The following is a 60,948-nucleotide window of genomic DNA, read 5'->3' as shown; positions in this document are numbered from 1 at the left end:
AGGTCACCATATTGATGCCTAACTTAGTGCATAGCACAGGATGAGCATAGCACACTGCAGCTCAGAACTCCTGGGCTCAAGAAATCCTCCCTCTTCAGACTCCCGAGTAGCTAGGACTACAGGCATGCACCATAATGCCTGGCATATTTTAATATTTTTTTGCATATCTCTAGCAGTATCTAAAAGCTCTACCTGTTCTTTTTTTATAAATTGCCACAAATTATCTGTCCTTGGGGCTGAGTTATTAGGAGAGTCCTAAATATGGGAAAAGCAACAAGGGTGAATGAGGACAGAAAAGCTATGAGAGAGGTGCTGAGGAAAAGGCGCTGTACCATGGTGACAGAGGAACAAGTGGGAGGCCAGAGGATTCTGTTAACTGAAAGGAAAAGCTAAGATTCCAGAATGGGACAGGCTTCTTGGGGTGAGAAGGGAGGTTAGGAGGAGAGAGATCTTTTGAATCAGAATGGAGTAGGAATCTGTCTTTTTCATTGCCTTAGGGTCCTGGTAATGACAGATATTTCTACATTAGAGGCCAGGCACTTGATAGGAAGCTATGTAGAGCTAGTGGAGGTTTTATTGTTGTATTTGTTCCCTCAAGGCCAATTTCCACCGCAAATTAGGTGGGGTTTTTTTGTTTTGTTTTGTTTTTTTCATTTCACAGGTGAAAGTATATAGTCTCCAAAATGTAGATAAAAACTGGCAATGTTTGATGAAAAAGTTATGTGACCTTCAATTTATTCGGCTTCTAAGAAAAAGAACCAGAAGTCAGAATAATGGTGATTAGATCCAAACTCTAGTCCAATTCCTGTCTGATCTCATAGAAGCCATTTAACCTCTCTGAGCCTGAACTTCTCCATCTGTAAAAAAAGTTAGTGCTAAAATATGTCTTACTGTGCTGCAGAGTTCTTGTAAAGCTACAAAATAAAAGCCACCATTCATCCACTTCTTACCCTGGGCCAGACTTCAAACTCCCTAATTTAGGAATGTTAGCTCATCAATCATCGCAACAGTCCTGTAAGATAAAAATCCATTTTCCAGATGGAAAAACCGAGGCTTCCAAAGGTTCAGCAATTTACTGTTAGACCTTTAATCTACACTTACCTGATTCCGAAGCCCTTTCTTTTCTTTTTTTTTTTTTTTCCTCCTTTAAAAATTACATTTATTTTAATGCTGAATTTACTCCCGTGCCATAAGTTTTTGTTTCTTCAGTTTCTTCCGGGATATCTTTTTCTTCTGGGCAACCTCCTCTTCTGGTTTTGGAACAATCTGTTCCTTTTCAGTAAGGATCATCTCAGTGTGGCAGGGAGAGCTCAGGTATGGGTTAATCCCACCATGACCTCTGTAGGTCCGTCGGCGCATCTTAGGTGCTTTGTTCACTTGGATATGCTCGATGACCAGAGAATCTACATCTAAACCCTTCAGTTCAGCATTACTCTCTGCATTTTTAAGTATGTGTAGCAAAAATTCAGCACTCTTTTTGGGCCACCGACGTCGTGTCCAGCCCCACTGCTTGGCCTGGGCACACCTGCCAACTCCACCATTGTAACGTCGGAATGGTACACACTTTTTCTGTAAAGTGACATCTTTCAGATACTTCGTGGCTTTTCGAATATGCATACCCTTGATGGCCTGGGCAGTTTTCTGAGTGTTCTTAAAGTGAACACGAAGATTGGAACCTCTTGATTTGCATGATTTCGTGGGGTTGTCCGGGTCAAGTGAATAGCGGCGAACCATTTTCACAGATTACCTCAGGCCGCTTAGGGAAAGAGGAAGAGCCCGAAGCCCTTTCTTTTAACTAGGTGCTAAACTGTGAGAAAGGATTAGCAACTATAACTCATATGTAAGCACATGAAAGGATTAATAAGAACTCCGTCTTCCCTGCAGCATGCCTTGCTTATGTGAATCAGGCACTGAGCTTCTTGTCACTGTTATTTTCACTGCAAAAGAAAAAACAAGACTACTGTTTAAAAAAAATAAAATAAACAATACAAAAGTATAAAGAGTAAAAACTTCATTGAATGCATAGAAGCAGAGAGTAGAATGGTGGTTTCTAGGGGCAGGGAAGGAGGAGAGAAGGGAGAGGGGTACATGCTGGTCAAAGGATACCAATTTTCAGTTAGGATGATAAGCTTTGAGGATCTATTATATAATATGGTGACTATAGTTAATAATAATGTAGACTTGAAAATTTCTCAGAGAATAGACTTTAAATGTTCTCATTACAAAAAAATAAGTATGTGAGGTGATGAACATGTTACTTAGTTTTATTTCACAGTGTATACTACATATAGCAAAGCCTGTTGTTGTACATTGTAAATATATAAGATTTTAGTTTGTCAATTATACCTTAATTTAGGAGAAACAGAAAAGTAAAAACTCTCTCTCTCTCACACACACACACATATACACGCACACACAGCAACCTGCCAATCTCAATTTTGCTCTTCCACATTCTACACATATACATATAGAGAGAGGCTTTCACAAATAGAATTACACTACATGTATTATTCTGATATTTGCCTGTTTTTCACTAATCAGTGACCCTCTTTCCATTTATAGATCTATCTCATTCTTATTAATGACTGCATAGTATGATGTGTCATATTTATCATCCTAATATTGAGGAACTCTTAGGTTTCCAATTCTGTTATCAGAAGAAATGTTATAATGAGCACCATTATACGTATACAGTCATGCACTGCACAACATTTCAGTGAACAGACTACATATGCAATTATGAGTATAATACTCTATGTTTACCATGCCTTTTCCATGTTTAGATACACAATTACTTACCATTGTGTTAGAAATGCCTACAATCCTCAGTACAGTAATACGCTGTACCAGTTTGTAGCCTAGGAGAAATAGTCATATATACCACATATGGCCTAGATATGTGGCAGGCTATATATCTGGGTTTGTGTACATGTATTCTGTGATGTTTGCATGATGCCAAATCACCTAGCAATGCATTTCTCAGAATGTATCTGCATCCTTAAGTGATGCGTGACTCTATCTTTGGGTTCACATGCAAAATATTTCTATAGAATTGTTTTTAGAAATGAATTACTGGGCCAGGTAGTTTGTACATTTTTAACTTTGATGGGTACTGCATGTTCTCACTTATGAATGGAAGTTAAATGAGAACTTATGAGCACAAAGAAGGAAAACACAGACACCGGAGTCTACCTGAGCGGGGAGAATGATTAAGTAACATGTAAAACAAACCCCCATGACAAGTGTTTACCTATGTAACAAACCTTCACATGTACCCCCAAACCTAAAACAAAGGTTAAAAAGTTAAATAAATAAATAAATAAGTACTAGTATTAGAAACATTTTTTTGATGGGTATCATATCAATCTACATTTCACCACCATGTACGCGTAACCTTTTCTCCACATCTTCATGGATACTAGACATGAGCAGGCTTTTACATTTCTGCTAGTTTGATGGACAGAAAATGGTAACTTGCTCTTATGTGCATTTCCCTGGGTGCTAGTGAGATTATGCATTTATGTTTACTGCCTAGTTTGATTTCACCTTCCAAGAATGAATTGCCTCTCCATATCCTTTGCTCAATTTTCTATTGAAATTTTTTTTCTTTTTATTGTTGGATTTGTGGGAGAACTTACATATTGTGGCTACTACTCCTTTGAATATTGTATGAATTGCAGATATGTTCTTCCAGCCTCTGTTTTGTATTTTAACTTTTTAGAAATGGATCTTTATAGAAAAGATTTTTATTTATATGTAAACTTGTCAATTCTTTCATTTATGACTTGGCAGTTTTATGTTTTGCTTAGAAATGTCTTCCCTAGTTATAGATCACACACAAAAAATTATCTTGTATTTTATTCATGATTTTTCTGGTGTTGTTAGCACGGTTTTTTGTTTGTTTATTTGTTACATTAAATCATTAATCCTTCTGTACTTTTTTGTAAACAGTAAAGATGTAATTGCATTTTTTTCCCCAAATGGGCAATCAATAGTACTACACTGATTTAAAATGTGTTTTTATCATAACTACATTCTGATGTGTACACTGAACTTGTTGTAGACTTTGTATGCTGCTCCACCGATTGTTTTGTTTGTTCCTGCATGAATACCCCTTTGCATTTTAGCGTATCTTCACTAGCACATCTTCATAATATTCTTCGCTCCTGGTAAGGCAAATCTCCAAACATGTTCTCTTCCTAAAATTTCTTAGCTATTTTAAGTAATAATGCCAAGGTGCCCATATATATCCTACATGCCCATTTAGTTTTGGAGCTTTGCCAAATTCATTTTTTAAATTGTGCTGCTTCTGATGAGAACATCACTAATGCATATCATGCCAAAAATGAAAAAAGAAAAAAAAAAAAAGCACACCACTCTTTTTGAAGCTACCTAAAGTAGCAAATTCAAGCATTACACCATTATGGTAAAGTCATTTATATCCCTGATTGAGTAATCCAGAGAACTCCAGTCCTCTACATCTTTCCCCCTTTTCCCAATCATATGATAAGAGATAGATGTTTCCCAAATCTTGTTCCTTTGGAGAGGAAGAAAACTGATTAAAAATCCTGATTTTTCATACATGATAATATAACACACTGGCCATATAATTTGGAGCATTATTTAAAAATAATGATATATAATAGACATATTTAAGTAATTAGAGCCAGAGTAGTCCAGTGATTTAAATTATGGGCTTTAGAATCAGACAATTGAATTCAAATCCTAAATAGTGGTAAGTTATTTAACTTCTCTAGAGACTCGATTTCCTCATCTACCTAAGGTTTACATTTCTTACTTTATCATTTGTATGGATTAAAAATATTATGTACAAATCATTTACATATTGCATCACTTAGGAGGTACCTAATAAATTGTGATTATTATTGCTAATAGGTTTTTCTGTTGTATATCTTGCATGCATATAGCAGTTTTTTCAAAGTGCTTTCATAGATCTTTTCTCTTCATGTTCCTTTTACAGGTGAAATATGGACAGAGGGACACTAAAAGGGAGGGCTGCTGGCAATCATTCATTGCTATTGAAGGAAGCGAGGGTGAGCTTGAGAAAACACTGCACACTGAGGAATCTCAAGGACTCAGCTTCCTTCTGCACCCCTAGTCAAGCTCTGAGAGGCAGAGCTTCTTTGAGAGCATTTGAGTGCTAGAAATTTATGAGGTTTTTATAAGATTACCCACTTAAAATAGATCATATTTAATCCCATTTAGGATCTGGTTTAGATGAGCTTTTCTATATAACCATTGTGAATGAAAAGTACTATCAAAATTCTATCTTCCCCCTTACATTTGCACAAAATTAGCGGGAAATAAAGATGCATTTACATTTTGCATCATTTATTTGATCTTCATTTTAGTCCAATAAGTTATATATTAAAAAGTCTTCAGTGTGTCTAACTCGCTTACCTGCTAAATTAGCCAATTGCTTGCGATAGGCAACCTTTTTGTAGGTGCCACTTAGGAGTAAGCTTAAACGGCCAACTGATGCTTTCAGTTCAAGCAGTGAACAATTGTATTTTTTTCTACATTGTAAAAAAAAAATTCATTTCCTATCTATTTGCTAAGAATGACTTGCCTAGATATTTTGTTTGTACCTCTAAAGCATTCATCAATGTGCTCTGGTATATATGCAAGTTAGCATAGAATAACAAAGGCAATAAAAAAAAATAAACCTTGATTTGCTCATAATTAGGTTATTCTGGGACCAAGTCAGAGAATATGTCTTTTGGGGAGTGAGGTGCAAAAAACATGCTATGTGCCTTAATTATTGTGTATTTAAAAGTAGAGTATTACTTTCTGGGACTTAATGTCCAGTAAAGATCCTTGTCTTTTGAGTCATAAGATTATATGAAAACTGACATCAGATGGAAAAGGCAGAGCAAATAATACATATTTTAGAAGTTTGCAATATAGTATTGGAATTGCATTTGAATCTATAGATCATCTGCGATCATTTGTTTTGTGGATGACAATGTAATAAAAATACAATTTAAGGCCAATTCTTAAGTGGACAAAGCAATAACCATATTTCAATAAAAAATGGACACTTTTTAAAAAATTAATAAAAAGGTCACTTGGTACATGCATGAACATCATGAACATATATTTTTATATTTTGTATTTGCAAATAATGAAAGCTCACATGGGTTGTAATAATTGTTACTGGCTTATAATATTGGGCAAAGCACAAATACAAAATGTACTTGAAGCTCAGCTTTAAGTAGATTATGAACATTTAATATAGAATGTTATCATAATATTCAGAGCACCAAATTGCAGACTTCTGTCACCCACTTTCAAGCATGCTTCTGAAGATCATAGTTAATTCTGCTGATTTATGGTAATGCTGCAGCATTATCGTCCACAGCATCAGAAACCACTAACAAGCTTAGCATAAGCTTGGGCTGAAATGGTTTGAGGTTTAAATTTCTGTAACGATTATAAAGTAGAAGGAGTAAAATCCCACTTCAGCATAAAAAAAAAAAAGTACTGCATTTCCACTCGGTATCACAACCATCCCCCACCTCCCAGTAGCCTTCCCCCCTGCATGAAGAAAAGTAACTTTTAATGGACTGGCATTTTAAATTTTCTACATAGTCTTTTCTAAATGGTAGTATTTCTGATTCAAATATATAATGCTCACAGTTTTTCCTCGGTGAGAACTGCTCTAAAAGAGGTTTCCCCACTCCATCCTTCTAAAATGATTGCTCTTTTTAAAACAAATTCCCTTCTAGAAGCCCCTTTTTTGAACATTAATTTACATTACACTCACTTTTCTAGAAAATGGTTAGAAATCAGAACATTTTAATGGCCATTATCCTCATCTGGCCAAATGATTGTGTCGTACTTAATGTGTGGCCCTTAAGCAGATGAGGCCCACTTATTGTCTTCTTCCCCGCTGTTGAAGTCAAAAAAGGCTCCTGGCTTGAATCAGCATGGTTAAAAAAAAAAAAAAAAAAAAAAAGGAGGCGGGGGACTGTCTACCAAGACTGCTCCCCAAAAGATGAGTGCCTCCTTGTCAGTGAACACAATGAACAAACGCTGATGGAGGCAAAAGATTTGTGGCGTCTTCAAGATGAAAAATGCAGTAACATCAACACCATCCCTGCTGAGAGACAAAAGAGCAGCTACTCTGGTCACAAACTGATTTCCAAGCGAGTGAGCTAAAGGAACAATTCTGTGTCACACACTTGTGGCTGTTATCTCCTGCTTGGAATAGGACAGAAATAGATTCAACAAGAATTGGCTTCGTGTTTTCTACAAGAAAATCAATTCATGCCGCCCTTCAGATCTTTAGCAAGTGTCTTTTTATGAAAAAGCAAACTCTTCCCTTTGGTTTTGGGGGAAATAGCCACAATTGAAAAATAAGGGAGTGGGGAAACATATGTTCCACAAAGGTGCTAACAGTCTGGGGTGGAGTGGATTTTAGCACGGGTCCATCCATGAATCCTTTCTGAAAGAATCAGAGATGGTCCAGCAGCATGCATCTCCCCAAACTCTAATTTAAAAATCAACCTCCAAATAAGCTGCCACTTAGGATACGTAGATAACACATAGGTAAGGAAAAAAGAATAATAATGTATATTGATTTATTGTTTATCTCTGCATTAAGGAATATTTCATAATACCCTTTCTTATTTGAGAGAAAAGATGACCAAATTTTAATATCTCTAGGGAAAATCTAGTTCAGAAAAAAACTGAGATTTCTAAAATTTTTCTCTCAGTCTATAAGGGCGAATGTTTTGTATTTGGCTGGAGGAGCTGTCTCTTCAGAGTCTACGCAGAAAGCATTGAACTCTGGCGATGAGGACTAGCAGTTGATGGTATGAAGGAGAGTGAAAGAGTAGAAGGTTCAAGCACAGTCAGGTTGCTGAGGAACTAAGGAAGGAAGGAGCTGGAAGGGTTGTAGGGGTTTGCTACACAGATGGCAAGGGTACCTAAGGGAACGGAGCCTTCGTGAATCCAAATGGGCTTACCAAGACAGAGCAGTGAGGTCAGTCGGGAATTTTCAGTATAAAGTGGGTGATAGGTCAAAACAAACAAACCAAAAAAACAAACCCACGAAGGAAAGTAACTCGTAATTTCAGTCCTTGTAGAACCCAGCGCTAAGCGAGGACACCACAGGTCTCCGAAAGATTTGGGATGGTTCATCTTCTGAAGTTCAAACACTGACTCCTCACTACGGCTTTCTTTTCAGGATGTCATTCTCCCGCCTCCACACTCACTACCAAACAAACATAGAAATCTACTACTGTTCTCCCCATGCACTCCATTTTCTTCCAATCTGAGAGCCATTTGTGTGTATAATTGAAAATTAGCAGTGCAGCTGTTTGAAGAGAGTAATTTATCACAGCGCATTGTTCCTGCCTGACACTTTAGACCTGGCTCTAACAAGCCAGTGGTTACTGGGGGTTGAGCTACAGAAAGTGATTCGGCTGTAATGCTGCGTTTCCCCTGCTTTGTTGCTAATTGTAGCCTCTTTTTCTCCATTGAATTGGGAGTTGAGTAAAAGAGCTTGTTTGCTCTGTGCGGTGAGGCTGCCAGGGCCGCTTGGGCTATTATCACAAGATACTCTTGATCTTTTGAAAAGCAGGAAATAGAATTTTTCTCCAACAGGGAAAGTAATTTGCGATGCGTCCATTAGTTCTTCATTAAAGCAAGATTAAATTGCACGGCAAATCACATCTGTGTTTCGATGATTAAAGGGTGGCATTTTAGAGGCCAAAACTAATTACTAGTCAAAATGAATGGGAGTGAAAAAACAGTCATGTTTTTACATTAGATAGTGTGGCTTGTAATTAGATTCAAGCTAATTCCACTATTTCTTCTCTTTTAATGAGATGAGCCTGTCCTCATCTTTTTCTAGGCCACGCTAACAGCCCCAAATGTATAATTTTGATAATCCTAAGAGTTTACTTTATTGAAATTTCTTTGCTACCTGCCACAAGTGACTGTTCTCTCCAGTGGTACTTCATTATACAGAAACACAAGCTACTCAGAAATGTAGTTTACAATGTAAGTCATTCCTAGAGGAAAAAGAGTAATCTTAAATGAATATGTATAAATGTATAGATTTCAGAATGTGTATTTTTAAATGTTATTGAAATTAACCATCTCCAGAAATTTGTGCTAAACAAATCCTTCTCAGTTGGGCAACTACAAGTATTTTTAGTAATGTGGAATAAGGAGTAAGGTATTTGCATGCAACAGAGTGTTGAAGTGTTCTAAATTCAGTGTGCATTGGGTGTTGGGTTTTTTTTTTCCTTGCTTTGTGATATAATTTTTCCTCTTATCTTCTGGATGTTTTTACCTTTTCCTATGACTAAGGCATGTTATGATGGATTCCCTTCTAGGTTCAACTTTTCTTTTTATTAAAAACACACATTAGGCCCGGCACTGTGGCTCACACCTGTAATCCCAGCATTTTGGGAGGCCGTGGTGGGGGTGGGGGTGTGGATCACGAGGTCAGGAGTTCAAGACAAGCCTGGCCAAGAGGGTGAAACCCCATCTCTACTAAAAATACAGAATTTAGTCGGGCATGGTGGCAGGAGCCTGTAATCCCAGCTACTCGGGAGGCTGAGGCAGGAGAATTGCTTGAACCAGGGCGGCAAATGTTACAGTGAGCCAAGATCGGACCACTGCCACTCCAACCCTGGTGACAGAGTGAGCTCCATCTCAAAACAAATAAAAAACACCACCACCAACAAAACACATTAGAAATTAAAAGCATTGCACTAAGAAAAAGAAACATAAAATCTGAGACTCTTTAAGGAATCCTTCTGATATTCCTCAAAAGTAGATTAAATTTGCTCTCAGAAGTTTTCAGTTTTTGATGGTGGGAAATGGTAATTTCTGAAGAAAACCACAGATCATATTTAGATGAGTCAAGAAGCTATTGAAGGAAAAAGAGGAGTAAATAGGTATTTACTCTGAACTAGGTGCTCTTGGACATACTGCCTTGTCAGAAACACCTTAAAAGGACCAGAATCCATTTGGCTTTCAGGACTCGGTATTTGAATACACCAGGTTTACTAATGTTGGTAAAGTAGACAACACAGTTTTGCCTTTCAAGAAATTAACTGGACTTTGACATCAGAATTCCCAAATCCTGAGATCATGCCGTTGCACTCCAGCCTGGGTGACAGAGCAAGACTACGTCTCAAAACAAAACAAAACAAAACAAAATTCCCAAATCTCTCATAATGAAGGCATTATTTTAACAGTACTCTTTGTGGAAAATTTTCCATTGCATCTTCAAAGATTGCACTTTCTTCCTCAGTGTATTTCCAGAGCCTCACATCCTGTATGGAAATAAGATAAATAAGTAATTGAACACAAAAGATAAATAAATGAATGATTAGGGAAAGCAATTTTTACAAATCACATTTTCCTTAGTACTTTTTCAGTGAAATTTATGAAACATGGGCTCTTCTTCCTATAGTAATATTATAGCATGCATATTAATATAGGAAGAAAATCATCGTATACAGCATTTTAAAACAAGTGGTTTACATGTGATGCCAAAACCGAAATAAGAACAGGAACATGATTCCTGAGATCTAGAAACTGTACCAAATACATGGGTTTTAGATTAACCATTTATTTGTCCCTTTACTCACTTTTTCATTCATTCCATTTTTAGATGAATTTTATTAGTTTAACTCCATTCTTTAACTTTTCATGCTACAGTTTACATACAACCAACACTTTATACATTATTTTTCCTAAGACGATAATAATTCCTATCCCTGTTCCTGTTTGGCATCTTTTTTCCTATTTCAGTTCCCCATTCCTAATCTGCATCTTGTCAAAAGTGCCACAATGACACAGACAGACATTCAAAGCCTTTTCTGGTACAAAGCAGGAGATGTGCACAGCAACAAATAGAGGCAGTCACAATGGGATGTTTCTATACTGGTTGTTCCTGTGTGTGGTTCTTTGACTGCACTGCAGGTAACTAGAGATCATTTCATTTGATAACAGTACAAGAAAATGGTTAAACCAAAGTTTGTGTTCCCTGGTTCTACATGAACCATTGTTGCTCTTACTAGCCATCTCAGGAGAGGGTTCTGAGTTTGAATGGTTTCTCAGCCAAGTGTCATTAGAAAGGCATTTGTAGTCACCAGCCTTCACTAGACCTATGGAGTGCTCCTTTTCCGGGCACTTCGAGGTAGTGCATAAGTAACACGAGACATGTTTCTTACTTTTAAAGAATATGAACTAAGGATCTTTGTTAGTGATTTTAAAAAGAACCTACCGGCCGGTGCGGCAGTTCATGCCTATAATCTCAGCACTTTGGGAGGCCAAGGCAGGTGGATCACGAGGTCAAGAGATTGAGACCATCCTGGCCAACATGGCGAAACCTCGTCTCTACTAAAAATACAAAAATTAGCTGGGCGTGGTAGTGCATACCCGTAGTCCCAGCTACTCAGGAGGCAGAGGAAGGAAAATCACTTGAACTCAGGAGGCGGAGGTTGCAGTGAGCCGAGATCACACCACTGCACTCCAGCCTGGGCAACAGAGCGAGACTGTGTCTCAAAAAGAACCTACCACTTACTACACATAATATTAAAGTCTCTTTATTATGATTAAGATCTTTGAAAGCTATGAAGTGACAATAACAGTTGTCATTCTACAAACATTCTACAAATATTTATTGAGGGTCTACTGGGTGCCAGGAACTGTTCTAGGTGCTGGGGATATAGCAGTACATAAAACAAAGCTCTTCCCTCATTGAGCCTATAAAACATAGAAACAAGTAGCAATAATAACTTTAACATTGTTTTAATTAAGGATTAAGAGGCCTGTAAAACACAATATACGGGAGGAACATTATGTGGCTTATTAAGCATGCCGCACACATTGTCACTTCTTTATGAAGTCCAATTTAGATGCAAAAATCATTACAAAGGTGTGGCTTTGTTTTCATCACTGCTGCTCACTTCAACTCACCTGGGAGACAGGGACAATGACTGAATGAACTGTGAAGAGGGTGGAAGACCAATTGTCCTTGTGTTGGGTAGCAACAGGTTGAAGGGAAGACCAAATCACCCTACTCCTTGCTGCCATTCACTCTCTCCTCAGGGATGGAAGGCTGGTTGGGAAGGACAGATCTCAGTAAAGGGTCAAATGGGAACTAGGCAAAAGTCAGAACTTAACTATGTATTTTTAATAAGGCCCAGCAAGTTTCCCTGAGGTCCAACAATTTGGCAGAGTTCCAGAATCCTTTCTGTGTTTCTGTGTTTGTTCCAAGCTGTGGGACTAAAGCACTCCCTGCCAGTCCTCTGCAGCTCATCTTGGACAATACAGAATGGCTGCCAGGAAAATTCAGCCTAAAGCTTTCTGTGCTGTGTTCTTTCCAACTAACTGCTTCCAAAGGAGAACTATCTGTTAGTTCTCAAGCACAAGTACCACTTAAGATCCTGAAGCCCATTTGGATGTGATTATTTTCCAGTTATTAGCTTAATCAGAAGAACTGTGAGCACAAATAACTGCTCTGTGTATCCTCAGAGACAAAAGGACATAAGCATTAAATTGTGGCATAAGTAACTTGTTTTTAGAAATATTTTAAAAATGTAATTATTACAATGCCTGGCTACAGTGGACTGTGGGGAGGGGTTGAACTCAGTAAACACTGTAACAAGGACTGCATCTCTCAACTTGAACCCCAGATTGTTTGATTAGACACAAAGTCAACAGGCTAGGATGAAAAACTTTCTGAACCAATACTCAAATTATTTCTTTTATTTTTTAATTTCCCTTTTATTTACTAGTCTCTCAAGGAGTGGAGGAAGTAAGGAAAGGAAATGACAAAGATAATATCCAGGCAAGTACGAGAGTCTTCCTGTACTAACTATAGTCTAGGCAAAACTTTGTCACCAGTGAAACTATTGGCAAGTCTCAAGGAAAAGACATTAATGTGACTTTCCAAGGCCAACCTGCTAGGGTACATACTGGGCAGGGAGAGGGAAGGAGGTTTAAATGTGTGGAATTACTGTTAAAGGAATGGAAGCCAAAAGTGCTTCAGCCACCCTAGCATCAGTTACACTATCTTATACTTTGGACCAAAAAAATATTAGCTGTATACATACAACCAGATAGAGTTAAGAATGTGTGTGTGTATATATAATATACAGTTATATATAGAAATATGTGTGTGTTTGTGTGTGTATGCATGTGTAAAATGCTGTATCTAGGATTAAAGATATAGATATAAATCTAGATAGATCTAGCTGTGCACATTGACCTAGTGGTGAGGAGGGGAGCAAATATGGAAGACGTTCTAAGGTTTTTATTTTAACATTTTGGCTTGTATTAATAGCCTACAATGTCTATGCTTTACTTTTTCTTCTTTAAGAGCAGAAGGAAGGTGGTTTGTCTCTCAGACCACACTAAAGAATTGGAGAGCATCCTGTGTACCAAGCTTTTGGTGGTAGTGGACTTGGGAAAAGTCCACCACTAGCTCAGTTTCTTATGCTCTGGGAAAAGCTCTCAGGAAGCAATCTCTTCCTCCTATATACCCCGCCTCTTTCCCCGCTTCTGTAGGCCTAACCCAGAGTTAGAGTCTGGGGACAGACCTGGCTGCAGCCTGGAACAGGGTCCCCACTGCTTCCACTGTGCAGAACAAAAAGGGCACTGCAGGGACACTCAGTGATGCCAGAGGAATTGACCAAACCCACCAAAAGCTGCCCTGACCTTCTCTTAACAAACAGTTTGGAGTGAGCAATATCCCTGTCTTCAAAATAACTTTTAAAATGCATAACAGAAAGAAGGCAAGTGTGCACAGAATAAAAACCAGCTAAAGGAGAAATGACATAGCGCTGGCTCAAACATTGTGTGAACCAGTTGCAGAAAGAGAATTCCAATATATTTCTTATGTATTTCACACACATTAAAAGGAGGGCTGGAAGGACATTACACAGATTATAAATTCCACTTGTCATTGGTATATATAAGTGAGAAATAAATAGTTGTGTCAGCATTTTTGTCCATGAATACAAAAAAGGGTTTCAATCCTTTGATCTCTAATTCTCACAACTCTCTGTTGAGCAGCTGAGAGGTGTTAAGAGAAGTAAAAGCAACTTTTTCAAGTCACATACAGTTCAACTAGTTTAAAACAAAAGTCTATCAAACACAAATCCCATACACATTCTCCTCAACACACAATTTCTCCAAAAGGAAGCTACTGCTTTACATAAACAAAGTGAAAATTATGATGATGATGCAATTAAATGTAATTTTGGCTATTATTTATAGCTAAACAGAGTAACTTCCAGAGTAGCTCAAGTTTTGTCCTCTGTGGCAGAGATACAGGGCAGAACTGAAGCAAGACTCTACATAGAGACTGGGGAAAAGTAATGTTCAGCAACCTTACAAAGTGTAAGGTAGAAAATAAAGCAAATTATTTTGTTAAAAGAATAACAAAATTATCTATATTCCCACATTCAGAAATAACTACTCTTTACATTTTGATTTATTTCCTTCTAGCTTTTTAAAATGTGAATGCTTTCTTTGTTCGCAATTAGGCTCTTACTATACTAACTGATTTTTGTGTTTTCTTTAAAAATTTTAAAGATAACACAGGCAAAAACAGTGAAAAACTAAATGCTTTCAACAAATGACGGTACTCATTTATAAATAATAAAACAGATCTGTATGAAGTGACTTGTAAAGTTGTCTAGGACATGTAGTGAAGTGGAAAAAGCAAAATACTGAACAACATGGAGTGTTTAAGATCTCATTAAAACAAAAAGAAAGTCTATGTGGCTATGTGCATGCATGTATAAGTGTACATGTATTACTCTCTCCCCATATATGTTTGTGTGGTCATAGAAAGAAAGACTAGAACATCGGTTGTCTCTGTTATAGTAAGTATATGTGCTATGAACTGAATGTATATGCCCACCATAAAATTCATTTGTTGAGACTAACTCCAGTGTGGTCATATTTGGAGTAAGAAAATAATTAAGTTTACATGACGTCATAAGTGTGGGGTCCTGATTTGATAGGATTAGTGTCCTCATAAGAAGAGAAACCAGAGAACTCGCCCTCTTCCTCTCTCCTTGTGCATATACCAAGGAAGTATTCTGTGAAAACACACAGAAAGGGCAGCCATTGACAAGTCAGGAAGAAAGCCCTCATCAGAAATTGAGCCCTGCCAGAACCTTGACCTTGGACTGTCTATCTTCTAGACCTGTGAGAAAATAAATTTCTGTTGTTTAAGCCACCCAGTCTACAGAATTTTGTTAAACAGCTCAAACAGACTAAGACAATATACTTCCTTTGAAATACAAAAATAAAGAACAACTATTTTTAAAAAACAATCCAGACATTTTGGGGAAAAAGAAATGAAAAATCTTACCCTAAATTTCGCTCTTCTAGGATCAGTCACCATTAACAGGTACAGAACCTTCTAGTCTTTCCTCTGTGTATACAAACATATTTTTTCTTTTATCACCATGAGACCATACTCTTCATACCATTTTAACATTTGCTGTAAGGAAAAAAAATTATCACAGCTTTCCATTCTTTTAATATTCTTGTCTAACATTATTTTTATATGTTCTATATACAGAGAAGCATATAGAACGGTGCTTTGGCTTGAATGTGTCCCCAAAACAGTGTGTGTTGGAAATTTAATCCCCAAGTGCAACATCATTGAGAGGCGAGGCCTAATGGAAACTATTTAGGTCATGAGAGCTCCACACTCATGAATGGATTAATGCCAATTATAAAATAGCTTGAGGCTGAAGGTTCAGTCTCTTGCTCTTTCTCATCCTCTTTTCACCCTTCCACCATGGGCTGATGCAGCAAGAAGGCCCTTGCCAAAAGCAGACCCTTCAATCATGGACCTCCCAGAACCATGAGCCACTAAATTTCTGTTCATTGTGGATTACCCAGTCTCAGGTATTCTGTTATAGCAACACAAAGTGGACTAAGACAGATGGATATACTATAGCTTGTTTTAAATATAACAGGTATTCTGTTATAGCAACACAAAGTGGACTAAGACAGATGGATATACTATAGCTTGTTTTAAATAGAAAGAAGAGACTATTATTTTGCTGGTCACAACAGTTCTATTTCCCACCCTCCTGCAACTTTTCTAGACCTTACCCTGATCTCCCTCCCTCTAAGTGACCAGTGATGAGCTATAGGACAATGTCATAAGCAGCCACCAAAAGAAAATCATTCACTCTATGAATCTTCTTTTTTCTTTATTTTTTTATTTTTTTTTTGAGACGGAGTCTCGCTCTGTCGCCCAGGCTGGAGTGCAGTGGCCGGATCTCAGCTCACTGCAAGCTCCGCCTCCGGGTTCACGCCATTCTCCCGCCTCAGCCTCCCGAGTAGCTGGGACTACAGGCGCCCGCCACCTCGCCCGGCTAGTTTTTTGTATTTTTTAGTAGAGACGGGGGTTTCACCGTGTTAGCCAGGATGGTCTTGATCTCCTGACCTCGTGATCCGCCTGTCTCGGCCTCCCAAAGTGGAATCTTCTTGATAACATGCTAGTGGTTGCAGATCTCTTTCATAGAATATCCTTCTATACATTTGTCAAAAACAAATCTGGACTTAGTAAGAAGAGATTTTATTCAAAAAGATTATTGTAAGGGGAGATTACTGTAAGGAAACTATTGCAATAGGGGGAGGAGGACTATTGTAACAGGAAGAATGCTCTGACCATGAGATCTGCAAGCATCTCAAAAGTTAGGCCAAAAAAAAAAAAAAAAGATTTTTTTCTTTTTCAGAGAGGAATAAACAAAGCTAGGAAGAGCCAGGTGTGGGAAAGTAGAATAAAAGATGGTGCGATCAGATAGTATATGAGAGAATGTCTGACCTCGAGATCAGCTTATTCTAAAGGGGCATTGTGTGCTAGCCCAGGCTGAGGGTGGGCCAAAGTTCAGGGTCCTGGAGGAAGGAAAGAAGCTTAACCAAAGTTTGAATACCAAGAATTTTGTTCCAATTGATCAATGGGACAAGCAGTTTAGCTTATCATTTATGAGGCTAAAAAAAGAAATTTTGAGGATCTATGTCAGGCCTTGTTATAAGTAAACAAAGGAGGCATCTGTAAGTCTTTTTATATTATTATTTTTTTTTTAAACAGAGTCTCGCTCTGTCACCCAGGCTGGAGTGCCGTGGCACAATCTCGGCTTACTGCAACCTCCACCTCCCTGGTTCAAGCAATTCTTGTGCCTCAGCCTCCCCACCACACCCAGCTCACTTTTGTATTTTTAGTAGAGATGGGGTTTCACCATGTTGGACAGGCTGGTCTCGAACTCTTGACCTCAAATGATCCACCCACCTCAGCCTCCCAAAGTGCTGGGATTATAGGCATGAGCCACCATGCCTGGCCTCTGTAAGTCTTATTAAGTCATTTTCCAGAACACAAAGAGTGGGGAGATTTCTTACCCTTTACTGTTTTTCTGGCTCAGGTGAAATTAAACATTGTGAAATTTTGCAAATAAGGTTAAAGTTAGTTACTGGGTACCCTCAGTATTGTGTTGGGCATATTCCATAAATATGTTATAACAATCCCATAAACTACATGCTATAGTCAGTCCTCATTTTCATAAACATAAACTAGCTCAAGGAGGTAACATTCTCAATGTCACAAGACTAATGAGTGAACACAGAATTTACTGAAACTCAATTATCTGTAATTCACTCAGTTCTCAACACTGTACTGCTTTCATGAAAGTTACATGGAAAATATTTGTAACTGGAAAGTTGGTAGGTTCCTTGGTGATCTTTAAAGGGCAAATGTAAACAATCAAATTATCTTGGAGTTTATATAGTCTAAGTGGAAGGTGACTTGGAGAAATGAAACTTATGTGATAGAAAAAAATACAGATTTTCACATCAAACTACCTGGCTGTGAGTCCTAGCTGCATCATTTCCTGAGGAAGAAATTTTGGGTGAGTTACTTAATTTAGTTGAGTCTCAGCTTCTCCACCTTTGTGGGGAAGAAGTTATAACAATATCTGCCTCATAGAAGTGTTTCAAGATTTCTCTAATTTGTTCAGGTATTTTTCCTGCTTTGCAAATTACAAAACACCAGTACAAAATTAGTGAGTTACCCTGTATTTTCCTTCCTGATTATTGACCAACCAAACTTCAGGGGGTGCTATTAACAAGATTAAAGCTCATCGAAGTTAGCTAGAATGTTCTATAGAGTTGTTGACATGTTAAGTTGAAGCTGTTATTTACTTCTACAGATGAATATGTAGAACATTTCTAACAGGAGAATGATCCAGAGCTAATAATTTAAACCTGACAGGGTCACCTGAAATTGCGGTGCTTCATATGCAGAAGATGTGTGAAACAATTGGATAAAAAGAAACAGGGAAGCTTACAGAACACTTGACCAATAACACTGTGTATAAAAGCTAGGAGTGCTTTACTGAGATAGTGAAAAGATATGCCTCTAGTCATAATATAGCAATGCACTCAACCCTCATTACACAGTGCTGCCTACAAATGTTGTTAGAGTTTATTCTAACTCTGTTTCCATTATAATAAAGCCCCACTTTTGAGGATTTGTAATTCAGCCAAAATAATTTGCTACAGGAGTGTTTCAAAAGACCTTTTTTATAACACTTTGAATAAACCCCAACATTAGAAATTCTAAACAATAAAGACACTGCCACTTCTAAAGCAGTTGTTGATGGATGAGTGTTAAATTTTTGGTCACGTGGGCTTTATTTCTATTATATGAAGTTCTTCTAGATCACATCTTACTTTAGTTAATAGGCACTAATAGGAAATGGAGGGCTTCAAAACAGGTTTCTTTGGTACACTTTTTATTAAGAGAATGAACAAAAAAGGCATTTGAATATAAAGAAAAAAAGCATGTTTGCTAGGAAGTCAATCTAGCCCTGAAAATTTAGATTTACAAAATATGAAAATTTTACTTTGCCTAAACCATATAATAAAAGCCATGTGCCTAGGGAAGTTCATTAAATTTTTTAAAGTACTAAGGGAATGATGGGAAATACTGTAATAGATCGCTTAATCCAGGATTTTCAAACTTTGTTACCAGGAACATCAGATGTTAACAGTTGGCCCACGCCCAAACAAAAAAAACTAAAGAAAATAAAGAGGCCAGGTGCAGTGGCTCACGCCTATAATCCCAGCACTTTGGAAGGCCAAGGTAGAAGGATCACCTGAGGTCAGGAGTTCGAGACCAGCCTGGCCCAACATGGCAAACCGTGTCTCTACTGAAAATAACAAAAATTGGCCAGCCATGATGACATGCACCTGTAAGCCTAGCTACTCAGGAGGCTGAGGCAGGAGAATCACTTGAACCAGGAGGCAGAGATGGCAATGAGCCGAGATCGTGCCACTGCACTCTAGCCTGGGTGACAGAGTGGGACCCTGACTCAAAAAAATAAATAAATGAATAAACAATAAACAATGAAATGAATTCTCTTAGTTACATAAATTTGGCTGCAAAAAAATAAGCCCTCTTTGGAAAGCCAGAGAGCAATAGCATATTGAAAAGTTAGAGAGCATCAGCATATTAAAAATCCTGAGAAATACATTTAACCCTGTTTAATATGTTTAAGTCAGTATTTCCCACATTCATTTTTACTATATGGCTTTTTTTTTTTTTTTAATTTTTTTTTGCAATCAACCACTGTTAATCACCAAACATCAAGAATCAGTAATTTAATCTACAGAGTAGAGATTCTCTTTGACTGCTGAGAGATCATTCACTGCATCAGACTCCCCTGTTAACAATACAAATTCCAGGATCCCAACCCCAGACTCACTCACTCAGCCCAAGGAGTAAGAGCCCATTCTGCATAGTGACACTCTCCCCATCCCTGGGATTATTATGCACATGAAGCATGGCAGCCACTGACTTGTTATCCAATAGGATATCCCAAGGGTGTAAAATTGGTGGGTGCTGTTTTCTGGGATGGAATGGACACATTTTTTAAAGATAAAAATATCTTTTACTAGGAGTCATTCTGTAGAGGACATATAGTCAAGTAAGTGTAATGCAAAAGGTGTTCTGCAAAGTGACTTGACAGAAACATAGAAAGGCCTCTAGTTGAAAAATCTCTTGTCATCAGTCATGACAGTCAAAGTTTCAATATCAGAAATTCCGTTGTTCTTGGAAGTGAAAATTGAAATAACTTTTCTTAAAAGCTATTTTAAATTACATGGCAAGGGACTCAAAAATATAAAATGGCTTTAACTTAGTGATCCTACTTCTGGAAAAAAAAACACTTAAATTCAGAAAAAAACATTTTGTACAAAGAAGTTAATTGTAAACTTATAATAGGGAACCTAAACCTCTGACAGTGTGTAATAAATTAGTGTATATTCATATAATGTAGTATTAGGTATTTATACTAAAATTTATAATAGCACAAAAAACACATTGTAATGCTAATTTTAAAAGCAAAGATAGTAGTCATGAATAGGAATTAGGGAGAGGAGAAAAGGAGGCAAATCATCTTTTAGTTTTAACTTTTAAACTGTTAGGATTTTTTGTTACAAACAACATGCATCATTTTGATAATTTTTTAAAAAGTGAGATTAAAAACAGTCTTAAGAATATAAAAAAAATACACCAAAACTTAATAGTGCTGATATGTAAGGAATAAGATTTGGGGTAATTTTAATATTTGTTTTCAATCTTATGTTTTCCAAATTCTTTCTTATAAATGTATACTCCTCATATAAACATAATCTGAGCATTATTCTTTTAAAATTCTACCAGTTTGAGATAGATTACATTACAAATGGGACTAGAAATTGGCAAAACACTTTCTGAAGACATCTGACATGAAAATAAATTCCTTTCATAAATATAAAACATAACATAAATCATAAACATAAACATAAATCATATACATAAAACAAATTTCATTTTTAAAAATTTACTGGGAAGTGTTCAGCAGAGAAGTAACTTTATCTAGGCCAGACATGGTGGCTCAAGCCTATAATCCTAGCACTTTGGGAAACTGAGGTGGGCAGATCACTTGAGGCCAGGAGTTCAAGACCAGCCTAGCCAATATGGCAAAACCCCATCTCTACTAAAAACACACACACACACACGCAAAAATTAGCCGAGCTTGGTGGCACAGGCATGTAATCCCACCTACTCAGGAGGCTGAGGCAGGAGAATTGCTTCAACCCGGGACACAAAGGTTGCAGTGAGCCCAGATGGTGCCACTGCACTCCAGCCTGGGCAACAGTGTGAGCCTCTGTCTCAAAAAAAAAAAAAAGTAATTTAAAAAAGAGTAAAAAAAGAAGTAGCCTTATTTAGTGCACTGTGCAGTAATTGGCCCTCTAAAAGAATGAACACTGTTTGGAATCTCTTCCAGAAAACTGTAAATGGAAAATTGGATGCAATTCCTAAAGCTTGAGAGCCTAAAGGAGGGACCATGAGAACCGGGTCTTGTACCTGTGAGGAGAGAATGCACAGGGCAGTAGATGCTGTTATCTCTGAGAGTATGCATTAGGGCTGATTCCAGAAAAGCTGCATACTAGGGCTTGACGCGGTGGCTCATGCTTGCAATCCCAGCACTTTGGGAGGTCAAGGCGGGTGGATCACTTGAGCTCAGGAAGTTCGAGACCAGCCTTGCCAACATGGTGAAACCCCGTCTCTTCCAAAAATACAAAAAATTAGCTGGGCATGGTGGTGGGTGCCTGTAAACCCAGCTACTCGGGAGGCTGAGGCAGGAGAATTGCTTGAACCCGGGAGGCGAAGGTTACAATAAGTCAAGATTGTGTCACTGCACTCCAGCCTGGGTGACAGAGTGAGGGGAATAAAGAAAAGAAAGAAGGAGGAAGGAAGGAAGGAGGGAGGGAGGGAGAGAGGGAGGGAGGGAGGGAGGGAAGGAAGGAAGGAAGGAAGGAAGGAAGGAAGGAAGGAAGGAAGGAAGGAAGGAAGGAAGGAAGGAAGGAGAAGGGGAAGGAAAGAAAGAAAGAAGGAAAGGAAAGGAAGAGAAAGGAAGGAAGAGAAAGAAAGGAAAAGAAGAAAGAGAGCGAAGGAAGGAAGGAAGGAAGGAAGGAAGGAAGGAAGGAAAGAAGGAAGGAAGGAAGGAAGAAATTAGAGTCAACAGGCTTTTTTTTTTTTTTTTTTTTTTTTTTGTAACTGCTGCTGAAACCAACTGACAGGAATAGGAAGCAAAGGCAGAACAGGAAGCAAACCAAGAAAAGTCAAGTCCCATCTTCCTCCTCCAGTTTTCCTATCTCCCACTAGCACTGCCTACTGGCAGCGCCTAACAGGAAAGCATTTGATCCAGCAGAAATGTAACCGCAGAGTCTTCAGCCCTAGTATCACAAAGCAAAGAAGGGAAGGTTTGGAGCTGAATGACAACAGCTTAATAGTAAGCATGCATAATATGTTATATAAAACAGGCAACTTGAAAATGATTCAAAAACCCAACTATGTCAACCTTTTGTCTTAGGAGTCCAATAATGGAGAAATCTTTCCCTAGCTTTCTACAGTCTTTCCTGTATTTAACACACAATGAAACAATCAGATACTTTCCAAAAAATATTTGATGTCTTAACCACTTGTCAAAAAGTAAAAAGAGGTAAAATTAATTTCAATAATATATATCATTTAACCTGATATATATAAAATATTGCAAGTTTGATATATGATCAATATAAAAAATGAGATATTTTACATTTTTTCCTTGTACTAAATTTTTGAATTCAGTGTATTTTACACTTATGCCACATCTAATTTGTTCTAGCCATATTTCCAGTTCTCCATGTCACATGTAGCTTGTGACTAACTTACTAGACAACATAGTACTAAAGGATGAGTTTCATCCAACCAAGAGATGACTGAAAAAATATCAGCAAAAACTGAGTGTCTGTGTGTGTGTGTGTGTGTGTGTATGTATAATTATGGCATATTACAAACAAAAAATGAGGACAAAGGAGGAATAATGTACAAATACTATATATTGTGAAAATATTTAATTATTACAAAAATGGGAGAAAAAGAGAGGGAAAGAGAAAAAATTTCTATGCAGAAGGGTCTTTTGATCTCAGCTTTAACATTTTATGTCAGATAATTCTTTGTTTTGAGAGTTGTCCTGTTTATTATAAGACATTTAGGAGCATCTCCAACCTCTACCCACTAGATGCCAGTAATATCCCCTCAGTGTCACTACCAAAAATGTCTCCATTGCCAAATGCTTCCTGTGGGGCAAAATCACCCCAGTTGAGAATCTCTGTTGTATAGGTAATAGGTAGAAGAGTTAAAGGAGACTATTAAAACCTAATAAATCAGATAGTAAAAAATTACATGCAGAAATAGAGGTGAATAGGTACTGTAACAGATAGTACAAAGTACAAAGTACAAAGGTAATCACCAAAACAAAAATAAATATCTTCATAAATACTGAAAGTAAATATAAAGGAGCAAAGAACACACATCTCATAGAGAAACAAAGCAAACATTGTACGACACAAATAATTATGTATATATTATATCAAAATTGAAAGCAAACATACCAGTCACGTCAATAAATGTAAATAGGCTGAACTCCCCTACTAAAAGAAAAATATTTTCAATTTGGCTCACAAAGCAATTGCTGTATATAAAAATCACATTAAGACAAAATGATTCAGAACTAATAAAAGGATGGATAAATGTACCAGGCAAATGGAAACAATAAGAAATCTATAGTAGCAACTATGATATCAGAACTCAAGCCAAGAAAGCAGTATACATAACAAAGAAGAGAATGTTTACATGCTAAAAGTCAAAATTCACAAGAATATATGTTATAAATTTCTTATAATTTGTATTCTTATAACCAAATAATATAGCAATCACTTTTATAAAGCAAAAGCTATAGAGATGCAATGAGACAGAGATTAAAACACTAATAATAGAAGACTAACAACTATTATCAACATAAGGTACATCAAGTACTGTCCTATCAGTATGGATATAGAAGACTTAAACAACACAGTCAGTAAGTTTGGTCTGATGGCTATATATCAAAATTTGTGCACTGATTAGAGAGAATAGCATTTTCTCAAGTGCTTATTAAACACTACAAAATTAATTCAATATTAAGCCACAAAGAAAACATCAGTAGCTTCTATAAAGTAGACATATTAAAGCAATAATCCATGATCACAAAAACAAATTAGAAATTACTAATAAGGTAAAAAAAAAAAGGAAGATCCTTCCACCTGGAACTTTAAAAAGAAACACCTATTTAGCAACTCTTGGGTAAAAGAGAAAATATAATCCAAAATTACAGAATGTTTAAAAAAATAATAAAAACAAAAACACTTCATAGCATAATTTGTTTGAACACATTTACAGTAGCAACCAGAGGAATTCATAGCACTAAACACTTAAGAATAGAAGAATGAAAATAAGTAAGTTATATTTCCATCTCACAAATGAGGTAGAAAAAGCAACAAAATAAACCAAAAGAATTTATAAACAGGAAAATCAGGAAGGTATGCAAAAATTCCTAGGTGGAGAATAGAAAAACAGTAGAACTAATTAATATATCCAAATCCTGCCTCTTGAGAAAAAATGAACAAAACAAATTGCTAGTTCTCATGGTAGAGAAAAATCATATATAAATATACAGTATAAGAAATTACAATGCGGGGCCAGACACAGTGGCTCATGCCTGTAATCCCAGCACTTTGGGAGGCCAAGGCAGGCGGATCACTTGAGGTCAGGAGTTTGAGACCAACCTGGCCAACATGGTGAAACCCTGTCTCTACTAAAAATACAAAAGTCAGTAGAGCATGGTGATAGGTGTCTGTAATCCCAGCTACTCAGGAGACTGAGACAGGAAAATTGCTTGAACCTGGGAGGTGGAGGTTGCAGTGAGATGGGATCATGCCACTGCACTCCAGTCTAGGTGACACAGTGAGACTCCATCTGGAAAAAAAAATTACAAGGAGGAAATAACCATTTAAATAATAATTTTAAAAAACCTCATTAAGATGTTAATTTGCAGCCCTCTATGCAAATAAATTTTAAAATCTAGAAAGGAATGATAATTTCTAGAGCAATATACATAACCAAACCTGATCCTATTAGAGAGAGAGTAAAGGCTTGAATAGAACGATTTCTTTAAACAAAATAATGTTATCAAGGAACTATCCCGCCAAAAGCACTGGGCTAAGACAGTTTCACAGGGATTTTTTACCAAACCTTTAAAGAACAGAGACTACTAGTGCTCCATATACTGTTCCAGAGTAGGGGTCCCCAACCTCCAAGCCGTGGACCAGTGTTGACCCATGGCCTGTTAGGAACTGGGCCACACAGCAGGAGGTGAACGACAGGCGAGTGAGCATTACTGCCTGAACTTCGCCTTCTGTCAGATCATCAGCAGCATTCGCTTCTCATAGGAGTGCAAACCCTATGTGAACTCCACATGTGAGGGATATAGGTTGTTTTCCTCATGATAATCTAATGCCTGATGATCTGAGGTGGAACAGGTTCATCTGGAAACCATCTCCCTCAACTCCCAATGCCTAGTGTGGAAAAATTGTCTTCCACGAAATCGGTCCCTGGTGCCAAAACTGTTGGAGACTACTGTTCCAGAGCATTGAAAATGGCTAACCTTCTTTTAAAGAAAGAAGTAGAATATTGATAATTATATCTAAAAGTACAAACAAATGAAAACTAAAGACCAGTGAATATCCATATAAAAGTGCTAAGTAAAATGTTGGCCAGCAGTGTCCAAACCTAAGGAAGAAAATAACACACCATGATCAAGTAAGATTTACCCCAGAAATACAAAGTGTATTCCACATTATTAAGTTCACCAATATAATAAGCTATCTTAATAGATCTGAGGGAAAAATGTGTTTATTTTTATAAATACTGAAGAAAAACTTTGACAAATTCAACACTCATTTCTGACAAGAAAGTTACTCCAGAGAATAAAAATTGGTGGATATTTTCTTAACTACCTAAAATACGTACGCCTTAGCCTTAAAAATGTCTTAATGAGGAAACACTTGAGGCATTTTCACTAAGATTCAGGAACAGGCAAGAAGGCCAAATATCTCCATTACTATTCAACTTTGTAGTAGAGGTATTAGTCAATGCACATAAACAAGATGAATCAGCTGAAGGCATTAGAATTGTTAAAGACAAGTAAAACTACCTCTATTAAGTAGATGATACGCTAGTACCCATAAAAACCCCCAGAAATTTAAAGGTAAAACTGGCCCAACAATGAAAGAATGAATAAGTCAGGACATAAAATTAACATTGAATAATGAGCAGTCTTCATCTATACAAATAATAACCAGTTGGAGAAAATAATACTAGACAAAATTCCAATAATGACACCAATGGAGAAAATTACATATTTAGAAATAAACTTAAGAAATGTGCAAGATTTGTGAGGAAAGTTTTAAATCAATCCTGAAAGTCACAAAAAGAGATGAACAAAAAGGCATTTCCTCTTGTCGGATACTACAATGCAGCGGCATAAAGCTGTCCGTTCTCTCAAAGTGAATTTATTAATTTGATGAAATCCCATTAAATATAGTAATAGCTTATTTATGAAGCTAGATAAGTTGACAAAAAGGTTGATAGGGATACTTTCAGTTTCAAATCTGACTTGTAAAGAGCTTGGAGATTGTCACACTGTGTTTACAAGAAAAAGCTGTACAAACTGAAAAATCAACTATTTTTCTTTAACCCATTAGAAAGCTGAGGTTGTAAAGCAAACTGCTACCCCCAAATCTGGAGAAGCAAGTTCATCTAGAGAGACACAGCTGAGATCCACTTACCTGGAACAGAAGTCTCTGGGTCCATAAACTAGCAGGAACTTTCAAATGGTAGTTTTGATGAACTGCAGGAGAGTAAGTATGAACTCGAATTAGAATGAGAAACTCCTGGGGACAGTAGTCTTGGGGTCTTGAATTCTGTGAGCTTTCCTTTTAGGAACTTTATCAGGTTCTCAAAGAGAAGACTGAGAAAGACATGACTCTGACAGGGGGAGGGAAGAGTAATCATTGTGAAATACAGAAATATGCCCAGAGCTTTCTTTGTAACAAAGGTTTACTTGAAGGGAAAAAACATTGCCAGAGTCATGATGAAATCTTTCTTTGTCTAATCTGTGATAACCTGTGAGGTTCCTATCAATACAGCATTCCTCCCACTCCAGTAGCCTCTGGCTTTTCTGTCTCACCTAAAGGGGTTTAAAATAATGTTAAAAGGTGTCACGAATTACAGGCAATAAACTGGGAATGTCATAGCTAAAGAAGGGAGCAGGGATGAAAGGAGAGAAACACAGGTGAAAGTCATAGCCCCAAAAGAGAGGACCACTAAAACACTGAGATTTAATTGGAATATTATAGAATGCTCCCATCCCTCCACACCTTACCACCATACCACCACACAAACAAGATTACAGTATAATTACAATTGGATTATAGCTAACGGAGCAGCAACATACAGACTCTGAAAAGTACTTAGGAAGTCCCAAAATCAAGAAGGGAGAAAAAACAAAAACAAGGGACATATTTGAAGCCTCTGATAACGATAGATATAGGAGACATAAACATAGACCCACTCCTAGGCAGGTTAACATAAATCCTCACATTAAAGGCCCATTTACCTCAGTTCGTATTATCTGATACAACATGTCCAGCTTTTAAGACATGACAAGGCAAAGAAAGGCAAAAGGCAAGAAAATAATCAGTCTGAAGAGACAAAGCAAGCATAAGAACCAGACTCAGATATGACACAGATGTTGGAATTATCAGACAGGGAATTTAAAATAATTATGATTAATATGTTATGCACTCTTGGGAGACAACATTCAAGAAAAGATGGGTTATTTAAGCAAAGGAATGGAAACTCTCAGACTCAAAGGGAAACGTTAAAAGTAAAAAGCACTGTAACAGAAGTGAAGAACATCTTGGATGGGCACATCAGGAGACTGGACACAACCAAGGAAAGTATCAGTGAGCTTGCAGATAGGTCAATAGAAACTTCCCAAATTTAAATGCAAAAAGAAAAGAGGAAAGAAAAAGCATAAAAACAGAATATGCAAGAACTGTGGGACAGTTCAAAAAGGTGTAAAACACATGTAGTATAGGAATAAAAGAAAATTCTCAAACAAAATCATAATGATAGGGGTATGTCAACTGGACACAGGAGCCAATTGAAAGAGTCCTCAGGGGCCAAAGTTGAAACAATTTCAGGAGCAAAGTAAAGAAATATCAGATAGCCCAAAATATAGCATAAATATCCATGAGTCTATCCTGATATTTAAAAAATTGAATAAATATATGGGGAAGAATAGGTAAATCTTTAGAGCAGAATTTCAAATAATTTATGTAGATACTCGATCTTCATGGAAGAGGAGCGTAACTCCCCAATATTTAAGTGCTGTCTATATCTAGTGACTTCCTTATCAAGCGTAGTATGGAAAGGGTAACCTCACAGTGCAGAAACATGACAAAAACTACCTCTGCCAAGTGTTCAATGTTCGCATCAACAGTGATGTCACGTTGACAATATATGATAAGTATGTCACTTTCCATCTTTGGTTTTCCTCCCTCAAACCCAAACCCAATATAATCATGAGGAAAACATCAAACAAATCCCAATTGTGAGATCTTCTATAAAATACCTGACCAAATATTCTTAAAAACTGTCAAGGTCACCAAAAAAACAAGGAAACTCTGAAAAACTACCACGGCCAAGTGGAGCCTAAGAAGATATGACAAATAAATATAATGTGATATCCAGGATGGAATCCTGGGACAGAAAATGAACATTAGGTCAAAACCAAAGAAATATGAATAAAGTATGAACTTCAGTTAATTACCAATAATACCTTGTTATTATTGGTTCAATTATCATGACAAATATACTATCCTATTTTAAGATGTTAATAATAAAGGGAAACTGTGTGGAGTATATCGGGAATTTTCTGCACTATTTTTGCAATTTTTTATAAGTCTAAAACTACTCTAAAATAAAAAGTTTATCTTTAAAAAGTTCATATGGCCGGGCGCGGTGGCTCACGCCTGTAATCCCAGCACTTTAGGAGGCCGAGGCAGGTGGATCACCTGAGGTCGGGAGTTCAAGACCAGCCTGACCAACATGGAGAAACTCCATCTCTACTAAAAATACAAAAATTAGCCAGGCATGGTGGCGCATGCCTGTAATCCCAGCTACTCGAGAGGCTGAGGCAGTAGAATCGCTTGAACCCGGGAAGCGGAGGTTGCGGTGAGCTGAGATTGTGCCATTGCACTCCAGCCTGGGCAAGAGCGAAACTCCATCTCAAAAAAAAAAAAAAAAAAAAAAAGGTTCATATGAAAAAACAAATATGCAAAAATTGTCAGGAAAACACTAAAAAAAAATCTACAAGGGATACTAATCCTGTTTAGACTTAATCCTACATTAAAACATACTATAGACTATATATAGTTAAAGCAATGTGGTACTGATGCATAGTCTAACAGAAATTAAATAGAAAGCCCAGGAGAAGACACAAATATATGTAGAAATTAAATATATGATAAAGATGTCATCTCAAATCACTGGAACAAAGATTTAATAAATAGTGCTGGGTCAACTGATGAATCCTGTGGAAAAAATAAAATTAGATGCAGACTTCACATCAAATACAAGAATAACATTCACAAATTATGAAATATAAATATTTTAAAATATAATTAGACAGAAGAAATGGAATTCACTAGAAGAAAGCATGCGTGAATTCCTCTTTAAATCTTATTGTTAAGAGAGGTTCCTATGACTCAAAATCCAGTGGCAATTTTTTACATTGAGAAATTTGAGTACAGATTTAAAAATAAACATTTTTTGCCAGGCATAGTGGCTCATGCCTGTAATTCCAGCACTTTGGGAGGCCAAGGTGTGTTGGGGACAGGCCCTCAAATCTGGCTATACACAGGCCCCAAAACTGGACATAAGCAGAATCTCTGCAGCACTGTGACATGCTCGTGATGGCTATGACGCCTATGCTGAAGGTTGTTGGTTTACTAGAATGAGGGCAAGGAATACCTGGCCCACCCAGGGCAGAAAACCGGCTTAAGGCATTCCTGAACCACAAACAATAGCAGGAGTGATCTGTGCCTTAAGGACATGTTCCTGCTGCAGATAACTAGCCAGACCCATCCCTTTGTTTCCTGTTTTAGTTAATCAATAATCTACAGAAACAATGCTTATCACTGGCTTACTGTCAATAAATATGTGGGTAAAACTCTGTTCATGGCTCTTAGCTCTGAAGGCTGTCAGCCCCCTGATTCCCACTCCACACTCTATATTTCTGTGTGTGTGTGTCTTTAATTCCTCTTGCACTGCTGGGTTAGGGTCTCCACCACCGAGCTGGTCTCGGCAAAGGCAGCCAGATCACTTAAGGTCAGGAGTTCGAGACCAGCCTGGTCCAACATGGTGAAACCCCGTCTCTACTAAAAATACAAAAATTAGCTGGGCATGGTAGTGGGCGCCTGTAATCCCAGCTACTCAGGAGGCTGAGGCAGGAGAATTGCTTGAGCCTGGGAGGTGGAGGTTGCAGTGAGCTGAGATTGTGTCACTGCACTCCAGCCTGGGTGACAGAGCAGGGCTCCATCTCTAAATAAACAAAGAAACAAATAAATAAATAAATAAATATTTAAAAATAAACCTTTTTATTGCAAGAAATACCATTAGTAACATCAAAGACAAACAATAAACTAGGGGAAGAAAGTGTACCTTCAGTCCACACTGGAGACTTTCTCTTCCCAGCAAAAAAAAAAATTTAATTTAATTTAAAAAAGACAACTGACAAACTAGGAAAAAATACTTGCAACATTACTGTAATAGAGATATTCCTAAGACACAAACAAAAAAAACTTTAAACATTTTAGAAAAATATTTAGAATAAAAGAACTCTCATGACTCAACAATAAAAACACAACCTAATTTTAAAAGCCATTTGAATAATACTTCATTAAAGAAGGGATATAGCCCAGGCACAGTAGCTCACACCTGTAATCCCAGCACTTTAGGAGGCCAACAAGGGCAGATCATTTGAGCCCAGAAGTTCAAGACCAATCTGGGCAACATGGCAAAACCCTATCTCTACAAAAAAAAAATACAAAAATTATCCAGGCTTGGTGTTAAATTTGCAAATTTAAAAACGAAAATAAAGAAGATACACAGAGGGCAAATAAGTACATGACAAGATGTTAGACATCATTAATCATTGAGAAAATGTAAATTAAAACCACAAAGACATACTATACATTTGCTAGAATTGCTACAATTCAAAAGAATGACAGTGTCAAGTCAAGACAGGGATGTAGAGCAACTGGATATCTCTAACATTATGAGTGAGAATGCAAAATAATATAGTTCATGTGAAAAATAGTTTAACAGTACCTATAAAGTTAAATATATTATATGAACCAGCAATCTCATTTGTAACCATCCAAAATAAATAACAATATGTGACCACACAAAGACCTATGCGGAAATGTTTATGACAGCTTTATTCATAATAGCCAAAAACTAAAAACAGCAACATATAAACATACTGGTAAATGAAGAAACAAATTGTAGTACATCCATGCAATGCAACACTACTCACCAGTAAAAACGAACAACCCACGAATACATGTAACATGTATGAATTTCAAAGCACTGTGTTAACTGAAAGAAGCCAGACACAAAAGGCTACATACTTTATTGCCAATTATATGACATTCTGGAAAGACAACAGCATACAGAAAGAAATGAGATCCATGGAAGCTGGGGGTAAAAAGAGGGGATTGTGCAAAGAGGCATGAGGAAATTTTTAACGATAAAAATCTGTTAAAATTTTTAAAAAGACAAAGGCTAGAATAACCTTTGTAATGTTGGAATAAATTTGAAAAATAAAACACAGGTGGGGAGAGAAAAAGACAAATTAAGAGTTTCTTAGACACAGATCAGGGCAGGAGGGCAGATGGAAAAGAAGAGATACCTGATGACTAGAGGCTGAAAGGAGGTTCTTCGGAGAAGAGATGGTTCATGAAGCTTTTTCTGGAGAAATTCTGAGTTTTTGTGGGTAAAACTTTATTTTGTATCCCCAAAAATCTTCAGGAATAAAAGCAAATGTCTCATTGGCATTGGCTCTTTTGGATTTCTTGTGGATGCATTAAGGTTAGCTCCTGACTAAAACAGAGTTAGTTTATGCACATTAACATGGTTAGTCAATATCCTGCTTTTGTTTCAATGTCTCAGATCAAAAAGATCTTCAAGTCTAAGGTTGCTGAATTGGCCTGGCATTTTTAGCACGCATAATTCTGAAGAGAATGACCATTTTGAAAAGCTATAGTCTTTTATCCCCTTTTATATCAGGTTTATTTTATCAGAGAAATAAAAGTAGAGAGGTTTTACTCATTTCAGGGAATGCCTTAATAGTATTCTAATGTCTATTCTGATGATAAAAATGAAAAATTAGAGATAGGAGGAATTGCTAAGAGTGTTAACTACAGTGAAGACTGTTGAGACAAAGTGTACATGCAACAGATTTTGTTTTCAATTTTAGTTATTTTTCTTTTTTCCCCCTCACATTCACTTCATTTCTGGAAAGCAAGTCCTCTCCAAATCTGCTTGACACCAAGTCTTGAACACAGAATTACTTTCTTCTGTTTTATTAAAATAATGTTAGCACCTTTAATGCTAAAGTTTTTTTCTTGCTTCATTTGTAAACATAAATAAATACATAAAGTTATGTGTAATTGTATTAGTCCGTTTTCATGCTGCCGATAAAGACACACCTGAGACTGGGCAATTTACAAAAGAAAGGGGTTTAATTGGACTTACAGTTCCACATGGCTGGGGGAGCCTCACAATCATGGCAGAAGGCGAGGAGAAGCAAGTCACACCTTACATGGATGGCTGCAGGCAAAGAGAGAGCTTGTGCAGGAAAACTCCCGCTTATAATAACCATCAGATCTTGTGAGACCTACTATCATGAGAACAGCATGGGAAAAACCTGCCCTCATGATTCAATTACCTCCCACCAGGTCCCTCCCACAACACATGGGAATTCAAGATGAGATTTGGGTGGGGACACAGCCAAATCATATCAGTAACTTTAGTAAATTTACAATTAATGTTTAGGCAAACTATACTTTTAATATTTCAAAATAAACATTTTTATTAACTCTAGTTTTGTACAAAATGATTACAAAGATATATACTAGATTATATAATTATATATAATACATAGTAAATATATACTAGATAACATATATCTAGTATATTATAAAACACACAGGTATATATTCCTTTGAAACATGTGTTATATAACTTCAATTATATCTACGCTTTTACTTTTTTATTTTGCTGGAGGGTAAATCTTTCTTTTGATATTTATCGTCCAAAGGATATTATATTGCTTTACATTCTCAACCCTCTGAACCTCACCCCACTCTACCTTTTTCTCTCCAAATAGCCATATTGTCTTTGGATACATCAAAGAAATCTGGATATACCATAAAGCTGATAGATGAGGAACATAAATAAGAGGCTCCAGAAACATGGCACCATAAGATTAACACAGGGACCACCAGTGACCCTCAAAAATAAGACTTCTTTTTTAAATTAAGATTTCCGTAACAATTATTATGTTATAAATAATTATATCAAAAGCCATTTGAATTATTTTACTTATTTCTTTATTAATCCAATTTAATTTCATAACTCAATTACTTTAGAATGCTGATACTAGGAATTTGCAGTTGAAGAGATAGCACATTTCACCAAAAACAATCCGAGGCTTATGGTTTTTTACAAGCAAAGTTTTTGCATGAAATTTTATTAGTTCATTTTGTTGAATGTACCTTCTTGAATTTCAGGGGCCATTGGTCATGTGATAGAAAAATCTTTGACCATTGTGTTGTAGTCTTCATAAACAAATAATTTTATGTTTTTGTTAAGTATACTTATTGCTAAATGACATGATTTTTTTTTTTTCTTTCCAACTTTTATTTTAGGTTCTAGAATACATGTGCAGGTTTGTTATATGAGTAAGTTGCATGTCTCTGGTCTAGTGTACAAATTACTTTGTCACCCAGGTAGTGAGCACAATACTAAATAGGTAGCTTTTCAATTCTCTTCCACCTCCCACCCTCCACCCTCAGGTAGGCTCTGGTGTCTACTGTTCCTTTCTTTGTGTCCATGTGCACTCAATGTTTAGGTCCCACTAATAAGTGAGAACATGGAGTATTTGGTTTTCTGTTCTTGCGTTAATTTTTTTTAAACTGGATTGTAGAGTGGAAAACACGTTTATTAACATTCAAACTCCCCTCATACAAGGCCATATAAAAATTGTATAAGTATTTTGATTATACATTAGTCTACATTTTCTACATAATTACAATGATGTATAATATAATTTAGCTTTTCATAATACATTGTTTCAAGACATCATCAGTTCTGTTAAACATAAGTCACTTACTTTCAAATCCAATACTTGAATAATTTCCTCTGTGCATAGTTTAGCAGGGCTAATTAGCATAAGATGCCATTTATTAAGAGCTACATGATCTGAGCGTTAACAGTTGCTGAAGTTTGGTATTTTTATGCAGCATTTTCTTTTTGCTTTGATAACAATACCACAAAACTCTTAAGGATACTGAAATTTAGTAAGTAAAGTTCAGAGACATTACTTTAGTTATTGAATCCAATCTCCACATAACACTATAGTAATTAAAACGTTAAAAAAAAAAAAAAGTGTTGAAATCTGCACTGGTATAGACTGGTCCTGTCAGGATAAGACTCTTTGGAACAGAAAGGGAAAAGACTGCTTTGAGCTTCTTTGTGCCGATAGGAGGAAAGACACTGAATTACCTTGTTGCCTCTCACTAATGATGGAAGGTCGGGTAAATGCCAGAACATATTCCAACTCAAAAACTCTAGGTAACTTTATGGAGGTAGAAGCTGCGTTATTTCATGCTAGGTAGCTGTAGCACTGACCTCACGTATAAAATGCAAAACACTTAAACACTGTGATCTAGGTCTTAATTGAAAGCTATACTGAAGACTTTTTGTTGTTGTTGTTGTTTTGGCTATACTTTCATTCCAAAAGAAGAGCTGAAATGATGCTTGAGTTACAGCACCAGTCTATTATTATTAGTGAAGAAGTACACTCTTGCAGATAAACACCAGATCAAAAGTCCTTTTTCAGCAATTTTATTAAATTGTAGAATACTAAAAAATAAGTTATTTCTATGGAAATCTTTGAAGGGAGTAAAAAAATCAAACTAAAGTATATACCTAAACATTTTAAAGGGAAATAAACCAATCATCTTCTGAAAGTCAAACAGTATTTGCTATGTTGTAATCCCATTCACTATTAGGCTGCAACTGGACCACAACATTATGTTCATTAGTTTCGTTTTCTTCATCACTACTGTTGGTATCTTCATTGTCATCTTCCTCATAGTCTAAAGATTTGGTCATATTCTGATGTGAGCGGGATTCTGACAAAGCCCCAAATGACTGGGCACTGACAGAAGCTAAAGGTCTAACTAAAGGAGTATGTTCTGTCACTTCATTTTATTCTTGACTACCATCTGTGTCAGAGTCTGAATTGCCTTGAGAAGGAACTTTTTGCTTGCACACTGGACAGGTTTTTTTGGTTTTTAGTTAGTCAAGGGTCTACACACTTGCAGTGATAAGCATGGGAACAAGGAAGGATTCTCAGCTTGTCTCCATCTTCCTGCTCATCTGAACAAATGGCACATACATCATACTCATCTCCTTTCTTGAATTTATGTATAGGGAGTTTCTTAAGTTGATCTTTATGAAGTCTGTTTCTTCTAGCTCTATGTCTATCCTGGAAAAAATTTGTGATCCAATAGAAATGAAAGCATATTTCCATAAAACAAATGTCCATGTCAGCTTTATTTGTAATAGCCAAAAACATGAAAATGACTATAAAGATGAGACAGATGCCCACTATGATAAGGAAGGCAATTAGGTAGCATTCCAAGGGAAGACTAAATTCTGGAATTAAGATAAGGTGGCCCCCTTTTTCATATGTGAATTCATCTTTCAGAGAATTAGCTGATGATTCACCAATAAAGACAGATGGAATGTCAGTTGTCTTTAGTACTTCAATGTCGTTGGATTCCATGCTAATGAGGTCAACAGAATCAACATCATGAACTATGGCTGCTTTGTATTCTGCTCTCTGTGCATTTAAAATCTTTGTATCAAAATTATAATCAAGTCTTCTGATTAACACAATGAAAGTGCCAGATGAATTATCTTTTACTGGTGGAGGCACTATGGGTTTACACGCATTCTCTGGTTTTGAGTTAATCAAAAAACCCTTTAAACCTTCAGCTGGAAGTCTATAACCAAATCTTGCAGGAAGGTCATCAAATGTCTGAGATGTATTTTCAAAGTTATATGCTAAAATGTCTGCTTCTACAGGCAGTAGGTTTAAGAATGCAAAGAATGCAAAAAGCTGGACAGTCAAGATGGTGTAGACTTGTGTGACTGACAACATAAGCATCCCTGTGGAGAGCAGCATCTTGTTGTAAAATCACCTGGAAGTCCAGCCCTCGCAACACAAACAGTCTTGCCAGCCACGTTGCAGAAGTCCCTACCTTGACTTCATGACTGAATATCCGCACTGACCCCACAGCCCGGAGTAGGAGCAGGGATGACAACACTTCTTGTGTTAATTTGTTAGGATAATGGCCTCTAGCTGCATCTTGCAAATGACATGATTTTGTTCTTTTTTATGGCTGTTGTAGCATTCCATGGTGCTTATGTACCACATTTTCTTTATCCAGTCCCCCACTGATGGGCATCTAGGTGGATTCCATGCCTGTGCTTTTGTGCATAGTGCTGCAATAAGCACATGCCTGTGTCTTTTTGGTAGAACAGTTTATATTCCTTTGGGTATATACCCAAATATTGGATTGTTGGGTCAAATGGTAATTCTGCTTTGAGCTCTTTGAAAATTCACCAAACTGCTTTCCAAAGTGGCTAGGAACTAATTTACATTCTCACTAGTGGTGTATAAACTTTCCCATTTCACTGCAAACTCACCAACATCTGTAATTTTTTGACTTTTTAGTAATAGCCATTCTGACTGGTGTAAGATGGTATCTCACTGTGGTTCTGATTTTCATTTCTCTGATGATTAGTGATGTTGAGCATTTTTTCATATGGTTGGCCACATGTATGTCTTTTGAGAAGTGTCTGTCCATGTCCTTTGCCTTTTTTTTTTTTTTTTTTTTTTGAGATGGAGTCTCGTGCTGCCAGGGTGGAGTGCAGTGGTGCAATCTCGGCTCATTGCAAGCTCTGCCTCCCGGGTTCATGCCATTCTCCTTCCTCAGCCTCCCAAGTAGCTGGGACTACAGGCGCATGCCACCATGCCAGGCTAATTTTTTGTATTTTTAGTAGAGACGGGGTTTCACCATGTTAGTCAGGATGGTCTCGATCTCCTGACCTTGTGATCTGCCTGCCTTGGCCTCCCAAAGTGCTGGGATTACAGGCGTGAGCCGCAGTGCCTGGCCCCATTTTTTAATACGACTGTTTTTTGGCTTGTTGATTTGTTGAAGTTCCTTATGGATTCTGAATATTATACCTTTGTCAGAGGAATAGTTTGCAAATATTTTCTCCCATTCTGTAGGTTATCTGTTTATTTTATTAACAGTTTCTTTTGCTGTACAAAAACTCTTTAGTTTAATTAGGTCCCATGTGTCAATTTTTGGTTTTGTTGCAATTGCTTTTGGAGTCTTTATCATGAAATCTTTGCAAGGATCTATGTCCAGAATGGTATTTCCTAGGTTTTCTTCTAGAGTTTTCACAGCTTTATGTTTTACATTTAAGTCTTTAATCCATCTTGAGTTAATTTTTATATATAACGTAAGGAAGGTGTCCCATTTTTATCTTCTGCATATGGCTAGCCTGTTATCCCAGCATTTATTGACCAGGAACTCCTTTCTCCATTGCTTATTGTTGTCACTTCTGTCAAAGATCAGATCATTGTAGGTACATAGCTTTACTTCCGGGTCCTCACACTTGTTTCTTTGGTCTATGCCTCTGTTTTTGTACCATTACCATGCTGTTCTGATTACTGTAGCTTTATAGTATACTTTGATATCAGGGAGTGTGATGCCTTTGGTTTTAGTTTTGTTTTTTGGTTTTTCGTGTTTTTTTTTTTTTTTTTCTTGGAATTGCTTTGGCTATTCAGGCTCTTTTTTGGTTCTATGTGTATTTTGGAATGGTTTTTTCTAATTCTGTAAAAAATGTCATTGGTAGTCTAATAGGAATAGCATTGAACTGTACATTGCTTTGGACAATGTATTAGTCCATTTTCATTCTACTGATAAAGACATATCTGAGACTGAGTAATTTATAAAGAAAAAGAGGTTTAATGGACTCAGAGTTCTACATGGCTAGAGAGGCCTCAAAATTATGGGACAAGGCCAAAGGCAAGTCTTACATGGCAGCAGCAAGAGAAAATGAGAGCCAAGCAAAGGGGGAAACCAGTTATAAAACTGTTAGATCTTTTGAGACTTATTCACTACCACAAGAACAGTATGGAAAAAACTGCCCCCATGATTCAATTATCTATCACTGAGTCCCTCCCACAACACATGGGAATTATGGGAGCTACAATTCAAGATGAGATTTGGGTGGGTATACAACTAAACCATATCATTCCACTGCTGGCCCCTCCTAAATCTCATGCCCTCACATTTCAAAGCCCATCATGCCTTCCCAACAGTCCCCCAAAGCCTTAACTCATTTCAGTATTAACTCAAAAGTCCACAGTCCAAAGTCTCATCTGAAACAAGGCAAGTCCCTTCCACCTGTGAGCCTATAAAACCAAAAGCAAGTTCAGTTACTTCCTAGATAAAATGGGGGTACAGGCATTGAATAAATACACTCATTCCAAATGGGAGAAATTGGCCAAAACAAAAGGGTTAAAGGCCTCATGCAGTCTGAAATTCAGTGGGGCAATAAAATCTTAAAGTCCAGAATGATCTCCTTTGACTCCATGTCTCACATCTGGGTCATGCAGATATAAGAGGTGGGTTCCCATGGTCTTGGGCAGCTCTGCCCCTGTGGCTTTGCAGGGTACAGTTGCTTTTATGGGCTGATGTCAAGTGTCAGTGGCTTTTCCAGGTGCATGATGCAAGCTGTCAGTGGATCTACCATTCTGGAGTCTGGAGGATGGTGGCCCTCTTCTCACAGCTCTGCTAGCCAGTACCCCAGTGGGGACTCTGTGTGGGGGCTTCAAGCTCACATTTCCTTTCTGCATTGCCCTAGCAGAGGTTCTCCATGAGGGCCCCGCCCCTGCAGCAAACTTCTGCCTGGACATCCAAGCATTTCTATACATCCTCTGAAATCTAGGCAGAGATTCCCAAATCTCAATTCTCGACCTCTATGCACCCACAGGCTCAACACCACATGGAAGCTGCCAAGACTTGGGGCCTGCGTCCTCCGAAGCCACAGACCAAGCTGTACCTTGGCCCCTTTTAGGCATGGCTAGAGTGGCTGGGATGCAGGGCATGAAGTCCCTAGGCTGCACATACCAGGGGGGCCCTCGGCTTGGCCAAGGAAACCATTTTATCCTCCTAGGCCTCCAGGCCTATGATGATAGGGCAGACCATGAATGCCCTATGACATGCCCTGGAGACATTTTCCCCATTGTCTTGGTGATTGACATTTGGCTCCTCATTACCTATGCAAATTTCTATAGCTGGCTTGAATTTCTCCTCAGAAAATGGGTTTTTCTTTTCCTCCACATCATCAGGCTACAAATTTTCCAAACTTTTATGATCTGTTTCCCTTTTAAAACTGAATGCTTTTCACAGCACTCAAATCACCTCTTGAATGTTTTACTGCTTAGAAATTTCTTCCACCAGATACCCTAAATCATCTCCCTTAAGTTCAAAGTTTCACAAATCTCTACGGCAGGTGCAAAAGGTCACTGCTAAAACATAGCAAGAGTCACCTTTACTCCAGTTCCCAACAAGTTCCTCATCACCATCTGAGACTATCTCAGCCTGGATTTCATTGTCCATGTCATTATCAGCATTTTGGTCAAAGCCATTCAACAAGTCTCTAGGGAGTTCCAAACTTTCCCACATTTTCTTGTCTTCTTCTGAGCCCCTTACACTGTTCCAACCTCTCCCTGTTACCCAGTTCCAAAGTCACTCTCACATTTTCAGGTATCTTTACAGCAGCACTCCACTCCTGGTACCAATTTACTGTATTAGTTCATTTTCATGCTGCTGATAAAGACATACCTGAGACTGGGTAATTTACAAAGAAAAAGAGGTTCAATGGACTCAGTTCCATGTGGCTGGGGAGGCCTTATAATCCCAGTGGAAAGCAAAACGCATATCTCACACACAACAGGCAAGAGTGAATGAGAGCCATGTGAAAGGGGAAATCCCTTATAAAACCATCAGATCTCATGAGACTTATTCACTACCATGAGAACAGTCTGAGAGAAACTGCTCCCATGATTTAATTATCTCTCACCGGGTTCCTCCCGCAACACATGGGAATTAAGCAAGCTACAATTCAAGATGAGATTTGGGCGGGGACACAGCCAAACTATATCAGGAAGTATAACCATTTTAACAATATTGAATCTTCCTGTCCATGATATGGAATTTTTTTTATTTGTTTGTGTTGTCTCTGATTTCTTTCAGCAGTGTTTAGTAATTCTCATTGTAGAGATACTTCACTTCTCTGGCTAGCTATATTTCTAAGTATTTTATTCTTTTTGTGGCCATTGTTAATAGGATTGTGTTCTTTACTTGGCCCTCAGTTGGGATGTTATTCATGTATAGAAATGCTACAGATTTTTGTATCATGACTTTGTATCTTGAAACTTTGCTGAAGTTGTTTGTCAGATCTAGGAGCCTTAGGGCAGAGGCTATGGTGTTTTCTAGGTATAGAATCATATCACCTGTAAACAAAAATAGTTTGGCTTTCCCTCTTCCTGTTTGGATGCCTTTTATTTCTTTTTCTTGCCTGATTGCTCTGGCTAGGAATCTGGTACTATGCTGAATAGGAATAGCGAAAGTGGGCATCTCTGCCTTGTTCCAGTTCTCAAAGAGAATGTTTCTAGATTTTGCCCATTCAGTATGATGTCAGTTGTGGGTTGGTCATAGATGGCTCATTTGAGGTATACCTAGTTATTGAGGATTTTTAACATGAAAGAATGTTGAATTTTATCAAAAGCCATTTCTGCATTTACTAAGATGATCATTTTTTTGTTTTTAGTTCTGTTTATGTGATTAATCACATTTATTGATTTGGGTATGTTAAACCAACCTTGCATTCCAGGAATAAAGCCTGCTTGATCATGGTGGACTAGCTTTTTGATGTGCTGCTGGACTTGGTTTACTAGTATTTTGTTGAGAATGTCTGCATCTATGTTTATCAGGAATACTGGCCTAAAGTTTTCTTTTTTTGCTGTGTCTCTACCAGGCTTTGGTATCAGCATGATGCTGGCCTAATAGAATGCGTTAGGGAGGGAACCCTCCTCCTCAATTATTTGGAATAGTTTCAGCTGAATTGGTACCAGCTCTTCTTTCTACGTCTGGTAGAATTCAGCTGTGAATCCTTCTAGTCTAGGACCTTTTTTGGTTGGTAGGATTTTTATTACTGATTCAATTTCATAATGCCTTATTGATCTGTCCAGGGTTTCAATTTCTTCTTGGTTCAATCTTAGGAGGCTGTACATTTCTAGGAATTTATTCATTTCTTCTAGGTTTTCTAGTTTATGTGCATAGAGGTGTTCCTAATAGTTTCCAAGGGTTTTTTTGCTTCTATAGGGTCAGTGGTAATGTCCCCTTTGTCATTTCTGATTGCATTTATTTGGATCTTACCTGTTTTTCATTATTCTAGCTAGTAGCCTATCAATCTTATCCTTTCAAGAACCAACTGTTGGTTTCATTGGTCTTTGTATGGATTTTTATGTCTCCATTTCATTCAGTTCAGCTCTGATTTTGGTTATTTCTTTTCTCCTACTAGCTTTGGGATCGGTTTGCTCTTGTTTTTCTAGTTCCTCTAGGTGATGCTAGGTTGTTAATTTGGGATCTTCCTTTTTTGATGTGGGTGATTAGGTGATTAGTGCTGTAAACTTTCCTCTTAACCCTGTTTACAACAGATGAGTTTAGGTCCTAATATATCTGTTTTAGATCTCAAATATCTTTGATAATTTTCTGCCTCACTTATCTAATACTGTCACTGGGGTGATTAAGTCTCCTACTATTATTGTGTGGTTATCTAAATCTCTTCATAGGTCTCTAAGAACTTGATTTATGAATCTGGATGCTCCAGTGTTGGATGCATATATACTTAAGATAGTTAAGTCTTCTTGTTGAGTTGAAACTTTTATCATTATGCTATGCCCTTCTTTGTCCTTTTTTATTATTATTGGTTTAAAGTCTATTTGTCTGAAATAAAAATAGCAACTCCTGATCTTTTCTGTTTTCATTTGCTTGATAGATCTTCCTCCATCTCTTTACTTTGAGCCTATGGGTGTCACTGCATGTGAGATGGGTCTCTTGAAGACAGCATACAGTTGGTCCGTGCTGCTTCATCCAACTTGCCACTCTGTGCCTTTTAAGTGGAACATTTATCCTGTTTACAATTAAGGTTAATATTGACATGATGTGGATTTGATCCTATTATGTTGGTTTTGGTTTCTATGTAGACTTGATTATAGTTGCTTTATAGTGTCAATGGTCTATGTACTTAAGTTTCTTTTTGTGCTGGCAGTAATGGTCTCTTTGTTTCCATGTTTAGCATTCCTTTAAGAACTTCTTATAAGGCAAGTTTAGGGGTGATGAATTCCCTTAGCATTTGCTTGTCTGAAAATTATTTTATTTCTCCTTAGTTTGGCTGGATATGAAATTCTTGGTTGGAATTGATTATCCTTAAGGATGCTAAATATACGTCCCCAATCTTTTATGGCTTGTAGAGTTTCTGCTAAAAGTCTGCTGTTAGTCTGATGGGATTCTCTTTGAAGGTGATCTGCCCCCTCTCTCTATCTGCCTTTAATATTTTTCCTTTTACTTTGAACTTGTAGAATCTGATGGCCATTTCCTTGGGGATGGTCATCTTGGATAGTATCTTGATGGGTTCTCTAAATTTCCTGAATTTGAATGTCAACATATCTAGCAAGGCTGGGGAAATTTTCATGGTTAATATTCTTAAGTATGTTTTCCAAATTGCTTGCTCTCTCTCATTCTCTTTCAGGGATGCCAATAAGTCATATGTTTGGTCTCTTTACAAAATCTCATATTTCTCAGAGATTGTGTTCATTTTTTAAAATTCTTTTTTCTGTGTTTTTAAATGACTGAGTTGATTCAAAGAACTGGTATTCAGGCTGTGGGATTCTTTCCTCAGCTTAGTCTATTCTGCTGTTAGTATTAGGTTGGTGCAAAAGTAATTGTGGTTTTTGCCATATAAAAGTAATGACAAAAACTGCAATTACTTTTGCACCAACTAATACTTCTAATTGTATTAAGAAATTATTGTAGTGAGTTTTTCAGCTCCATCAAATCAATTTGATTATTTCCTAAAATGGCTATTTTGTCTTTCAGCTCTTGAATCCTTTTACTGTATTTCTTAGATTCCTTAGATTGGGTTTCAATTTTCTCCTGAATTTTGACGATCTTCATTGTCATCCAGATTTTGAATTCTATGTCTGTCATTTCAGCCATTTACTTCTGGTTAAGAACCATTGCTGGGAAGCTAGCGCAGTCATTTGGAGGTAAGAAGACACTGGCTTTTTGAGTTTCCAGAGATCTTGTGCTGGTTCCTTCTCATCTGTGTGAGCTGATGTTTCCTTAATCTTTGAAGTTGACATTCTTCCAGTGGGGCTTTTTGCTCTTATATCCTTTGATGCCTTTGAGGGTTTGACTGTGGTATCAGTTGGGTTTAGTTCACTGACTTTATTTCTTAATAATTTCAGTGGGCCAAGGCTCAGCTCAGCATTCGTAGGCTGTGTGCTCCAACCCTGGGGGCTGAGACGAGGCCCACAGCTTTTTTTCCTGGCTCCTTGAGGTTAAGTACCTTCTGTGCTAAAAGATCTGAGATGTTGCTGCTGGCAACACCACTCTGATGTGGGGGGTGCCTGCAAAAGCACTTCATTATCGGGGGATGGCAATAAGGTCAAAGCACATGCAGACAATAGCAGAGCAGCAGCAGGGTGGTGGACTGTGCACATGCATGTGCTAGTTGTAGGACAGCAGCAGTGCAGTTCACACACACATGTGCATACACCAGCAAAGTGTTGGGGGAAGGCTGCAAGCAGATGCGCACTGGCTGGGTCCATCTGCAAAAGCACTCTCATGGTTAGGCAGTGTCTACCAGCAAACAAGCTATGGTGGTGGCCACTGAGAAGCACCCCAGTTAGGCATCTGAGGCTGTGCTGTAAGTGAGTGCAGCCTTGCATGAATCCTGGGAGAGACCAGCAGACAAGGGACACCCAAATCAGACTGGCTCTGTCCCATGTTGCAAGATAGACCTGTTCTGTCCAGGTCCAACAATCAACAAAGGCCAAAGCTACCTGAAGGAGCATGGCAAGCCTTGGAGGATGGGTGTCCCTGTCCATGCTCTACTGCAGCTATTCCTGAGCCAAACTATGTGAGCTCCATGCAGGCTGGACTCCTGTTCCTGCCAACTCTCCAAGCAGCTCTCCCTGCCAGCTCAAATGTCCACGGGGCCATAAAGTCTCCTGCAGCTAGGATTCCAGAGGTCTTTGGTAAGAATGGGCCAACTCCATACCTATTTAACTCACATTTTCCCCAGGAGCTACTCGGGATCAGAAACGAGATCTAGTGTTCAGCAACCCAATGCAGGGTTCCCAGCTTCTTCGTCCTTCAGTCTACCATCCGCAGCATCCTCTGTCCACATTCAATGCCTTCCTTTCAATAACCTGCTTGGAGTGTGCCAGTTTTCTTGCTGGTCTGGTCCCCCAGTGGGGGAAGCTCTTCTTGGCTGTGTCTAGTCGGCTCCTCTTTTTGATTACTCTGAATTTAAAACATAGTTTTGATTAGAAAATTGAATCCTTCATTTAGAGTAGTTACAACATTTTCAGTTTGTAGACCTCCATTTAGGGATAGTTGTAAGTATTTCAATTTATAGATACAAAAATAAAAAGTATAGAGTGGCTAATAGACAACTAGGATTTATACTTACAGCTTTGCACTCCATCTCCCGTAAATTTTGGAGTTTTCGCTTTCATAAACATTTACTAGTGCCCTCTGGTGACAATATATATAACAATAAATATGTGTAACACAGGCTCCTCTTCTCATAATGCTGCTTTTCTTTAGAAAATGGAAATTGAGATTATTTAGATAAAAATGAAACTGACTTCACTCTTCCTGGCCTCCTTCCATGGAATGAAACATGTGAATTTATATATTTGCCTCTTTTCCATTGGTTTCTATTTCTCATAATTCTAAACATTGAATAATCAGCTTGGAAATTATGCAGCGATACCAAGAATATTCCCTTGTACATCTTATATCTTCAGCTTTTGGGGTTTTTTTCAGCCTACTTTCATCTTTTTATTTCCTTCATGAGGAAAGGAAAGGACAGGAAGGCATAAATGTGCTTATTTATATCCCTACTTCCTTTCATACTGCAGAACACCCACTGACCTCAGGCTACCCTCATATGAATACATAGCGTCTATTTGCAATGCACCTCTCCCCCACTCCCTGTAGTCCAGTCTGAGTCTGGTCTAGCAACAACAACAAAAAATGCCTCAGAGCTACCACAAATGAACAGTGGCTATAATTCTGATGGAAACATTATAAAAGATTTTTATTTTTTTGTCTTTCTCTAATAAAGATTCTTCTCTTAATATTTAAAAAATTCCATTGAATGATTGGAAAGACAATGAAGGTTATAAAATTACCATTTGCGCCATTATAATTTTGATGAAAATGTTGTTAATAGTAACTTTATCCACCTCTTCCAAACAAAGACAGAGAAAAAGATAGGTGGCCTGGAATCTTGAGGAGGGGTAAGTATGAACTATTATGGCCTCTCATGAGATAAGCCTCTTCTAAAATGTTATTAGTATCCTTTAATCCTTTGGCAACAGCCTGTGGCATTCCTTAAATAACCGGCCCATCAGTAAAACAGTCATATACCTTCTGTATGACAAGTGGGCCTGCCAGTCTGTTTGCTTCTGTCTCATTCATCTGTTAAACCACATGGTTTGATTTTCCTTAGTGTGGTTAGGACAGAGTAGGGAGATAGAAGAATACTGGGAACACAAAATCCTTCTGTGTTGTTTTTTATTGTTTCAGCTTTATATTTGTTTTAAAACCTGCTTTACATAGTTCTGGTTTTTGTTGGTGGTGGTTTATTGTTTCAACTTTATATTTGGTTAAAAACTGCCATGGACTTTCTTACATTTAAAGGATCAGTGTAAAGTCTCCCAGTGCCCAATGGATTTCCACAAAACATTAGTCCCATGAAATGCTCCATGAAATAAAGATTCTGTAGCCATATACACTTGGGAAACAGTACAACTATATCTCCCTTCTGGAGATTCACAAGGCAAGGTAGAAAGTTAAAGTTTCAGAGTAGTCATATAAGAAAGAACATGGCTTAATTTTGTTAACTCAGTGTTACCCAAGTTTACCTGACCACATTGTTTTTTTATGTAACACTTTGGCATCAAGCTAGTGTTCAAAGACTATACTTTTGGAAATGCTGACTTTAAAGTCTCATAAGCCAGCAGGTTTTATTATGTACTATTTCAGTATAATGAGTTATTTTCCTATTTAACTTTTATTCTATGTACATGTTTGTTTGTTTACAAATTCATAGAAATAAATCTAGACCAGTAGTTTCCAACCACAGATCATCTTGCCCCCCAGGGAGACTTGATGATGTCTGAAGATATGTTTGTTTGTCACAACTTGGCAGTTGCTAATAATATCTAGTTGGTGTGGGGTCAGGGATGATGCTAAACATCTCACAATGGATAGGACAGCTCCCCATAACAAAGAATACCATGATTGTGAAATTATCATCTACACAGTGGTTAACTCTGAGAAGTGGGATTGCAAGTAGGGGTCAAAAGAGAAAGGTTCATTTTTGATTTTATACAAGAATACTTTATTTACTTTTATAGTTAAAAATATAATTAATTAATGTATATATATTATAGAAAAGTTTAAAAATACACCAAATATAAATTTAAAATTACCCTGACATAAACATTGTTGAATGCTGTTAGAAGTACTAAAACATGAATGTACATTCTAACTCCACATCCCACCCAGATTTCTATAAATAGAAAAATACTATTAATAAATCCACAAAAGCCTAGAATTGTGTCAGTCTCAAAAGCATATAAAAATCTCTGAAATATAGGAGGCAAGGGAGCTCACTGAAGGAGGAAATCAGAGCTCCAAATTAATAGATGTGCAGAAGTAGCTTGAAAGGTACTTCAAGTCAAAGGTAGCATACATGGGGAGCTGGAGGAGGTCTGTAGAAAAGAGCAAGGTGATTTTGGGGAATCCACAGAAAGCGCAGACAGTTTATCTAATGCTGAGCAGCCCATTTACCTAATGCTGAGCAGCAGAGGACTTAGGTCCCAAACCAAAGCAGTAAGTATGAAGCCTCTTTAGTCCTGCAAGACAGGTTAGTGCCCAGTATAGATGGAAACTCTCTGAAGTTATGATGAGCCACCATTCCTAGAATATCTCAGTCACTCTAGAGCCCATACCACCTCTCCCCAACAATCGTTAGAGGTAAGTTAAAGTTTGAAAAAGAAATACACACATTCATACATAGAACAAGAGAGAATCTAAAATAAGATTCTAAAAATATGTGTACATTAAGAATTTGAGGGCCAGGCACGTTGGCTCACACCTGTAATCCCAGCACTTTGGGAGGCTGAGGCAGGCAGATCACGAGGTCAGGAGTTTGAGCCCAGCCTTGCCAACATGGTGAACCCCCTCTCTACTAAAGATACAAAAAATTAGCCGGGTGTGGTGGTGTGCACCTATAATCCCAGCTACTCAGGAGGTTGAGGCAGGAGAATCACTTGAACTCAGGAGGCGGAGGTTGCAGTGAGCTGAGATTGCGCCATTGCACTCCAGCCTGGGCGACAGGGCAAGACTCTGTCTCAATAAAATAAAATAAAATAAGAATTTGAGAAAATAATTTTAGTCTTCACAATGACAGATGCTACAGCAAATTCCCATTAGAGGAGTATGCCTTCACCTGAGGCAATTGGTGGAGCCTTCAATTTGTTGAAATACAGCAGTTGACCTAGACTAAGGTGTAATTTTAAATTTAATGTAATATAGTTATGATGGGTGCTGTGAAGATGTTTTAGGAAATCTCAACTAATTTTCCTTACTTACATATTTTTCTGTGTATAAGAGTGATATGTAATAAAACCTATCTTGAAATAAGTCAAAAATTATTTCCATAAACATAAAATTAAAAATCAAGGTGAAAAAGTATTGTGTCATAGTTTCATTGATAGTATTTTTGTTCTTTCACAGTGACATATAAAATAATGATATCTTATATAACATAAAATAGATATAAAAGCCATAACTTAAATATTAGCAAACTAGATCCATTAATATATGAAAAACATATTATATCTAAGTTGGCTTTAATTCCAAAAATGCAAGGTTGTTTTAACTTAAGAAATCAATTAATATAATTCACCCTATTAGCAGATTAAAAGAGAAAAAGCATTTGATCCTCTACCTAAGTGAAGAAAAAAGGCTCTTCGGAAAATCTAACATTCAGGCATGATAATACTCATGCTGACTGAGAATAGAACAGAATCTCTTTAACCTAGTGTGATGGTTAATACTGAGTGTCAACTTGATTGCACTGAAGGATGCAAACTATTGTTTCTGGGAGTGTCTATGAGGGTGTTTCCAAAGGAGATTAACATTTGAATCAGTGGACTGGGAGAGGTGGACCCACCCTCAATCTGGGTGGGCACAGTTGCCAGTACTGCTAGGATAAAAGCAGGCAGAGGAACCTGGAAGGACTAGACTGGCTAAGTCTTCTGGCATCCATCTTTCTCCCAATCTGGATGCTTTCTGCCCTCAAACATCAGACTCCAAGTTCTTCAGTTTTTGGACCTACACCAGTGGTTTGCCAGGAGCCCTCAGGCCTATGGTAACAGACCAAACACTGCACTGTCAGCTTCCCTACTTTTGAGTTTTTTGGACTCAGACTGCTCCTCAGCTTGCAGACAGCCTATTGTGGGACTTCACCTTGTGATCATGTGAGTCGATACTCCTTAATAAACTCCCTATCTTTTTTGTTTGTTTGTTTGTTTTTTGTTTTTTTTTTTAGCCAGAGTCTCGCTCTGTCACCCAGGCTGGAGTGCAGTGCCTTGATCTCCGCTCACTGCAAGGTCCGCCTCCTGGGTTCACGCCATTCTCCTGCCTCAGCCTCCCGAGAAGCTGGGACTACAGGCGCCCACCACCACGCCTGGCTAATTTTTTGTATTTTTAGTAGAGACGGGGTTTCACCATGTTAGCCGGGATAGTCTCGATCTCCTGACCTTGTGATCCACCCGCCTCAGCCTCCCAAAGTGCTGGGATTACACGTGAGCAACCGCACCCAGCTAAACTCCCTTTCATATATGAATTTATCCTATTAGTCCTGTCCCTCTAGAGAACCCTAACTAATACACCTAGGAATGGATGTTTACAAATAAATAAACAAAAAGCTGCTGCAAAATTATGCGTAATAAAACTCTTGAAAGCTTTCTCTTTGAAATCAAGAACAAAACAAATATGACTACTGATGTAGTTTGGATGTTTGACATCTCATCAGATCTCATGTTGAAATTTGGCCTCGAATGTTAGAGGTGGGGCCTGGTGGAGGGTATTTGGATTCCGGGAGCAGATTCCTCATTAATGGCTTGATGTCATTCTCGAAGGGGTAAGTTGTCACTATTCATTAACACCATAACTGATTGTTAAAAAGAGCCAAGCACCTCCCTTCCCTCTCTCTTTATTCCTCTTTGACCATGAGATCCCCACTCCCCTTTGCCTTCCATGAGTGGAAGCTTCCTGAGACCCTCACCACAAACAAATGCTGATACCATGCTTCTTGTACAGTCTGAAAAACCATAAGCCAAATAAATCTCTTTTATTTATAAATTATCCAGCATCAGATATTCCTGTATAGCAACACAAATGGACTAAGTTACCCACTGTCACCACTACAATTCCACATTGTATGAGGATTTTAGCTAGCATAATAAAGCACAAAAAAGTGTTAATGTTCTGGAAGGAAGAAACTAAACTTGATACCCAGACGTGATATAATTGTGATGTAAAAATTCTAAAACTATCTACAGATAATTTTAAAATAAGTAGGAGAGTTTAGTAGAATTACTGGAAATAAAATCAGTTTACAGAAATAAATGGCTATATTTCTATATACCTTGAACAAATATTGGCCGGGAGCAGTGGCTCATGTCTGTAATCCCAGCACTTTGGGAGGCTCAGGCGGGCGGACCACGAGGTCAGGAGATCGAGACCATTTTGGCTAACATGGTGAAACCCCGTCTCTACTAAAAAAGACAAAAAAATTAGCCGGGTGTGGTGGCGGGCACCTGTAGTCCCAGCTACTCAGGAGGCTGAGGCAGGAGAATGGCGTGAACCCAGGAGACAGAGATGCAGTGAGCCAAGATCGCGCCACTGCACTCCAGTCTGGGCAACAGAGCGAGATTCCGTCTCAAAAAAAAAAAAAAAAATTATTTATAATAGCATTAAGCATACAGAATACCTAAAAACAAATCTTACAAAGAATTTTTGAGACATTGATGGAGAAAACTATACAATTTTATTAATGGATATAATAATTTATTATACATAACTTATTTTATTAATGGTTATAAGTCCTAAATAAATGAAAAGATAATATCATCTCATTAAGCAGAACACTCAATATTTAAATATGCAAATATTCTCCAATTAATTTAATTTAGACTCAATTAAAAGCCAATACTCTCAACTTGTTTTTGTGAATCTTGACAAGTTAATTTTAAGATTAATGTAAAAATATATAGAATCTCTGCGGGATGCAGCAGCTCACACCTGCAATCCCAGCACTTTCAGAGGCCAAGGTGGGCAGATCACCTGAGGTCAAGAGTTCAAGACCAGCCTGGCCAACATGGCGAAACCCTGTCTCTACTAAAAATACAAAACTTAGCCAGGCATGGTGGTACACACCTGTAATCCCAGCTACTTGGGAGGCTGAGGCAGGAGAATCACTTGAACCTAGGAGGCAGAGTTGCAGTGAGCCAAGATCATGCCACTGCACTTCAGCCTGGGCAACAGAGTAAGTCTCTGTCTAAAAAAAAAAAAAAAAAAATATATATATATATATATATATATATGATCTCAATTTATTTTTTGTGAATCTTGACAAGCTAATTCTAAAATTAATGAAAAAATATATAGGATCAAGAATAGCCAAACACTTTATAAAAGAAGAGGAAAGATTTGCTTTACCCAATAGCAGGACTTATTTATTACAAAATGACTGTAGTTAAAGCAATGTTAAATATTGGTGTAGGAAAGGATAAGTAGATTGATTAACAGAACAGAGCCCAAACACACTCTACAGATATTTGAAAACACACTCTACAGATATTTGGTGGTGAGCCCACTGAGTAGCCACATGGAAAAAAGTAAAATTGCATCTCTATCTTGTACCAAACACAAACACCAGCTGCAGGAGTAATAAAGACTCAATCATAAATGACAAACTAAAAAGCTCTAAGAAGTGAGGAGAATGCCTTCGTGATTTTTGGAATGGGGAAAGTTTTCATAACCAAGACACAAAGAGAACTAAGTATTTTTTGAGTATTAATAAGTAAGACTACGTTAAAATTAAAAACTTAAGTTCATCATCTGCCACTATAAAAGTGAAAATACAAGCTACAGAGTAGGATAAGATATTTGCAACACATATAACTAACTAAAAAGTACTTCTATTCAGAAAATATAAGGAACTCCTAAAAATTAGTAAGAAAAAAATGAAATACAAATTTTTAAAATGGGAAAAAGTCTAGAACTTCACAAAGTGGAAACTCCAAATGATCAATAAACATATGACAAAATATTAACTGTCAGTAGTCATCAAGGAAATGCAAATTAAAACCAGTATGAAGTAGCTTTGAGTACCCATCAAATTGGCGAAAATAAAAATTCTGACAATATCAAAGGTTAGCAAGGATGTGAAACAAACGAAATTCTACACATCGCTGATGGTGAATTGGGAACAAAATTGTGTACAAAAAATTGTGTACAAAAGTTTGAAAGTTAGTTTAGCATTTTAGTAAAGTTAAAGGTATGCAAACTCTATGCCCCAGCAGTTTTTCTTCTACATACATCTTTTAAAGAAATTCTTGTATATGTGCACCAGCATAGTGGTACAGAATATTCTTAGCAACATTGTCTGTAAGAGTAAAAAACTGTAAAACAACCCAAATCTTATCAAATATTGATGAATAAATAAGTTGTGGCATAGTGATACAACTATACTACAACACAATGAAAATGAATACAACTGAACCCCACACTACCATGTGAATAGATCACAAAACCTAATATTGACATAAAACAAGTCCAAAAGAACACAAGTCCAAAATATGATTCTATTTATGTGAAATCAAAAGTTCAAAAATAGGCAAAACCAGACTATAGTGCTTAGGATGATGTTATGAGTTGAATTTTGCTCCCCTAACATATGTGTTGCAGCATCTGTGAATGCAACCTTATTTGGAAATAGGGCATTTGCAGATGTAATCAAGTTAAGACGAGGTCATCAGGGTGGACTGTAATCCCATACAACTTATGTTTTTATTAGAAAAGGAAAAGACAAACACATAAGAAAGATGAACAGGTTATGATGAAAGCAGGGATTGGAGTTATGCTGCCAGAAGTCAAGAAGTGCCACAAGTCAAGAAAAGCATCCTTAGATGCTTCAGATATATCATGGTTCTGCCAACACCTAAATTTCAGACCCAAAATTATGAGAAAATAAAATTATTTTGTTTCTGGTATTTGTTAAGACAATCCTGGGAAACTAATGCACATAATAAAACTATAAGTACATTTTTGAAAGCAAAGAATGTATTATCTCAAAAAGCAGAATAGCATTTACCTCTAGAGCCTCCATAGGCCTGGAATTGGTGCTGACAGGTATCTTTCCTATCTGGCTCTTGTTAAGATGCTCTCTTTCTCTTTGAAGTTTGTAATTTAACTATGATGTGTCTGGCTGTGGATATCTCTTTATTTGTCTTAGTTGATATTCTTAGACTTCCTAAATCTGAGACAAGTGTCTTTCATGCATTTTGAAATACTCTTAGCCATTCTCTCTCCTAGTATTACTCTTCCTTCCTCCTCCCTATTCTCTCCTTCAGGAATTCTGACTGGATACATGATAGATCACAGGCTACCTTCCAGATATTTTCTATTTTCTACATCACTGTCTTTCTGTGCTGTATTGCATGTAATTTCTTCATATTTTGCCATTTTGCAACCATCACGGTAATCACTGGTTTGGGCAATTATTAATGAATGTGGATCCTTCATGAATGACTAGAAAAAAGGAAAGTTTGAGGGGAAACTGAATAATTGTATGAACTCAAAAAGTTTCTCTCAAGTCTATGTATTAGTCGCAAAGCGGAAAGCAGTAACTATATTGTGGAGAAACTAGAAAACACTCGATTGCATGATCAAAATTAACATCAATGAGGAACAAATTACGTTTTGTGCCACCAGATGTGATTTTTTTTGAGACAGAGTCTCACTCCCATCCCCCAGGCAGAAGTGCAGTGGAGTAACCACGGCTCATTGCAGCCTTGACCTTCCAGGCTCAAGCAATCATCCCACTTTATTTTTTAACTTTTTCATAGAGATGAGGTCTCACTTGCCCAGGCTTGTCTCGAACTCTTGGGCTGAAGCAATTCTCCTGCCAAATTCAGCCTCCCAAACCGCTCGGATTACAAGCATAAGCCACCATGCCTGGCCCAGATGTGATATTTTGAGAAGGATGCAATGCCCCTTATTCAGTAGTCTGGTCTGTGATGTATAATCTGAACTAAATTTAGAAGAAACCATGAAACGTTCTCGCCCAGTGTTTCGTGACAAATGTAAGCCTTACAGAAAATGACTTGAGTGACTGTTTTCTCAATTTTTCATCCTAGATGCGTAGGAGAGAGGTTAATTCATTCTATACAATGTATGCTCCGGGGCTTAGTTCTCCTGAGGAAACTCAGTTAAAAAGGGATGACTCACACAAATTCAAATTGAGGCATTCTATTATAAATAACTAGCCCATATTCTTCAAAAATATTAATGTCAACAAAGACGAAGAAAGGCTGGTGAACTATTTCAAATTCAAGGAGATGTGACAACCAAATGCAATATGCAATCCTGGACCGAATGCTTTCCTGGGGAAAAAAAAATGTTATAAAAAACAACATTGAGACAATTGACAAAACTGTAATATAGACAGTAGATTAAAGTATTATGTCAATGTTAAATTCCCATAATTTGATAGCTATCCTGCTGTCATATAAATAGATATTGTCATTCACAGTAAATACACAGACAGTTTAAGATGGTAAAGAGGTACGATATATATGCAGCCTACTCTCAAGTAGTTCAGAAAATAACTACATATACACATCCACACAACATCAGCTGTATTTCTTAAAATAAGTACAATATTGGTGTTCAACCTTCCCAGTTATCTTAGAAATGCAAATTAAAACAACATATGACTTTATACCCAAAATAATGGCAAATATTAGAAATTCAGATAAGATCAAATGTTGTTAAAGATGTGGGAAAATGGCGATCCATATACACTAATGGTGAAAGTATATTGGCAGAGAAATTCTGGAGCGCAAACTGCCAGGACTTACCAACTCACCCTTTGGTCCATTAAAAAAAAAATCAAATATATTGATAATTCCAATAAATCTAAAAGGACTAAATTCTCCAATTGAAAGAAAAAACTCAGAAAACAACTCCAATGTTTATCAATAATTATGTGGAAAATAAATCATGATAAATTAATATTTGTAATATTATACAGCAATGAAAATGAATTAATTACAGCTACACACATTGATGTGGAAGAATCTCAAAAACATATGAGGAAAAAGGCAAGTTAGGGCCAGGCACAGTGGCTCATGCCTGTAATCCCAGCACTTTGGGAAGCCCAGGCGGTGGATCACTTGAAGTCAGGAGTTCGATACCAGCCTGGCCAACATGGTGAAACCACGTCTCTACTGAAAATACAAAAATTAGTTGGGTGTGGTGACACATACCTTTAATCCCAGCTACTCGAGAGGCTAAGGCAGCAGAATCACTTGAACCCAGAAGGCAGTGAGCCGAGATTGCACCACTGCATTCCAGCCTGGATGACAGAGCAGAGCAAGACTCTGTCTCAAAAAAAAAAAAAAAAAAAGACAGAAGAGTGCAAAAAGTACCCTCCATTTATATGAAGTGCAAAAACAGGCAAAACTTAACCGTATAATGTTTATTATTCATACATGTGCAATAAACCTTCAAAAAAAGTTAGGTAATGATGAAGACAAAACCCAGGGTAGTTGTACCTCAGGGAAAAAAGAGAGGGCTCAATTGAGGAGGGATACCCAAAAGGCTTCACAGACGTTGGTAATTTTCTATTTCTGCAGGAAAGTCATAATTACATATGTATTTATTTAATAGCTAATACCATTTAAACTGTACATTCATACTCCCTACTCTCTTGGTAAGTGTAACTCATAATAAACAGCTAAAATAAAAGCAATACTTTCAGAAGTATATGTGACAAATGTTAAGATATGAAAAGGAAGGATGATGGGTACTCAGGTGTCTGTTATATTTTTCTCTGTGCTATTGTATATATTTGAAATATTCAGTAATAAAAAGAGAAAGGAGATGCAAGGAGGCATTTAATATGATTCTCTTAAAGTCAACAGATCAGGTTGATGGAAAATAAATAAAGATATTAAAAAATTTGGGTTATATCACTAGTAGTTTGCACTAATAGTTTCATATAAAACGTTTGACAGCCAAAAATGAAAATACATGATCACATATAGGCCAGTTAGAAAATCTCAAAACATTTGAAAAGTAGACAGACAGCATACAGACTAAATTTATATATGTGTATATATATAGTCTATTTGAAAATTATAAAATCCTGTTTACTGGAGAGACTGTCCTTTTCCCATTGTATGTTCTTGGCACCTCTGTCAAAGATGAATTGGCTGTAAATACATGGATTTATATCGGGTTCACTAGTCTACATGTCTGTTTTAATGCCAGTACCATGCTGATTTGGTTACTATAGTAGTAGGTTTTGAAGTCAGGTAGTGTAATGCCTCCAGCTTTGTTCTTTTTGCTCAGGATTGCTTTGGCAAACCAGGGTCTCTTGCAGTTTCATATGAATTTTGGAATTTATTTTCTATTTCTATGAAGAATTTCATTGGTATTTTGATAGTGATTGCATTGAATCTATAAATTGATTTGAGTAGTAATGTCATTTTAACAATATTAATTCTTCCAATCCATGAGCATGGAATATCTTTTTTTAATGTCCTCTTCATTTTCTTCCATCATTGTTTTATAGTTTTTGATATGGTTTGGCTCTGTATCCCCACCTAAATCTCATTGAATTTTTATTCCTAGTGTTGGAGGAGGGGCCTGGTGGGAGGTGATTTAATCATAGGGGTAGACTTCCCCTTTGCTGTTCTTGTGATAGTGAGTTCTCACGAGATCTGGTTATTTAAAAGTGTTTAGCACTTTCCCCTCCACTCTCTCTTCCTCCTTCTCCAGCCATGTAGGACATGACTCCTTCCTCTTCACCTTCCACCATGATTGTAAATTTCCTGAAGCCATGCTTCCTGTATAGCCTGTGGAACTGTGAATCAATTAAACCTGTTTTCTTTATAAATTACACGGTCTCAGGTAGTTCTTTTTTGTTGTTGTTGTTTGTTTTTTTGGAGACGGAGTCTTGCTCTGTCACCCAGCCTGGAGGCCAGTGGTGCGATCTCGGCTCACTGAAACCTCTGCCTCCCAGGTTTAAGCAATTCTCTTGCCTCAGCCTCCCAAGTAGCTAATATTACAGGTGTGTGCCACCATGCTAAGCTAAATTTTTTTGTATTTTTAGTAGAGACAGGGTTTCACCAGGCTGGTCTCGAACTCCTGACCTCCTCATCCACCCGCCTCAGCCTCCCAAACTGCTGGGATTACAGGCATAAGCCACCGTGCCCGGCCTAGGTAGTTCATTATAGTAATGTGAGAATGGACTAATACAGTTTTCCTTGTATAGATCTTTCATTTTGGTTAAATTGATTCCTAGTTTTTTAATATTCTTTGTAGCTATTGTAAATGAGATTGCTTTCTCTTTCAGATTGTTTGCTGTTGGCATATATAAATGCTACTGATTTTTGTATGGTGATTTTGTATCCTACAACTTTACTGAATTCATTTATAAATCTTAACCATTTTTTTGGTGGAGTCTTTAGGTTTTTCTAAGTATAAGATCATGTTATCTGTGAACAAGGCTAATTTGATTCTACTTTTTCAATTGGAATGTCATTTTTTTTCTTCCTTTTAATTACTCTAGCCAGGGCTTCCAGTATTGTGTCAAATAAAAGTGATTAAAGTGGGCATCCTTGTCTTGTTCCAGATCTTAGAGGAAAGGCCTTCATTTTTTCCCTATTTAGTAGATGTTAGCTATGAGTTTGTCAAATATGGTCTTTCTTATTTTGAGGTGTGTTCCTTCTATACATGGTTTGTTGAGGGTTTGTATCATAACAGGATGTTGAATTTTATTAAATGCTTTTCTCTCATCTATTGAAAGAATCATATGGTTTTTGTTCTTGTTTCTGTTAATGTGATATATCGTTTTTATTGATTTGCATGTTTTAAGCCATCCTCACATCCCTGGGATGAATCTCACTTTATCATGGTGAATGATCTTTTTAATGTATTGTTGAATTCACTTTGTTAGTGTTTTGCTGATTATTTTTTCATCTGTGTGCATCAGTGATGTTGTCCTGGCCTATAGTTTTCTTTTGTTGTGTGCTGGGTTTTGAAATCTAAATAGTGCTGGCCTCGTAGAAGGAGTTTGGAAGTGTTCTTCTCAATTTTTTGGAAGATTTTGAGAAGGATTGTTATTAGTTCTTTAAATATTTGATAAAATTTAGCAGTGTAGCCATCAGATCATTGTCTTTTCACTAGTGGATGACTTCTTGTTATGGTTTCAATCTCACTATTCATTATTGGTTTGTTGAGGTTTTCTATTTATTTATGGTTCAATGGTGATAGTTTGTATGTGTCCAAAAATTTATTCATTTCTTCTAGGTTTTCCAATTTTTTTGTATATAGTTGTTCATAATTGCTATGGTTTGGCTTCCCCACCCAATACAATCTTGAATTGTAACACCCACAATTCCCATGTGTCATGGGAGGAACCTGGTGGAAGGCAATTGAATTATGGTGGTGGGTATTTCCTGTGCTGTTCTTGTGAGAGTGAATAAGCCTCATGAGATCTGATGGTTTTGAAAAACAGGAGTTTCCTGCACAAGCTCTCTTGTCTTGTCTGCCACCATATGAGATGGGCCTTTTACCTACTGCCATGATTGTGAGGCCTCCCAAACCACGTGGAGTGGTAAGTCCAATAAACCTCTTTCTTTTGTAAATTGCCCAGTCTCGAGTATGTTTTTTTGTTTCGTTTTGTATTTATTGTAGAGAAGGGGTTTCACCATGTTAGCGAGGTTGGTCTCAAACTCCTGACCTCAGGTGATCCACCCACCTCAACCTCCCAAAGTGCTGGGATTACAGGTGTGAGCCACCGCACCCAGCCTTGGGTATACCTTTATCAGCAGAATGGAAACAAACTAATACAATAATAGTCTCTCATCATTCTTTGTTGTTGTTGTTGTTGTTGAGACAAGGGACAGTGTCTAGCTCTGTTGCCCAGGCTGGAGTGTGGTGGCACAATCTTGGCTCATTGCAACCTCCATCTCCCAGGTTCAAGTGATTGTTGTGGCTCAGCCTCCCAAGCAGCTGGGACTACAGGCATGTGCCACCATGCCTGGCTAATTTTTGTACTTTTAGTAGAGACGGTTTCGCCATGTTGGGAAGGCTGGTCTTGAACTCTTGACCTCAAGTGATCCACCTGCCTCGGCTTCCCAAAGTACTGGCATTATAGGCATGAGTGACCGCGCCCACCCCATGCTTTGTATTTCTGTGGTCTCAGTTGTTTTCTGTTTTATTTATTAGAGTCTTTTCTCTTTTTTCCCCTAGTTTAGCTAAACGTTTGTTAATTTTGTGTATCTTCTTTTTCTAAAAAAAAAAAAAAGGCCCAACTTTTCATTTTGTTGATCATCTGTACTTTTTTTTTTTTAGTCTCAATTTTATTTATTTCTGCTCTCATCTTTATTATTTCATTCCTTCTACTAATTATGGGTTTGGCTGGTTCTTGCTTTTCTAGCTCCTTGTGGTACATTGTTAAGTTATTTATTTGAAATCTTCCTAGTTTATAAATTTAAGCATTTATTGTTATAAATTTCCCTCGTAGAACTGCTTTTGTCATACCCCATAGGTTTTGGTATGTTGTATTTCCAGTTTGTTTCAATAAATTTTTTAATTTCCTTCTTAATTTCTTAATTTCTTCATTGTCCCATTGGTTGCCCAGGAGCATTTTGCCTAATTTGTGTAGTTTCCAACATTCCTCTTGTTATTGATTTCTAGTTTAATTCCATTATTGTTCAGAAAAAAATACTTAATATGAGTTCTACTTTTTTGAATTCCTTGAGAAATGTTTTGTAGCCTAATATATGATCTATTCTGCAGAATGCTCCATGAACTGATGAGAAAAATGTGTGTTCTACAGCAGTTGGGTTAAATGTTCTGTACATGTCAATTAGGCCTGTTAGGTCTAGTGTGTAGTTTCACTCCAATGTTTCTTTGCTGATTTTTCTGTCTGGATGATCTGTCCATTGCTGAAAGTGGGATGTTGAAATCTACAATTACCATTTTGCAATCTCTCTCTTTATATCTATTAATGTTCACTTTATATACTTGGAGCTCCAGTGTTAGATGGATAAATATTTGTAATTGTTATATCCTTTGCTGACTTTACCCTTTTATCATCTTACAGTGACCTTCTTTCTTTTAACAGTCTTTGATTTTTAGTCTATCTACTTCTACTCCTTTTTGGTTTCCAGTTGCATAGAATATCTTTTTCTACCCTTTTGCTTTCAGACTATTTATGCCTTTATAGGTGAGGTGGGTTTTTTGTAGGCAGCATATACTTGAAACTTGTTTATTTTTCAACCATAGTATGCCTTTTAATTAGAAAACTGAATTCATTTACATTTAATGTCATTCTTGATAAGTAAGTACCTACTACTGCTGTTTTGTTGCTTGGTTTTTGGTTGTTTTTTAACTCGTCTCTTCCATTTTAACTGTCTTCTTTTGTGGTTAAGTGATTTTTCTCTAGTAGTATGTTTTAATTTGTTGCTTTTTATTTTTAGTGAATCTATTGTAAGTTTTTATATTGTGGTTACCATGAAGCTTACATAAAATATCTTATGTATATAACAAGTTATTTTAAAGAGATGACAACTTATCTTAGATCAAAAGAAAGGAATAGAAACAAATTTTTAAAAAAGAAAAATTTCTGTACTCTATCCCCCTACATTTTGGCTTTTAGTTGCCTGAATTTATATTATTTTTATATTACCTATCTCAACAGATTGCTATAGCTATCATTGTTTTTCATAGATTTGAAGATGGGACTTTCATCACAGGACTCTGTGCAGACACTCCCCTGTACTAGCCTGGAGCTTGGTAGCTCTGCTGTGTGAACAATCACTGCAGTTTGGCCTACAGGAAGCCACA

The 60,948-nt window shown here is 37.3% G+C and overlaps 1 long non-coding RNA gene and 2 pseudogenes across 3 annotated transcripts; all 3 read right to left on the bottom strand.

Moving 5' to 3' along the window:
• Window positions 1-1,151: 1,151 nt before the first annotated feature.
• Window positions 1,152-9,447, bottom strand: LOC101025929 (annotated as a pseudogene).
• Window positions 9,448-9,683: 236 nt separating this feature from the next.
• LOC103882162 lies at window positions 9,684-29,018 on the bottom strand. Of its 2 annotated transcripts, XR_002520461.2 has the most exons (4): window positions 26,776-29,018; window positions 15,377-15,508; window positions 11,968-12,109; window positions 9,684-10,316 (listed from the first exon to the last, which is right to left on the bottom strand). It is a non-coding gene; the product is annotated as an uncharacterized LOC103882162 (long non-coding RNA). The 2 variants fall into 2 exon arrangements; XR_004182211.1 differs by lacking the exon at window positions 26,776-29,018 and having other exon boundaries at window positions 15,377-16,295.
• A 5,655-nt stretch (window positions 29,019-34,673) lies between these two features.
• Window positions 34,674-36,920, bottom strand: LOC103882161 (annotated as a pseudogene). The gene has a single exon (XR_643894.4). The product of XR_643894.4 is annotated as an E3 ubiquitin-protein ligase RNF13 pseudogene (transcript).
• Between the last annotated feature and the right edge of the window lie 24,028 nt (window positions 36,921-60,948).

Source organism: Papio anubis, chromosome 2 (assembly GCF_008728515.1).
Source record: "Papio anubis isolate 15944 chromosome 2, Panubis1.0, whole genome shotgun sequence".
NCBI classification, from domain to species: domain Eukaryota; kingdom Metazoa; phylum Chordata; class Mammalia; order Primates; family Cercopithecidae; genus Papio; species Papio anubis.
The sequence above is the reverse complement of the archived record's forward strand: the minus strand, read 5'-3'. Positions and strand labels throughout refer to the sequence as shown.